This window comes from Moschus berezovskii, chromosome 9 (genome assembly GCF_049115385.1).
Source record: "Moschus berezovskii isolate FMDL1 chromosome 9, NW_MosBer_1.0, whole genome shotgun sequence".
NCBI lineage: Eukaryota > Metazoa > Chordata > Mammalia > Artiodactyla > Moschidae > Moschus > Moschus berezovskii.
This window is the reverse complement of record NC_142468.1, coordinates 97,443,884-97,515,972: the sequence shown is the minus strand read 5'-3', so window position 1 is coordinate 97,515,972 and position 72,089 is coordinate 97,443,884. Positions and strand designations below refer to the sequence as shown.

General features: G+C 41.3%; 3 protein-coding genes and 1 pseudogene across 3 annotated transcripts; all 4 read left to right on the top strand.

The window, feature by feature from the left end:
- The first annotated feature begins 34,339 nt into the window (after positions 1–34,339).
- On the top strand, positions 34,340–35,383 carry LOC129563448 (olfactory receptor 6E1-like). Its single transcript, XM_055437245.2, has one exon. The coding sequence runs from the start codon at positions 34,340–34,342 to the stop codon at positions 35,381–35,383; it is 1,044 nt and encodes a 347-aa protein (XP_055293220.2).
- A 10,728-nt stretch (positions 35,384–46,111) lies between these two features.
- Positions 46,112–46,973, top strand: LOC129562527 (histone H2A.Z pseudogene; annotated as a pseudogene).
- A 955-nt stretch (positions 46,974–47,928) lies between these two features.
- Positions 47,929–50,920, top strand: LOC129563447 (olfactory receptor 6E1-like). The gene is made up of 2 exons (XM_055437244.2): positions 47,929–48,083; positions 49,906–50,920. The coding sequence occupies exons 1-2, from the start codon at positions 47,929–47,931 to the stop codon at positions 50,918–50,920; spliced, it is 1,170 nt and encodes a 389-aa protein (XP_055293219.2).
- A 13,392-nt stretch (positions 50,921–64,312) lies between these two features.
- On the top strand, positions 64,313–65,736 carry LOC129563446 (olfactory receptor 6E1-like). Its single transcript, XM_055437243.2, has 2 exons — positions 64,313–64,323; positions 64,722–65,736. The coding sequence occupies exons 1-2, from the start codon at positions 64,313–64,315 to the stop codon at positions 65,734–65,736; spliced, it is 1,026 nt and encodes a 341-aa protein (XP_055293218.2).
- Positions 65,737–72,089: the final 6,353 nt, after the last annotated feature.

Below are 72,089 nucleotides of genomic sequence, written 5' to 3'. Positions count from 1 at the left end.
GAATGGACCTGCTTTTTAAACTCAAAATATCAATGACTAAGAAAACAATATTATTTTTCTAATCAGGAAGTTATTTTTCAAGATCCAAAGCAGAACTGCTACTCTACAGAAATTTACTTAACATGAATAACACACAAATGGATGGATTAAGGCACAAACTTACTATAAAAGCCAATGAACTCAGAACAGTCCCTATATGAGGACAGTCCCTACAAAACCTTCCAGAAAGTTCAAGGCTACCATCTTATCCTGCTTTAATGTCAACTCCTCCCATGCCTGCCTTCCCTTTATCTGAACATGTTACTAGCTCTTGCAACTGGCTAATTATAATAAGTGATAAAGATACATAGTTTCCAGACCAGCAAACAATTTTATGATGTGCTAGCAACCCCCTGCTGCTGCTGCTGCTGCTGCTTAGTCGCTTCAGTCTTGTTCTACTCTGTGCAATCCCATAGACGGCAGCCCACCAGGCTCCCCTGTCCATGGGATTCTCCAGGCAAGAACACTGGAGTGGGTTGCCATTTCCCTCTCCAATGCATGAAAGTGAAAAGTGAAAGTGAAGATGCTCAGTCGTGTCCGACTCTTAGCAACCCCCATGATGATGCTAAATTTTTCCCAAAAATGCATTAGCTTCACTATACAATTGCTGTTTTGTATTAGCCACCACCTTCCTCCAATTGTAAACAATCACAGCATTTTGGAAATGGAAGAATCCAGGTGCTAAGACTTTCTCATCCCACAGATGAAGATATTAAGTACAATACAGGTCAGATGAGTTCCCCAACCTAACTAAATTGAGGAAGGTATAAAACCCAGTTCTCCTGACTAGAACAGTTTGATGGAGAAGAAAATCAGTGAAGGATAGAGGTGTAGGCAAAGGAGTCATGGAAGATGTGAGATTACACTTGAGCGTGCACGTGTAACTTAGAGTCTTTACCAGAGGGCAAAGAGCATTGGAATGTGTACAAGAGCCACATACTGAGTCAGGCTACCACTTATTGGTTGCATGACTCCCTGAAAGCAGAAACTGGATGTTATTCATCTTGGTGTTCTCTAAGCCGAGTACCACATAAGGGACAGGAGAGAGGCTGAGTAATGAGCAAATAGGAGTGAGTGAGTGAGTTATTAGTAAGTGAGCAACAGGTAGATACAAAACTGTACACTGTGGAGAAGTTTATGTAGAGAAGGAAAAGCAGAATGGGGCTCAGTGAAAGCGCCTGGAGAAGAAAAAGCACACCAACAGAAGCAGAGTCGTGCAGGTTTAGCAAGCAGGGGAGGGGAAATTCAAGATGACAAGAGCGTCAACAGTGCCAAATGTATGGAAAGGTAACGAAGAACAAGAATGAAGAAAAAGCCATTAGGCAGTTTTTACCAATAAGGCATGGGACTTCCCTGGTGGTCCAGTGGTTAAAAGATTTTGCCTTCCAATTTAGGGGGTTCAGGTTTGAACCCTGGTGGTCCCATTACTTCATGGGAAATAGATGGAAAAACAGTGGAAACAGTGTAAGACTTTATTTTTGGGGGCTCCAAAATCACTGCAGATACTGATTGCAGCCATGAAATTAAAAGACGCTTACTCCTTGGAAGGAAAGTTATGACCAACCTTGATAGTATATTAAAAAGCAGAGACATTACTTTGCCAACAAAGGTCCGTCTAGTCAAGGCTATGGTTTTTCCCGTGGTCATGTATGGATGTGAGAGTTGGACTGTGAAGAAAGCTGATCGCCGAAGAATTGATGCTTTTGAACTGTGGTGCTGGAGAAGACTCTTGAGAGTCCCTTGGACTGCAAGGAGATCCAACCAGTCCATTCTAAAGGAGATCAATCCTGGGTGTTCATTGGAAGGACTGATGCTAAAGCTGAAACTTCAATACTGTGGCCACCTCATGTGACGAGTTGACTCACTGGAAAAGACTCTGATGCTGGGAAAGGTTGGGGGCGGGAGGAGAAGGGGACGACAGAGGATGAGATGGCTGGATGGCATCACCGACTCTGTGGACATGAGTTTGAGTGAACTCCGGGAGTTGGTGATGGACAGGGAGGCCTGGCGTGCTGTGATTCATGGGGTCGCGGAGAGTCGGACACGACTGAGCGACTGAAGTGAACTGAACTGAATTGAGGAGCTAAGATGCCACAAGGCTCACGGCCAAGAAAATAAGTAAAACAGAAACAATACTGTAACAAGTTAAATACTTTTTAAATGGTCCACATAAAAATTCTTAAAAAAATGAAATATGGCAAAATGTCTATTATTAAGCTAGACCAGCAGCATATTTCAGCTGGGCTCGAGGTGGGGTTTCAGTGCATCTGGGAAAAGCAAACAGCATCTATCTCCCTACTGGCACACTCCCTGAGCTTACACCCCAGAGCATCCATTATGTTAATTAGTGCCTTGAATTCTGTAGCAAACAGAGGTAAAAGTGCCTGCTCGTATCTCTTTGCATATACAAAGTTGCATATAAAATAAGGGCTTTCCCAGGGGTTGAAAGAGACTCGTTTTGATTCAAGGACATAAAAATAGATCTGATGCACACAGGTGGCCCCAGACTGAGGATAACTCTCAGGGAAGGACTCTGGACTCCCTCACAGGGAGCTCACTACCAGGGAAGATGGTGTGAATGGTGGGCTGTGCTCAGCACCAAACCTTCAGTTCACTGTGTATCTGTCTTTCTGGCAGGACTTTGGGAGGATCTGAATTTGTGGACTTCCAAATTGATAGACCCTTTTCAATTAAGCTTCTGATATTTGGGACTCAGCTCTCTTTACTATGGAGTCCCATCCCTTCCTGAACTTACAGAACTTACCCCTGAGCCAATTATGAGCAGCAGGACTGTGTTCAGCATGGCTCACAGGGTGTCAGTGATACAGAAGTTTCTAAAAATGGCAGTGACAATAGTGGTCCCTCTGGTTGCCTCTCTAGCAGTGGCAGAGGACTTTTAAGTGACCCAGACCAGCTGATATGGTCATTCAGTCCTCAGCATTTATCAAGCTCAGTAAATGCAGCTGAATGATGACTTTAGAGAAGCACTTCTAAGTTGATATCATGCCATTGCAAAAACCAGGTAGCAGTGTGAGAATCCTCAAAATGTCACTTCTCATCCCTTCCTCAGACCACCATTGACCTACATGTCTCAGGTCAGCACACTAGGTCAGGACCAGAGGGTCAGAAGGGTGAAGAGCTCACACACAATCAGGTCCAGAACAGTGACAGGGCTGTCACTATCAAAGCCCCTCATGGCACTGATGCCACTGGCATTTGCACACCCTGGCCTGGCTTCTGTCCAGCAAATACAGGTTTGCTTCTGCCTTTTAGATCTCAACAAATATTTATCAGCAATTCCTTTATCTCAGGCACTTTGGGTAGGCACAGGACACATATCAGCGCACAAGCCCAGTCCTTGCTCTCCAGGAGTTCATAGTCTAGAGAAGAAGGTCCATAGATGAACTTCAGGGTATTCTGGAAAAACCTTTATATTGTATGCAAAATAGTGTGCCTATGTAGATTAGGGTGGGGGTTGCTGTCCAGTCGCTCAGTTGTGTCTGACTCTTTGCAGCCCCATGAACTGCAGCACACCAGGCTTCCCTGTCCTTCACTGTCTCTTGGAGATTGCTCAAACTCATGTCCATTGAGTCGGTAATGACATCCAACCATCATGTCCTCTGTCGCCCCCTTCTCCTCCTGCCTTCAATCTTTCCCAGCATCAGGGTCTTTTCTAACGAGTCAGCTCTTTGCATCAGGTGGCCAAAATATTGGAGCTTCAGCTTCAGTCCTTGCAATGAATATACAGTGCTGATTTCCTTTAGGATTGACTGGTTGGATCTCCTTGAAGTCCAAGGGACTCTCAAGAGTCTTCTCTGCCACCACAATTCAAAAGCATCAATTCTTCGGTGCTCAGCCTTCTTTATGGTCCAACTCTCACAACCATACATGACTACTGGAAAAACCATAGCTTTGACTATACAGACCTTTGTCAGCAAAGTAACGTCTCTGCTTTTTAATACACTGTCTAGATTGTCATAGCTTTTCTTCTAAGGAGAAACCATCTTTTAATTTCAATGGCTGCAGGAGTGGGAAGAGTCAAACTCTCAAATGGGTTTGTGACTCGTAAAACGTTAAGAACAACTGATCAAGACCATCCGTTTCCCTTATTTCTAAGTTCTTGGTAAGTAATCAAGCACTGATGCTAAAGCTGAGACTGCAATATTTTGGCCACCTCATGCGACGAGTTGACTCACTGGAAAAGACTAATGCTGGGAAGGGTTGGGGGCGGGAGGAGAAGGGGACGACCGAGAATGAACCGACTCTGTGGACTTGAGTCTGAGTGAGCTCCGGGAGTTGGTGATGGACACGGAGGCCTGGCGTGCTGTGATTCATGGGGTCGCGGAGAGTCGGACACGACTGAGCGACTGAACCAAACTGAACTGAATCAAGCACTTATAGCACCTCCCCACCCCCTTCACTCCCCACGTCTCACCTTTAACTCTGTCCATGACTTGCCTTCCTCACCAGCTCACGGCAGACCTCTAGCGGTAGAGGAAGGGAGCACACCTCAAGACTGCCATTGTCTCAGAGTTCCCAGGGGCTCTGTCCCAGGAAGGATAATCTCATCCAGGGAGCGGCCACCCCTGCTCTTTTGGATGAATTTGGGCTCATCCAGTGAGCGGCCCAGTGCCTGCTCCCTGACAGGCAGAATGACCAGGGAGGAATTTTTATCTCTTTCTGAAGTATTGCTTGCTTCCCAAGATTTCTTCAGACTAGATATCCACTGTCTAAGAGGGATGAACACACTTTTCTTCTACAAAGGGTCAAAGAGATCTCAGGGAATGGTACTGACTAGGAGGAAGGGAGCAGAGGGAGAGAATGCACTGAGCAGAGAATTCTCAAGAATTTTCTAGAAATAGGTCTAGCAGTCCTCTCATGCAAATTAACAAAGTGTCATTCTGAAATGCTCATCACTCCTAGATATGTTTTTTGATGTGACTCTCTTAAAACATGACAAACCCACCCCCACACACTTTTGGAGCCTTCAAAAGGGAGGGACAGATTCCCCTGGCCTTCCTCAGATGACACCATTAATCTACTCCTAGATGCTTTACTATTCTGCCAATTTCTGTAAGGTACAAACACAGTTAAAGAAACAAAAGTGTACCGGAGGGTTCTAATGAGATCGAATCCTCAGAGTTTTGAAAAGGTAATGTCTAAAAGCCAGAATAATTTATTTAAAAATTATCAGCAATTTTCAGATTCAATTTTGGGAAGAGAGTATGTTTATCTGGGAAAACACTTCAATGGCTTTATGGCAGCAAAACCAAAACAATGACTTAAGACAGACAGAGCTACACTGCTCTCCTTCATGACATAGAAACAGCTTGCATTATGGAATGAGATCTGTCTCTGCAGAATAAGATGTGTCCTGGGAAGTGAGTATGGGGCTAAAATGGGGTTTTACTTCTTCCTGGGTCTCAAAGATCAGAATCCTGCACCCAGAGATGAAAGAAACAGAGAGAGATTATAGGTAAGGGTACTACATGGCAAAAGGTAGGTTTATGGCCAGGTGGGAGCAGAATGAAATGAGGAAAGTACAGAAGAAAAAATTAGCCTGTGTAGGTAGGTAATAACTTTCTGGATCTTGTTCTATGGGATTTTCCTCCTTCTTGCCTATACTAGAATTCCTTCATTTCCCAAAGTTTTGGCAGGTACTATAGGTGGTCTTTGATGTTCTTGAACAGATAATAGAGGGGCCTTCATCTGCACTTGGGGTAAGGAGGTTTGGGGAAAGTGGGAGCAGTTGAAGAAGCTGGTCACAAGATGGCCTAGCAGAACTCCAGAACCAGCAGGACTAGGCAGAAAGTGTAAGCATTCCTCTGGGAATTACATGGGCAGGCAACCAGTCCATAGCTGAACCTTCAGTTGTGGAGCAGGGTCTGAGCTTGGGCACTTGTGATCTTAAGCACCAAAGGGAAGGATGACTTTCAAAGACTCGAGAAGCCAAAGACTTCAGTTAGTTAGTTAGCTAGTTAGTAAGTTAGTTAGTACTTGAGTTGCCCCCAAATTGTTCCTGGCCAAATGTCACTGCTGAGTCGAGACGTTGGAGGAATAGGACAGGGAGGCCACTTTCTCCGCCACAAATTCATCAAAAGATCATCTGAATGCTGTGTAACTTCCACAAAACAACTTCTAAACACTGGCGGAGGACACCAGGCACCCAGAAAGGCAGTCCATTCTGTTCACAAGGAGGTAAGACAAAACAGAAAAGAAAAAAAAGAAAGACAAAAGAGTTAGGGATGGAGACCTGGGGAGGGAGTCATGAAGGAGGAGAAGTTTCCACCAGTAGGAAATCCTCTCACAGGCGGGTCTGTGGGGAGTTTCGGAATCTCAGAAGGCAACATCACATAATTGGGAGAGAAAAAAAAAAAACACCCTACAGAATACACACCTAACTGCAACTTTGGAAAAGAGAACTTTCCACAAAAGGCTCTAATCTAACAACCTAACTAACACAGCCTGGCCTGCTCACAGAACAAAGGACTGAACAAATGCCAAAGGAGAGCTATCTGGCTTAGTACCAGCCCCTCCCCGCCAGGAGGCAGAGAGGCAGGCTTGCAACAGCCAGAGCCGGAAGGCAAGCGGCTACTACATCTCAGCTCCAGAGACGGCATCTTCCACCAGACTGTAGGCAGGCTCCCACCTGCTAACCACATCTTCCTGAGATTCTGGATGGTTGACAGCTGCCAGGAGGGTAGCAGCCTGAGATCAGCTTTTCCAAGGAGACATACAGCACACCTGAGACAGTACTCTCGCAGCACACCAGGGAAACCGAGCGGCCAGGACTGGGGAGGTGATTAAGACACACAGCCGTCCTGGGACAGTGTGCTCACCAAGCACCTGGTTGCCTGAGATGCTCAGACCTGGGAAGGGCATGAAATGCATGCCCAACCCACAGAAACTGAGCCAGAACTGTGTCTGAGTGTCTCCTGTGGAGGTACAGGTCATCAGTGGCCTGCCACAGGGGCTCTGGGTGCAGCAGTCCCGGGTATGGCATAAACCCTCTTGGAGGAGGTCGCCATTAACCATAGACCCACCAGAACTTACACAGGACTGAGGAAACAGACTCTTGGAGGGCACAAACAAAACCCAGGAGAAAGAAGCAGTGACCCCATAAGAAACTGACCCAGACATGCCCATGAGTGTCCAGGAGGCTCCCGCTGAGGCGTGGATCGGCAGGGGCCTGCTGCAGGGCCGGGGGCACTGCAGAGCGTGCACGGGACCTTTAGAAGGAGGTCTCCATCATCTTCATCACCTCCACCATCGTTTGGCCTCAGGTCAAGCAACAGGGAGGGGACACAGCCCCGCCCATCAACAGAAAACTGGATTAAAGATTTACTGAGCATGGCCCCACCCCTCAGAACAAGACCCAGTTTCTCCCTCATTCATCTCTCCCATCAGGAAGCTTCCATAAGCCTCTTATCCTTATCCGTCAGAGGGAAGGCAGAACGAAGACCACAAGCACAGAAAACTAACCAAACTGATCACATGGACCACAGCCTCGTCTAGCTCACTGAAAGCATGAGCCATGCCGTGTGGGACCACCCAAGACAGACGGGTCAAGGCAGAGAGTTCTGACAAAACATGGTCCACTGGAGAAGGGAATGGCAAACCACTTCAGTATTCTTGCCTTGAGAACCCCATGAACAGTAGGAAAAGGCAAAAACATAGGACACTGAAAGACGAACTCCCCAGGTCGGTAGGTGCCCAATATGCTACTAGAGATCAGTGGAGAAACAACTCCAGAAAGAAAAAAAGAAACAGAGACAAAGCTAAAACAACACCCAGTTGTGGATGTGACGGGTGATGGAAGTAAAGTCCGATGCTGTAAAGAGCAATATTGCATAGAAACCTGGAATGTTAGGTCCATGAATCAAGGCAAATTGGAAGTGGTCAAACAGGAGATGGCAAGAGTGAACATCGACATTTTAGGGATCAGTGAACTAAAATGGACTGGAATGGGTGAATTTAACTCAGATGACCATTATTTCTACTACTGTGGGCAAGAATCCCTTTGAAGAAATGGAGTAGCCATCATAGCCAACAAAAGAGTCCAAAGTGCAGTTACTTGGATGCAATCTCAAAAACAACAGAATGATCTCTGTTTGTTTCCAAGGCAAACCATTCATGGTATCCATCACGGTAATCCAAGTCTATGCCCCGACCAGTAATGCTGAAGAAGCTGAAGTTGAACAGTTCTGCAAAGCCCTACAAGATCTTCTAGAACTAACAAACACCCAAAATATGTCCTCTTCTTTATAGGGGACTGGAATGCAAAAGTAGGAAGTAACAGGCAAATTTGGCTTTGGAGTACAAAATGAAGCAGGTCAAAGGCTAACAGAGTTTTGCCAAGAGAACTCACCGATCATAGTAAACACCCTCTTCCAACAACACAAGTTAAGACTCTACACATGGACATCACTAAATGGTCAATACCGAAATCATATTGATTATATTCTTTGCAGCCAAAGAGAAGAGAAGCTCTATATTGTCAGCAAAAACAAGACTGGGAGCTGACTGTGGCTCAGATCATGAACTCCTTATTGACAAATCAGACCTAAATTGAAGGAAGTAGGGAAAACCACTAGACCATTCAGGTGTGACCTAAATCACATCCCTTACAATTATACAGTGGAAGTGACAAATAGATTCAAGGGATTAGATCTGATAGAGTGCCTGAAGAACTATGGACAGAAGTTCATGATATTATACAGGAGACAGTGATCAAGACCATCCCCAAGAAAAAGAAATGCAAAAAGGCAAAATGGTTGTCTGAGGAGGACCTACAAATAGCTAAGAAAAGAAGAGAAGCTAAAGGCAAAGGAAAAAAGGAAAGCTATATCCATCTGAATGCAGAGTTCCAAAGAATAGCAAGGAGAGATTAGAAAGCCTTCCTCAGTGATCAATGCAAAGAAATAGAGGAAAACAACAGAATGGGAAAGACTAGAGATCTCTTCAAGAAAATTAGAGATACCAAGGGAACATTTCATGCAAAGATGAGCTCAATAAAGGACAGAAATGGTATGGACCTAACAGAAGCAGAAGATATTAAGAGGTGGCAAGAATACACAGCATGAAAGTGAAAGTCGCTCGATTGCATCTGACTCTTTGCGACCCCATGGACTGTCCATGGAATTCTCCAGGGCAGAATACTGGAGGGCATAGCCTTTCCCTTCTCCAGGGGATCTCCCAACCCAGGGATCAAACCCAGGTCTCCAGCACTGCAGGTGGATTCTTTACCAGCTGAGCCACAAGGGAAGCCCAAGAACACTGGAGTGGGTAGACTATCCATTCTCCAGGGAATCTTCCCAACCCAGGAACTGAACCGGGGTCTCCCGCATTGCAGGCAGATTCTTTACCAAGTGAACTATCAGGGAAGCCCAAGAATACACAGAAGATCACACCATCATGGTTATCTGGGTCATGAAGATCTTTTTTGTATTGTTTTCTGTGTATTTTTTATACAAAAAAGATCTTCATGACCCAGATAACCATGATGGTGTAATCACTCACCTAGAGCCAGACATCCTGGAATGCAAAGTCAAGTGGGCCTTAGGAATCATCACTAAGAACAAAGCTAGTGGAGGTGATGGAATTCCAGCTGACCTATTTCAAATCCTAAAAGACGATGCTATGAAAGTGATGCACTCAATATGCCAGCAAATTTGGAAAACTCAGCAGTGGCTGCAGGACTGGCAAAGGTCAGTTTTCATTCCAATGCCAATGAAAGGGAGTGCCAAAGAATGTTCTAACTACCAGACAATTGCGCTCATCTCACATGCTACCAAAGTAATGCTCAAAATTCTCCAAGCCAGGCTTCAACAGTACGTGAACCATGAACTTCCAGATGTCCACGCTGGATTTAGAAGAGGCAGAGGAAGCAGAGATCAAATTGGCAACATCTGCTGGATCATCGAAAAGAGAGTTGTAGAAAAAGATTTACTTCTGCTTTATTGACTACACCAAAGCCTTTGACTGGATCACAACAAACTGTGGACAATTCTTAAAGAGATTGGAATACCTGACCTGCTTCCTGAGAAATCTGTATGCAGGTCAAGAAACAACAGTTAGAACTGGACATGGAACAACAGACTGGTTCCAAATAGGAAAGGAGTATGTCAAGGCTGTATGTTGTCACCCTACTTATTTAAGTTATATGCTGAGTGCTGCTGCTGAGTACATCATGTGAAATCCCGGGCTGGATGAAGCACAAGCTGGAATCGAGATTGTCAGGAGAAATATCAGTAACCTCAGATATGCAGATGACACCACCCTGATGGCAGAAGGTGAAGAAGTAAAGAGCCTCTTGATGAAAGTGAAAGAGGAGAGTAAAAAAGTTGGCTTAAAACTCAACATTCAGAAAATTAAGATCATGGCATCTGGTCCCATCACTTCAGGCAAATAGATGGGGAAACAATGGAAACAGTGAGAGGCTTTATTTGGGGGGGCTCCAATATCACTGCAGATGGTGACTGCAGCCATGAAATTAAAAGACGCTTGCTCCTTGGAAGAAAAGCTATGACCAACCTAGACAGCATATTAAAAAGCAAAGACATTACTTTGCCAACAAAGGTCCATATAGTCAAAGCTATGGTTTTTCCAGTAGTCACGTATGGGTGTGGGAGTTGGACCATAAAGAAAGCTGAGTGACTACAAAAACTGATGCTTTTGAACTGTGGTGTTGGAGAAGACTCTTGAGAGTCCCTTGGATGCAAGGAGATCAACCAGTCCATCCTAAAGGAAATCAGTCCTAAATATTCATTGGAAGGATTGATGCTGAAGCTAAAACTCCAATACTTTGGCCACCTGATTTGAAGAACTGACTCATTGGAAAAGACCCTGATGCTGGGAAAGATTGAAGGCCGGAGGAGAAGGGGATGCCGGAGGATGAGATGGTTGGATGGCATCACTGATGCGATGGACATGAGTTTGAGTAGGTTCTGGGTGTTGATGATGGACAGGGAGGCCTGGCGTGCTGCAGTCCATGGTGTTGCAGAGTCGGACATGACTGGGCAACTGAACTGAAATGTCATGAAAGCATGAATAGTAAGACTTCAAGGAGTTTAGAGGAAGGAAAGTTTGCTTTTCCCCATGATGGCTGGGAAAGCTTCACAAAAGAATTTGAAGTTAGTCTAGAAGAGAGGGTAGCAGTTGGAAAGGGGGGAGGAGCAGGAAGAACACCCTTGTTAGGAGAAATGGCAGAAGCAAAAGCAGGAAGACCAAAGGTACTTGTGCTCTAAATAATTTTATTTAAATATGGTTGTGTTGGTTCTTCATTGTTGCATATGGGCTTTCTCTAGTTGTGGAGAGTGGGAACATCTCTCTAATTGCTTGCAAGGGCTTCCCATTGCAGTGTCTTCTCTTGTTGAAGAGCATGGCCTCTAGGGCACGCTGGCTTCAGTAGTTGTGGCACATGGCTCAGTAGTTGCAGCTTCCAGACTCTAGGGCACAGACTCTGTCCAGATCAGAGATTGAACTCGTGTTTCTGACATTGGTGGGCAGATTCTTTACCACTGAACCTCCAGGGAAGCCCACAGTTGGGCTTTAAACAAGAATTGGTCCTGTATGGCTAGAAGCAAGCCTATATTCTTGAGTATTCATTCTCCATACTTCAGATCACTTCAGGTCCCATTTCTGAGGCCCAAAGATGAGCACATATTAAGCTTATCTCATTGGAACAACCAAAGGTGCTGAAGACAACTCAAGTTACCTGGTATCATTCTCAAAGAGAGTCAATCATCCCAAGAGGATGGGATTGGTTTAAATGACTCACCCTTAGTTTCCTCATGCCTCATATCCCCTTCTCAAAAGGCACTCCTGAATCCAATACCCAAACCTCCTGCAAAATGCTGCAAGAAATGTACATCTCCCCTTCCACCCCAACCCAACAGCTACTCTCCTCCGTGCAACAGCTCCTCTGGGAAAGAGGTGTTTTGCTTTCTTATTTTCATTTTAAAATGCTTACTTAGTACCTCCTCGATGCCAAGCCTGTTCTAAGTACACAATGATGAACACACCCGTCTGTGCCCCCACAGCGTTTTCCGTCTAGTAGGGAAAAGCAGAGACACTACTTTGCCAACAAAGGTCCGTCTAGTCAAAGCTATGGTTTTTCCAGTAGTCATGTATGGATGTGAGAGTTGGACTATAAAGAAAGCTGAGTGTCGAAGAATTGATGCTGTTGAACTGTGGTGTTGGAGAAGACTCTTGAGAGTCCCTTGCACTGCCAGGAGATCCAACCAGTCAATCCTAAAGGAAATCAGTCCCAAATATTCATTGGACGGACTGACGCTGAACAATACTTTGGCTACTTGATTTGAAGAACTGACTCATTGGAAAAGACCCTGATGCTGGGAAAGATTGAAGGCAGGAGAAGGGGACGACAGAGGATAAGATGGTTGGATGGCATCACGGACTCAATGGACATGAGCTTGAGCAAGCTCCAGGAGTTAGTGATGAACAGGGAAGCATGGCGTACTGCAGTCCATGGGGTTGCAAAGAGTCAGACATGACTGAGCGACTGAACTGAACTGAGGGAAGACAGACAAATATAAATACATAAATAAAATATCAGGTAGGGTTATGAATAAAGCTAAATAAGTAGTGGGAGATAAGAGGGAGGTTCAAGAGGGAGGAGACATACGTATACCTGTGGCTGATTCATGCTGATGTGTGGCAGAAACCAGCACAGTGTTGTAAAGCCAATACCTTGCAATAAAAAATTTAAAGGAAAAAAATAAGCAGAGTAAGGGGACAGAAAAGGATAAGAAGAGGGTCTATCTTAAATAAAATGAGCAAGAAAAGCCCATCTAAAGAGGTAACATTGAACAGAGAAAGGCCATAGGTATGGGGGCCCACACCTAGAATTGGGCCCAGGTTTTGAGAAGCCCACTCAGGGTGGGGCAAGCTCATTGAACAGGAACAGGGACGGGCAGAGATTTCTAGGAAAGGGACAGAGGGGAATTATCCTGCAGCTCTTCGAGTGTTGTCCATTCCTGCCCATCACAGTCACACAATGTCCATGCTCATAACCCCACTGCTCCAGCTCTTGGAAGGGCCTTGCCTACCATTTTTTCCCTCACTCTCTCAACCAGACTCATTCAACTTTTCCAAAGTTACTATGCTCTGCAACAGGGGGATGAAAGGGCAAACTTCCAGCTTGAAAGTTAGAGCAATCAACAGCCAAGGGATTTGAGGTAGCTGGGGCCTTGTTATCACAGTGCTGTAATGAGTCTCCAGAGAAACCTCACACCATCGCTTCAGAGAGGGAAAAGTTTCCCTCAGTGAATCAGCACTAATCAGTGAATTAGGGTTCCAAGTTTCAAAATTCCACAGAAATTGGGAAACCATCCAAACACATCCATGTACCACAGACACATGGAGTCACAAAGTCTCCCCCTAAAGAGCTTATACCAAGGCCTTTTGAGGGATATTATTCCTGAATGTAGATGAAGGATAATCTAGCAGGACCCCTGGGGCCCTCTGTGTTTGCATTAAGGGAATCTCATGACCCACAGTTACACCTATAGCTCAAAGGGAAAGGACAGGACAGACTCCAAGGCCATTGCCATGGGATGGTGCACTTGCTCCCTCACCCACAGAACCCAACAGCAAGGGTCAGAGTTCTCTCAGCTGAGAATGTAATGTTTTGGTTTGTTTTTCCAAGCTTTCAATTTTTTCTTTTGTATTGAGGTAAAGCCAATTAACAATGTTATGGCAGTTTCAGGTGAACAGTCAAGGGATGCAGCCATAAATATACATTTATCCACTCTCCCCCAAACTCCCTCCCATCCAGGCTGGCACATAACATTGAGCAGAGTTCCATGTGCTATACAGTAACTCCTTGTTGGTTATCCACTGTAAATACAGCTGTGTATATAGGACCTTCCCAAATTCCCTAACTAGTCCTTTTCCCCAGCAACCATAACTTCATTTTCTAAGTCTATGAGTCTCTGTTTTATAGCTAAGTTCATTTGTATCATTTCTTTTTAGATTCCACCTATGTGCTATGCTGTGCTTAGTCTCTCATATCTGACTCTTTGCAACCCCATGGACCCTTTCAGGCTTCTCTGTCCATGGGGATTCTCCAGGCAAGAATATTGGAGTGTGATGCCATGCCCTCCTCTAGGGGATCTTCCCAACGAAGGGATCAAACCCAGGTCTCCCACACTGCAGGCAGATTCTTTACCATCTGAGCCACCAGGACAGCCTATAAGGGATGTCATACAATATTTCTCCTTTTCTGTCTGAAGAATGTAATGGTTTTGATGAACCTAAAAAGGCAGGAAGCTCCTGAGAGTCTGGAAACCCTCTGCAGCTGGGTGATCAGGAAGATCCAAGAGTAGCTGTTTCTCAGCCCTGAAGTAACTTGTTCTGTTTAAGGTAGCCAAGTGACCACAAAATGAAGAGCATGTGGCTTGTCAAAGAGGATGCAACATAACTAAGCTAAATAATAAAAGTGAACATTAACTGAACATTTACTATGTGCTATTCCAAGTGCTTTACACGTTTCCTTGAATCCTCCAAGCAGACCCTGTGAGTTAGGTGCTGTCATCATGATACCCAATCCACCAAGAAGATGGAGGCACAGAAGCTAATAAGGCAGTTGCTTCCAAAGTTACCTATTGATGGAAGAGTCAGGAGTAAAGTTCAGGTCAGAATCCAGAACCCACTCCCCTAGATGTTATCATGCGTGGCACTCTGGAAACGACCCTAAAGTCTGAATAGTCTCAATATGGCTCTGGATATAATGGGCACCAACTCTTTTTTGTGTGCATGACTTCTTACTGTCAGGGAAATTTGCCTGACCAGTGTCTTAAAGTCTGTTTCTCTGATGGAAAATCCCCTACTGTTGTTAAGTGCTAGGTTGGTATGAACTGACTGTTTCCAGAAGAGTAGTAACCAGGGCTCGATGAACTCCAGGGCCCCTCCCTGCCTTGTGCTCAAAGTTCTAATGGAATTGCTCTGGACAAGATGCAAGGCAGAGCCTTTACCACAGAGGGAACCTATGGAGCTCACCAGGTCCACTGTATAGGCAGAACCTAATTTATACCTGGACATGTGTGCTAAGTCACTTGGGTCGTGTCCGACTCTTTGTAACCCTATGGACTGTAGCCCACCAGGCTCCTCTGTCCATGGTATTTTCCAGGCAAAAATACTGGAGTGGGGTGCCATGCTCTCCTCCAGGGGGTCTTCCCAACCCAGGGCTTCGAACCCACATCTCTTACATCTCCTGCATTGGCAGTTGAGTTATTTACCACTAGCGCCACCTGGGAAGCCTACTGGACACCATCCTACTAACCCTGAATAGTTCTGTGAGTTGCAGCTGCTCCTGGATCTGTTTGAGAAGACATTCACTGTCTCCTCCCTCGAGCCAAAGAGATAGCCATCTCACTTGCACCATGCTACACCTGTAGCTCTTAAAGACAAGCAAGGGGAAGTAGCTGCATAGTCTCCTACAAAAAGCCATACCCTCCTGTACTCTCCGACCTAAATACTTCCTGTCACACATGAGCAATTTCTGCTGTCCGTGAGGAAAAGCAACAGAGGGTAACAACTGTCTGCTCTTAATTCAAACAGCTTCTGTGTCCTTTCCCATGACTGACTGACTTTCTTCTTTCATCATTTCTGAAGCATTCCTAGATGTCTCCTAATTATATAAACAGATCTGATTTTTTCCAGCTTTTTACTATGAAAATGTTTAAATACACAGGAAAGCATTAGAGAAAAATAGTGCAATGAACACCCCAAACCCACCACCTGATGCAATTTTTTAACTCTTAGTGAGCATCTATGTTTCAATGGATAAATGAAATTCCTAAGGATTGGAAAAAGTTTCAGATATTCACAAGAAACCTAATTAATGACTATACTCAATGGTGAAATATTAAAATAATTCTAACACTGAAATCAGCAAAATATAACTGTTAGTGAGCCAAACTTTTTTTAAAAGGAGAAAGCATAAACACACCAATTAGGAAAGGAAGAAATAACCAAACACAGCAGAAATATATATATGTGAGTGTGTGTGTGTGTGTATAAAGATATACATATATATTTTGTTTTGCTCATATATATCCAAATATATTTGAAAACTTGTATGAAATGAATCAAAACTGACCCTAGAAAAGATGGAAAATCTAAATACACCAATTAGCACAGAGCAACATAGAATAAAGAAAGCTGTCATTTACCCTCTACACACTCTCTCCCCACCCCAAAATCATCAGCAGATAATTTAGCAGAACTGTTAAAGGTATGCATGGGGAATCCGCTGCTCAAAAGCAAATAAGCAAGCCAGGTTGTTGGAAAGGAAAGTTTGCTATATTTCAGATGCCGGCAACTGGTAGGAGAGGGTGGCTGACACTTGTCCAAAGGTCGACTCACCCCCCCCTGCCCTGCCCCCCTAACCTGGGGGTGAGAGTATTTAAGGTGTGTGGGGGGGCAGCATGCAGAAACAGCACAGTCATCTCTAACAGTCATCTTCAAATTGGTCATCAGTGGTCTGACTAGCATCATTTTGGTTGTTTTAGGTACAGTTAGTCTTCAGTTCCGGGGTCCATTTGTTACCATTTCTTTGTGATCAATTCTCAGAATTGTGGCAACTCGAGTCTGGTCATCATGGAGTTAACTTTTCCACCTGGTGTTTTAGTATCTATAAGACAGTTCATAGGATATGGCTCAGAATATTTATCTACAGCCCTTGAGAAAGAACTAAAGGTGCTTGATTATGCCTGATGACTACATTATTATTGTTTAGTCTCAGACTGTTTTCCTTTGTCTCCACATTTCTTACTTCTCTGATTAAACTTATTCTTTGATTAAAGTTCTCCACAAGCAAAAGGCAGGTAGAGAACACGGTAGAGGGGCAAGGACCGTATGGTTCTGCTCCATTTCAGAACTAAACACAGAAAATAAGGAAATCTTTCCAGCTATTTTCATAAAGCATTGCATCAGTAGGAAAACAGAAAAAAATAATAATACAGAAAAGGAAAACTACCCACTTATGAATATCAATGCAAAAATCACAAAATATTTGCAATAAGAATCCAGTGAAGCAGTGAAAAAAATAAGATACCATAATCAAGTGTAATTTTTCAAGGAATGCAGGATGATTCAATATTACAAACTCTATTTAAATAATTCACTATATGAATAGGAAAAAAAGAAACAATCATTTCCAGAGATGTTGGGAAAAAGTTTTTTCTAAAAATCAATTTATGTTCTTAATTTTTTTAGGTTCAGTTCAGTTCAGTTCAGTTCAGTCGCTCAGTCGTATCCGACTCTTTGCGACCCCATGAATCACAGCATGCCAAGCCTCCCTGTCCATCACCAACTCCCAGGTTCCCTCAAACTCATGTCCATCGAGTCGGTGATGCCATCCAGCCATCTCACTCTCTGTCATCCCCTTCTCCTTCTGCCCCCAATCTTTCCCAGCATCAGAGTCTTTTCCAATGAGTCAACTCTTCGCATGAGGTGGCCAAAGTATTGGAGTTTCAGCTTTAGCATCAGTCCCTCCAGTGAACACCCAGGATTGATCTCCTTTAGAATGAACTGGTTGAATCTCCTTGCAGTCCAAGGGACTCTCAAGAGTCTTCTCCAGCACCACAGTTCAAAAGCATCAATTCTTCGGCGATCAGCTTTCTTCACAGTCCAACTCTCACATCCATACATGACCACGGGAAAAACCATAGCCTTGACTAGATGGACCTTTGTTGGCAAAGTAATGTCTCTGCTTTTTAATATACTATCAAGGTTGTTCATAACTTTCCTTCCAAGGAGTAAGGGTCTTTTAATTTCATGGCTGCAATCAGCATCCTCAGTGATTTTGGAGCCCCCCAAAAAATAAAGTCTGACACTGTTTCCACTGTTTCTCCATCTATTTCCCATGAAGTGATGGGACCAGATGCCATGATCTTTGTTTTCTGAATGTTGAGCTTCAAGCCAACCTTTTCACTCTCCTCTTTCACTTTCATCAAGAGGTTTTTTAGTTCCTCTTCACTCTCTGCCATAAGGGTCATGTCACCTGCATATCTGAGGTTATTGATATTTCTCTCAGCAATCTTGATTCCGGCTTGTGCTTCTTCCAGCCAAGCGTTCCTCATGATGTACTCTACATATAAGTTAAATAAGCAGGGTGACAATATACAACCTTGACGTACTCCTTTTCCTATTTGGAACCAGTCTGTGGTTCCATGTCCAGTTCTAACTGTTGCTTCCTGACCTGCATACAGGTTTCTCAAGAGGCAGGTCAGGTGGTCTGGTATTCCCATCTCTTTCAGAATGTTCCAAAGTTTATTGTGATCCACACAGTCAAAGGCTTTGGCATAGTCAATGAAGCAGAAATAGATGTTTTTCTGAAACTCTCTTGCTTTCTCCATGATATAAAATGGGAAAAGATGAATATCTTCATAATGTTATATATCTGTAATCTCCAAAGTCAGAATTATTTTCAGTTGGGAAAGATAAAAAACTTTCCCAGTGAAGTTAGAAAAACAACAAAATGTTCATTATTGCCTACCAATATAAGATGCAAATATTCAAGAGAAATGAACAAGGAATTAGCAAAGAGAAGTTGAAAACTGAACAATTTTTAACTAGGAACTTCCAGAGAATTACCTGAAAAACTATTACTGCCAATAGAGTAAGATGGCTCAGTACAAAAACAATACACAAAAATCAATAGCTTATTATTAGTGAGAAATAGGTTACCGATAACAGAAATCATTCAAATTGATATAAGCAGAAGGTGATTTTTTGTGTGCAGTTCACAAAGTACTGGAAGGGCTGGAGGAACAGGACCTAAGCAGATTTCTGAGGAACCCTTCGTCAGACTACCTCTGCTGTGATTGTGTGTGTGCTAAGTCACTTTAGTCGTGTCCAACCCTTTGCAACCCCATGAACTGTAGCCCACCAGGTTCCTCTGTTCACGGGATTCTACAGGCAAGAATACTGGAGTGGGTTGCCATTTCCTCCTCCTTCCCCACCCAGGAATCAAATCCATGTCTCATGTCTTATATCTTCTGCATTGGCCAGCGGATTCTTTACCACTAACACCACCTGGGAAACCCTGTGCTGTGATGGGGTGCACCGCAATTCTGGGCAGGAAGTTGCTGGATCAGGAAAAATGACACACTCTGCTGGGAACCCCATTGTCTCATGCCCTGCCACTCTACCCCACATAACGGAGCTCCAGTTGTATTTTCTGCGCGTACAAAATCTAGATTCCATCCAGAATACTAGTTATTCTGCACTTGGCAATGTAGTTTTCAACTATAGAAAGTCAGCTCTAATGAAAAACTATAAAAATAATCTCTTTGGATCTAAAAGACTTTTAACTTCAGATGCTGTATTATAAAATGCCTTGTTTTGTGCTGATAAGAAACTCAATTTTATAAGCTTTCAAAATTAAACACAGCTGGTTAATCAACCATAGGGAAAGAGTCAGATAAGAATAAATTTAACTGTGTTCTCAAACAAAAGTGACAAATTTCTCTGTTGCTTTCCTGCTCTTCAATATAAAAGTAAGTAGGTAAATGTGATTCACTGTTACATTATTTCATTCCTCATTTTAAATGAATACCTTAAAGTTTATCATCAAAAATCATGAACAGGGTTTAGTTAAACAGAAATTGTGAGGCACAGCTAAGTGGAGATAATAATAGCCTAATAACGATATTTGTGAATCACTTCCAGTAAATCTGACATCCCAGTGAACTCCTGCTTGATATTCAGATGTGGTTCTTCATAAGTTATAACAAGCCCAAACAACTGTTAATCACGGAGGCTGGTACCAGAATTCACTGACTCCTTTCTGCAAAAGTAACAATCTAGACAGGATGACGAAATAGTTGGTAATAATCTCCTTGTGGAAGTATTCCAGCTACTAAGTAAAGAAAGTATGAAAGAATTAGAATCCAACCATATGAAATAGCAGAGAAGGCAATGGCACGCCACTCCAGTACTCTTGCCTGGAAAATCCCATGGATGGAGCAGCCTGGTGGGCTGCAGTCCGTGGGGTCGCTGAGGGTCGGACGCGACTGAGCGACTTCACTTTCACTTTTCACTTTCCACTTTCACACATTGGAGAAGGAAATGGCAACCCACTCCAGTGTTCTTGCCTGGAGAATCCCAGGGAGGGGGGAGCCTGGTGGGTTTCCGTCTATGGGGTCACACAGAGTCGGACACGACTGAAGTGACTTAGCAGCAGCAGCAGCATATGAAATAGTCCTGCCAAGAAAATCAAACCTGAATCTGATCAAGCTTCTACACTGAATAAACCAGGCTTCAGGGAACACAGAGGGGCAGAGGAATGGGTTTCACAGCACCACAAGGATGCAAACAGTAAGCAGAGGCTGTGGGCGTGCTATAGGACAAATGACCAGTTCAGTCAAGTAAATCGTAAGAGAGAAAAAGAGGGAGAATGAGGATGAGGATCCAGATTTTAGAAGTTTTAGGGGAACATCAGAAAGTTGCAAAGTATGTTAGGTTATGTTATTAAATTTATCAAGATGATCAGAAAAATATGGACAGAAAATATGAGAGGCTATCTAATGTACTAAGCTTACTATGCTATATTAGATTATATATTAGTATCATATATTAATATATAATATTAGTAGCATAACTATTAAGAAGTTATTACAAACTTATGCTGAGAGAAATATATCGAGAAAAAGATAAAGTTAATGTGGTACATTGTTAACATATAGGGAATCTGGGTGAAGGACATACGGGAATTCCTCACAACTGCAAATCAAAAGTTATGACAAAATGAAAAGCTAAAAGAAAATAAAATTGTGTCTCAATTCCACAAGTCTCAATTAAAAACAAAGCAACCAAGACAGAGGAAGTTGTCTTTCTAGAGCCACAAAGTCCTTGTTTACAAAAAAAGAAGCTTATATCTTCCACATGAATAGCCATCTGGGTACCATATTGCTTTGGTGTGTGTGCCTGTTTTTGTGCCAAATCCATACTTTTTTGATTCCTGTAGTTTCATAGTTTAGTTTGAAGTCAGTTGATTCCAGCTGTGCTTTCCTTTTATAAGATCACTTTGCCTTTTGGGGGTCCTTTTTGGTTCCTCACACATGACAGAACTGTTAGTTCTGTTTTGTGAAAAATGCCATTTTAATTGCATTAGAGATTGAATCAGATGTATAAGGTGCTTTGACTGGAGGAACATCTTAATATTTTTCCAATGCCTGATTATAGAAATTTTTTATATTTATTTTTATTTACATATTTATTTACTTGACTGTGCTGGGTATTAGTTGCAATACATGGGATCTTTTTTTTCAGTTGCAGCATGTGGGATCTAGTTCCCTGACCAGAGATTGACCCTAGGCGCCATGCATTGGGAGCGGGGAGTCTTAGCCTCTGGACCACCAGGGAAGTTCTCAGGATATTTTTCTGTTTGTTTCTTCTTCAGTTTCTTTATTGAAGTGTCTTACAGTTTTCATTGTGAAGGTCTTTCACATCATTGGTTAAATTCATATCTAGGTATTTTGTTCTTTTCAATGCAATTGTAAATGTGTTGTTTTCTTAATTTTTCTGATACTTCTTTATCAGTGTGTAGAAACTCAGCTGATTTTTGTTTATTGCTTCTGTATCATGAAACTTTACTAAACTCATGTATTACTTGCAACTTTTGGTGGTTGGATGTGGAAAACTGTAATTCAAAAATCCCATTGTTTCTACCATATCCCAGTCATCCACAGCACTCAGCACAGTAACTACTAATGCAGTCTTCCCACAGTAGAGATAAATAAGCAATAAAGTCTCATTTTCCCATTTTATTCGCAATGCTTTTCATATGTATTTTTAGTGGTTTTACCCCTTTTTCTTGGCTGCGCTGGGTCCTCGTTGCCGTGCACGGTTTTCTCTCGTTGCGGTGAGTGGGGGCTACTCCGTGTTGCGGCGCACGGGCTTCTCACTGCGGTGGCTTCTCTTGTTGTGGACCACAGGCTCCAGGTACACAGGCTTCAGTAGCTACAGCACCTGGGCTCAGTAGTTGCGGCTCAAGAGCCCTGGAGCTCATGGGCTTCGGTAGTTGTGGCACACGGGCTCAGGAGTTGTGGTGCACAGGCTTAGTTGCTCCCGAGACATGTGGAATCTTCCCGGACCAGGGATTGAACCCCTGTCCCCTGCACTGGCACGTGGATTCTTACCCACTGTACCACCGGGGAAGTCCACTTTTTGTATATTGTCAGTTCTCACACACAATGGAATCTAATTTGGCTATTTCATTCAATTTCCACCAGTCTACTTCCTACTCTATGTCTCTGTCATGCTGATTTGCTATGGAGCTTTGAAGTCCATTCTGATACCTAGTAGTAAGGCAAGCAGATAATGATTGCTGGTTTTTAACATTTCCTCACACAAAGAATTTCTTCTCTATTGTAAGGCACTTATTCTTTTAGTTAAACATTGTTTGTTTTATTCATATACACACACATACACACAGTTTAGTATTCTTTTATTTTCTGCTGCACTGTGTGTTCACTGTTTTGTGAGGGCTTTCTCTTATTGCAGTGAGCAGGACTTACTCTTTGTTTTGTTCTGGTGCTTGGGCTTCTCATTGTGATGGCTTCTCTTGTTGCAGAGCACAGGCTCTAATCACACAGGCATTGGTAGTTGTGACACAAGGGCTCAGTAGTTTCGGTTCACGGGCTCTAGAGCTCAGGCTCAGTGGTTGCAGCACTAAGGCTCAGTCAAGAGCCCGAGAGCTCACGGGCTTCAGTAGTTGTGGTGCATGGGCTTAGCTGCTCTGAGTCATGTGGAAATCTTTCCAAACCAAGGATCCAACCCACGTCCCCTGCATTGGCAGGCAGATTCCTATCCACTGCACTACCAGGGAAGTCCCAAGTTGGTATTCCAATTAAAATGACATTGGATTAACTTTTAAAAAAATATTTATTTGTCTGTATTGGGCCTTAGCTGTGGCATGTGGAATCTTTAGTTGAGGCATGTGGGATCCAGCTCCCTGACCAGGGATCGAACCCAGGCCCCTGCACTGAGCATTCAGAGTCTTAGCCACTGGACCACCAGGAAAGTCTCTAGGTTTACTTTTGAAAGAATCAACTTTTTTAATATCAAGGCTTCCCAAGAGCATGGTATGTCTTTCCATTTGTTCAGGTTTTGTATAAAATAATTTTCTTCATAAAGATGTTCCTTTTCTTATTTAAAATATGTATTTGATAGTTTTTATTGCTATAGTTCTTGCTATGAATACATTATTTTTCCTATTGGCTTATTCTTTATTAACTACAGTGATACAGTACTAAATCTCTGGGGTTTTATGCAGTCATATCACCAGCTTATGTTTATCTCTTCTTTTCCAATGTCTTGACCAGCTATTTTATTTTGTGTGATTGTACTTGCTAGAAATAATAATGTCAATAGCAAGCATTCTTATCTGGTTCCTAATTTTAATTGAAATCATATTTCAATTAGCTCTACTGGCATGTTTGGTAATTGGCTTTTGTTATATTTTAAAAATCTGCTTTTGTCCCTATTTTTATAGAGTTTTTAAATTAAGAATGCTGCTAAATTTTATCAGAAGAGTTTTCAGCATCTATTGATATGATCATATCATTTTTTATTTAATTTTTTATTGTTCTAGCTTATGTTGCTAGATTTTCTGATATTGAACAGACTTGTATTTCTAAAATAAACTTTTCTAGATATTATTTATTATCCTTTTGATAAATACCAGATTTAGAGATTTTCTTCTTATATTCAAAAGCAAGCTTGTTCTATATTCCTTTCTCTAATTTTTAAGTTTTAGGTTAAAGTTATGTTGGCTTCTCAAAATGAATCATAGAGATTTCCATCTTTTTCTATGACCTTAAATAGTTTAAATAACATTGAGATTATCTTGTCTTGAAATGTTAGACAAAATAGAGCTGTGAATCTATCTGGTTCTGCCCCTTTTTATTACTGAATCTTTAATTACCTTTCCAGTCTTCAAAATGTAATTGGACTACTCAGGCAACCACATGTGTGCATGCATGCTTAGTCATTTTGTGACCCCATGAACTGTAGCCCACCAGCTCCTCTATCCATGGGATTTCCCAGGCAAGAATACTGGAGTGGGCTGCCATTTCCTCCTCCAAGGGATCTTCCTGACCCAGGGATTGAACCCAGGTCTCCTGCATCTCCAGCACTGGCAGGTGGATTCTTTATCACTCTGCCACTTGGGAAGCCCCACCCAGCAAGCCCCACCCGGCTGCCACTGGTCTGCCTAGTTTATACCTTCCCACCCTAGAGAGTAGTCTACCTCTTGACAAACCTAGCCAGCTTACAGAGAGCCAACAGTTGGCTTTCTCATTCAAGTGACCTACTCCTCTCAGGAGAAAAACCCACACCAGCTACCCTTATTTAACAGTGTTTGTTCATAAATATAATTGGATTCTCAAGTACCACCAAATATTTGAATAAAAATCAATAGCATGAAGAAAGAGGCACAAAGATGAACAAATGGGCAACAAACATCAGAGAAACCTGAGGTGATTAGGAAACTAAAAAATTTTTTTAATTTATGCAATATTTGGGAAGTCCAGTGGTTAGGGCTCTGTGTGCTCAGTGCTGAAGACCCAGGTTCAATCCCAGGTTGGGTAAATAAGATCCCACAAGCCATGCAGAAGAGCACCGCCCCCAAATTCATGAAGTACTCAAAATGATTGAGTGGGTATGACTCTCATTAAAGCATATAGTCTGTAAGGAAAAAGGAGCAATCAGAGGGGAAAAAAGTGTTTTGGAACATTAAAAATACAAATATCAAAAAAATTACACTGAACTGTGTGAATAATAAAATGAAAATAAGATAATAAGAAATCATATTTAAATTTAATGTCATATAGTGGAAACTAGAAGGTAAATAATTCAAAAAAAAGGAATAAAAAACATGGAAGATGGATCCAAAAGTCAAAGATCTAAGAGAAGTTTCAGAGACAATGGCAGAAAAAAAATAATCTAAGAAATAGCAGAAGAGAATCTCCCCAAACTTCATGAAGTCTTCATTTTTAAATGATCTATGTAGAGGCAAATAAAATTAATTTTTAAAAGACCCACTCCTAGGCTCAATCGAGTAAAATTTCAGAACTCCAAGAGTAGAGAAAATCCTGAAAATTCTGAGAGAGGCAATGAGAAAATAGGTTACCAGAAGAAACAAGGATAAGGATGGCACCAAGCACTTCCTTGGCAGTTCAGTGGTTAAGACTCCCCCACTCACATTGCACAGAACACAAGTTCAATCCCTGGTCCAGGAACTAAGATCCTGCATGCTGCTCAAAGTGGCCTAAATGAATAAATAAACTAATTTCAAAAAAAAAGAATGGCACCAAACTTCTCATCAACACTTAATGCTCAAAGACAATTGGATAATATTTCAAATTTTCAAGGATAGGGAAAGGTTGGAATATTTATATTACTCAAATTTTTATAAATAATATTTTTACTTGGTAAAAGAATGAAACTATATTAAAAAAATTTTTAGAGTCTCACTCTCATCCCTATTTTCTCCATTCTCCACTCATCTGTCCCCAAAGGTAATAATCATTTCTGTTAGCTTCTCATTTATTCTCCAAGTTTGGAAAACAAGTTTGAACTTAAATTTCTAAACAATCAACCCAAATCAAGCCCCCCAAATCAAACAGGTTTGGGCAAAATAATTGCATATGCAACACACAAGCATTCAGAGTGTAGTGTACCATGGGGTTTTTGTGAAATAAAATGCTAGAGAAAGATTCTAGCAAAATGAACAGGGAGCCAAGAAAGGGGACACACGGGATAGACACTAGATATATGGCACCAGCTGAATATGACTTATGAAAAGTGATTCTGAAAAGAAGTTGAAAAGGATCTGCTAGACCTAGAGACAGGTTTTCTAGGAAACTAGTGATAATAAGCTTCAGGGCTTCTCACTCACTAAAGACCATTCCAAAGCCAAGGAAAGTAACTGGGAGTATTTGTAATTTTGTATTTCTTCTCTTGAAATACAGCTCCCCAGTTGTATAAGATTCAAGACCTACAAAACTTGGACCCATCCTTGACTAGACTTTAATACTTGAAGGATTTTCCTTCAAGCAACAAAGTTTTAATGACATGAATTACGTTTCTTTCTTTGGGTTGAATCAAACTCTTATAACAGTATTTATCTAATCACATGAAAAATATTTTTGCTTATTGATTTTCCATTTCTAAAATTAACCTAGAGATGAGATATGAAGATCTAATTGGAGTTATAGAACAGAACAGGAATGTTATAAATCTTATCAATATAAACTTACAATATAGCTAAAAATATTAGAAAAGAGAGACGGAAGAATAATCAATTTATTAATCTTTGATTACAGAATTTCTAGGAATACTAAAGTTAACAATAAGAATAGAGACTCAATTATACTGTATATTGTTAACTACATAAAAAAAGTAACTACTGCATTCTGGAGTTGGAGGAGTTAGGGAAGTAGGAGGTACTGCAGCAGTGATAAATTTCTCATCTTTGAGAATATAGCCCAGGACACTGTTAAAAGATGATGAACCAAGGAAAAAGAGATATTACTAAAGACAGAAATATTAATTAAAGATATAATTAACCAAAGGCATCAATTAAAGCTAAAATAATAATCATGTGAGCAATCCCAGTCAGAAAGAATTATCAGATGCTGTTTTTAATTGAAGTAGAGGAAAAGGAAGGAAAACTTTTTACCATTCATTTTATAATTCTCTATAATATTTGAATTTTTAAATGTGTACTATAAACTCAGCAGTGACCACAGGACTGGAAAAGGTCAGTCTTCATTCCAATCCCAAAGAAAGGGAATGACAAAGAATGCTCAAACTACCGCACAATTGCACTCATCTCACACGCTAGTAAAGTCATGCTCAAAATTCTCCAAGCCAGGCTTCAGCAAAATGTGAACCATGAACTTACGGATGTTCAAGCTGGTTTTAGAAAAGGCAGAGGAAACAGAAATCAAATTGCCAACATCCGCTGGATCATGGAGAAAGCAAGAGAGTTCCAGAAAAACATCTATTTCTGCTTCATTGACTATGCCAAAGTCTTTGACTGTGTGGATCACAATAAACTGTGGAAAATTCTGAAAGAGATGGGAATACCAGACCACCTGACCTGCCTCTTGAGAAACCTGTATGCAGGTCAGGAAGCAACAGTTAGACATGGAACAACAGACTGGTTCCAAATAGGAAAAGGAGTACATCAAGGTTGTATATCGTCACCCTGCTTATTTAACTTATATGCAGAGTACATCATGAGGAACGCTGGGCTGGAAGAAGCACAAGCTGGAATCAAGATTGCCGGGAGAAATATCAATAACCTCAGATATGCAGATGACACCACCCTTATGGCAGAAAGTGAAGAGGAACTCAAAGGCCTCTTGATGAAAGTGAAAGAGGAGAGTGAAAAGGTTGGCTTGAAGCTCAACATTCAGAAAACGAAGATCATGGCATCCGGTCCCATCACTTCATGGGAAATAGATGGGAAACAGTGGAAACAGTGTCAGACTTTATTTTTTTGGGCTCCAAAATCACTGCTGATGCTGATTGCAGCCATGAAATTAAAAGACGCTTACTCCTTGGAAGGAAAGTTATGACCAGCCTAGACAGCATATTGAAAAGCAGAGACATTACTTTGCCAACCAAGGTCCGTCTAGTCAAGGCTATGATTTTTCCCGTGGTCATGTATGGATGTGAGAGTTGGACTGTGAAGAAAGCTGATTGCCGAAGAATTGATGCTTTTGAAGTGTGGTGCTGGAGAAGACTCTTGAGAGTCCCTTGGACTGCAAGGAGATCCAACCAGTCCATTCTAAAGGAGATCAGTCCTGGGTGTTCATTGGAAGGACTTATGCTAAAGCTGAAACACCAATACTTTGGCCACCTCTTGCGAAGAGTTGACTCACTGGAAAAGAGTCTGATGCTGGGAGGGATTGAGGGTAGGAGGAGACGGGGACGACAGAGAATGAGATGGCTGGATGGCATCACCGACTCGATGGACATGAGTTTGAGTGAACTCCGGGAGTTGGTGATGGACAGGGAGGCCTGGCGTGCTGTGGTTCATGGGGTCGCAAAGAGTCGGACACGACTAAGCGACTGAACTGAACTGAACTGAACCTCTATAATTTTTTAAACAAATTTTTAAATATCTGTACAAGTACACACGTTATAATTGTGGTAATGGGAAACAATGTCAATGCAGAGAGACAAACAGGAAACTGATTAAAATCATTTAAATTGATTTTATGTATTTACTGACATGGAAAGACCTCCACACTCTATCATTTGTTTTGTTTTTGTTTGTTTGTTGTTTTAGTTGCAGCATTCAAACTCTTTTTTCAGTTGCAACATGCAAACTCTTAGTTGGAGCATGTAGAATCTAGTTCCCTAACTGCGGATCGAACCCTGGCCTTCTGCATTGCGAGCAGAGTCTTAGCCACTGGACTACTAGGGAAGTCCCTCTGTCAAGTTTTCTTATTTAAACAAATCCAAATGCTAAATAACATGTGCATCATGACCAATTTTTTAAAAAATCTGTGGTGTATATAAATGTATGTATGCAAAAATGCTTATTCTAAAATGTGAATGATTATTTTATCCAGATGATAAGAATGCAGGTGGATTTTTATTTTCCTCTCTTTGCTTGGCTTTTCTAAAATTTCCTAGGAGGAACATAAACTATATTGTAGCAAAAGGAAACCAATAATGTTATTTTAATATATTTTTCCCTAATTCATTCCACATTTTTCTGAACTGAAACAAGGTCACAAGATTCTATTTGTAATTCTTGGCACAACTGAATATTTTATTTGCATGAAAATCTGTTTGACATCACCTTCAAATCAAAGTGCTGAGGTACAAAGATGTCCTTCTTTGTCCACAGTGATAAAAAGAACAAAATTTCATAGCTAAAAACAGATAAAAAGAACATCATTTGCCTGGTACCTAGTACAGCTGTGACATCGATTTCAGAGACAAGGAGAGGGGAATTTAAGTTATCACAATTGACAACAAAGCACAAGCTGAGTTTGTCGGCAGTTGTTCGTTGTCTCCATGTTCATCTCAAAACACTTTGGGAAGCCAAAGTTACTGCTGCTAAATTTCAAAAGCCTGAAAATCTATGACTTTTCCAGTCAAAAAAAAACAGTTCTGCAAGCCTTGATAAGGAAGTTTATACTGATTTCATTGCAACAGATTTAACACTGAGAAAACAAAGCCAAAAGCAATAGGTGCTAATGTTCTAGTGCAAGTTTGGATACAAAGCATTCTCACCACTTCAAAGCAAGTAAGAGGGTCACAAAGCATTTTCCCTAGTTTGGGACATCTTAGTTCCACATCAGGCGGCCATGTATTTCAGAATTTTTCTTTTTTGGCCTTCCGGCGTGTGGGATCTTAATTCCTCCACCAGGGGTTGAACCCGTGCCCCTTGCATTGGAAGGACAGAGTCCTAACCACTGAACCACCAGGAAATTCCCAACTTCAGGATTTTTAAAGTGGCAAGAAGACATTTAAAAGGTAACCACAATACACTTTTACTCAATTTCACTTGTATTTTTTTTTTTGCATTTTGTCTACTCTTAATCAGATTTCTCTGAGAACCAGAATTCAGAAAATCAAAAACCGTCCAAAGGGCAAGTTTCAAGTAATAATTATGGTAACACTTACTGAGCCTTTCCAATGCACCAGGAACTAGGTTAAGTACTGATGAACTACTTAAGTGTTGATTAAGTGCTTAATCAATATTTAAGCATTTAATTTAAGCAATTAAATCAGTACTTAAGTGCTGATTAAGTCCTATACTAAGAACATTTCTCATTTGATACTCACAGAGCCTCATGAAATAGGCAATAATATTACCCGCACGTGGCAGATTGTATTTTCTAAATATGGCCAGAACTATATCTCTCATCCCAAATGCTTTTCTACAACATGACTTTGCCGAAATTCCCATCAACAGGTTGGGCCCTCTATACCCTCACTTTAGCTTTTTTTTAAAATATTTAATATTTTTTATTTCTTTATTCAGCTGCATGAAATCTTAGATGTGGCATGTGGGATTCTCATTCCTCAACCAGGGATCAAACCCAGGCCTCCTGCGTTGGACGCACAGTCTTAGCCACTGGACCACCAAGGAAATCTCAAGGTTCTACATTACTTGTGATGGCTCCTTACATCCCTGTAATAATGGGACTATCTATTGTTAGACAGGAGCCTCAATTTCAGAAGAATAATTAGATGTATCACTTTAAAAGTAACTATTATTCTTGACTTGAACAAACAGCTGAAACTTTTATTTGAAAAGTTGTAATAAGGAACAGCCAAGAGAGTTGGGCAGAAGCTGAGTGAGGCTCATTATGTTAATTCTCCAGGGAACACAGAGACCATAAATCTTAGGATAAGAGTAGATCCCTTAAGAAAACAAAGCTGCCATCCAAATCTTCCAACCCTTATGTCACTTCCACAAGGAGATGTGTTTATTCCAGGAGCAGTTCATTCACTGTCATAGAGCCCCATTGTCCACATGAGAAGTATCTCAGAGACTGGCCCAACCTGGAGAATGTAATAGAAGTCTTTATCAGTCAAAATCACCCTCAATTAGTCCAAAAGGAGGATGAAGGAAGATTCCACTAAATGGTAACTGAATGCTTCCCAGGCTTTTCCCAGGATGAGCTCACTGAACTTGGAAATTTTCAAGATATTCTGGCCTCATCAGATCCTGTGAATTGAATGATGACATAGTTAAGGAAATCATTCTCCCACCCAGGAAAAGCCAAATGACCATTCAGGATACTTTGGAAAAGAATTGTTTTTCTTAAAGGATGACATCAAATTCATGAGAGATAGGGGTCTCATACCAACTGTATAAGATCTGCATTTAGTGCAAGCTCAAGACATACTCATGTGAACCAGGTTATCTTCTGAAATCCTGTGAGTAGTGTATTTTAGATAGCCTGACTGGAACTTCCCTAGAGGGCTGCCTGGTGGCTCAGACAGCAAAGAATCTGCCTGCAATGCAGAAGCTGCTGCTAAGTCACGTCAGTCGTGTCCAACTCTTGCGACCCCATGGACTATATAGCCTACCAGGCTCCTCTGTCCATGGGATTTCCCAGACAAGAGTACTGGAGTGGGTTGCCATTGCCTTCTCCACAATGCAGGAGACCTGGGTTTAATCCCTGGGTCGGAAAGATCCCCTGAAGAAGGAAATGGCAACCCACTCCAGTATTCTTGCCAGGAGAATTCCATGGACAGAAGAGCCTGGTGGGCTACAGTCCATGGGGTCCCAAAGAGTTAGACACAACTGAGCAACTAACACTTTCACTTTTCAGAAAGCAGCTAGAAACCTAACCCTGGGCCAGAGGGTAATCTCCACTTTGACCTTGCACAGATGGCAGAGCAGCCATGACTTCCCCAAACCATGCTTTTCTTGGCACTTAGCTTCTCTATTCGAGCACACTGAGCACACCACACTGGGTCTCATCTGTAGCTTCATCCCACCATCCAGGTCAATGCTAGGCTGCTGCTGCTGCTGCTAAGTCACTTCAGTCGTGTCCGACTCTGTGTGACCCCATAGACGGAAGCCCACCAGGCTCCCCCATCCTTGGGATTCTCCAGGCAAGAACACTGGAGTGGGTTGCCATTTCCTTCTCCAATATGTGAAAGTAAAAAGTGAAAGTGAAGTCGCTCAGTCGTGTCCGACCCTTAGCGACCCCACGGACTACAGCCAACCAGGCTCCTCCATCCATGGGATTTTCTAGGCGAGAGTCCTGGAGTGGCTTGCCATTGCCTTCTCCACAATGCTAGGCAAGCCAGTGTTTATTCAGGCAGAACCATTAAGTTACTCACATTGAGGAAATCTGTCTGTCCTGCCTTGTGCCCTGCGTAGCTGTCCCCTTGAAAAACCCAAAGCTCTGGAGAGCATCAGGTCTGCATGAAACTCTTAATGATTTTCCTTAGAAGGAGAAGATCTCACCCTCCTGCTAAGTACTAGAACTATCGAGAGGCAGGACAAACCTCCAGGGCATCCATAGAGACTTTCCTACTGGGTACTGCATGACTGACCCTTAAAACAATGAATAGTCTGGGTGAATAGTGCAGTCATGCCTAGGCTCTCAGGGTGCCAGGCAAGTCTCCCAGTTCACTCACCAAGTCTGAAGGATAAAGGGAGAAATACCCGAACTCATGAAGTGGACCCCTTCCCTTTGTATCTGGAAGACTGTCCCACCCAGATGTTGACCTCCCATTTGAAGTAGGGAAAAAATACAAAGTTTATTAGCCACCCTGTCTATGAGACATATCCTTGGGCTAATCACAGTGTCTTTTCTTTTCATGATTCATCTGTGCTAACTTCATGATTCAGCATGAGCCCAGAGCTTTCTCCTTCTACCCCCAGCCAATTCTTCTTCATCTTAGTCTCAATTCCCATTTCTTTCCCAATATGTTCCATCAGGACTTCGCCTAAATGATACTCATTCTATTAGCACCTGATGATGTGTCTGGATATAACACTCATATTGGATCCTGCTTCTCTTCTAAAATGAGTTGGGTAAGTTTCTCAACCACCTGGACTCACCTGTGAACTGCATGATTGGGCCACAGAGAGCTCTTTCTCAAATTGCTGAGAGCGTAGAAATAACCCCTGGTGAAGAGCCCTTAGTTATATTCTCTGAGGTTGATCAACTATTTTGTGCTGTTTAATACCTGTAAACAAATGTTACATACAACAGTAGTTCTGGGATAACTTTGAATAGTGTAGACTGTGCTGAAGAGAAGGCAAAATCATAAGAAAGGTAAAGTTTATATAGTTTACCATTTCATCCTCTCTACTAATATCCCCTAGCATTTCCTTCATCCCAGGTACCTAAATTGGGTCCCAATCTTTTCCAAGTGACTGAAAAATAATTGTTGCTACAATTCTGTCTAATAATTAAGGGAGTAGTTGATAATGCTTAAGGAAGGAAACTTGTAGGGAGGCGGACTTTTAAAAATAGCTGTTTTTTAGGTTTGGGGTTTTGCTTTTGTTTTGTTTTCTGCTGGAATCATTCTAGCAGACCCAAACAGACCTCGGTTTACTAGCTCAAATTCCAGACTATCTCAAAGATGGAGAATTACTCCTTAGAGAATGTTTGTGGAGAGACACCTCCACCTTCTCATGAGGAAAAGCAAACCCTCTTCAGATGGGCCAATTTAACAGACTACTTGGCATATGACAGCAAGATTTCTGTCTTCCATGAAGTACCACGTAAGTGACACATCCTCAATCTATTGTGTGTCAAAAACTGCCAAATCCATCCCACAGATATTTGAGGTGTTGTTCACTCATTCAATACATGCTTATTAAAGCTGATTGTTTCAAGAAGCTTGTTCTAAGGGCTATACAAAATACAAAGATTGAAAACAACTATAAAACACAATAAAAGTTATGATATACAATAAAATTATGAGGGATAAAGAGACTCATGCATTCAAAAGAGAAGACTTTATGGAAATGATAGCACTAATTGAGGAGAGACTTAAAGGATAAATAGGATTTGAAAAGCTGATGGTTTCAAGCTGAAACGCCATGTGCTGAAACCTATGTATATAAAACAGCTAAAAGTTTTTTTAAAAAACAAAGGGTCTATTGTATCTTGAGCCCATGGGAATATGTAATCAGGAGACTATGGATCTATCACATTAGGACAAATCCAATGTCCACATTAGGATAAATACCAAATTCCCATTAACAAATTTTGCTTCCACTAACAAATTTATATTTGTGCATACATTACTTGGATTATTCTCTTTTTGATTGATAAGCATTGTGATTTTCTCTCATAGATTTCCTCTTATCTCTTTATTAATCCAAATACTAGTGAAAGGCATCACATTTTCAGGTAATATTGAAATAGCAATAGAGTGTCTATCCAAGGGTATGGATCTGTATAGTGAATGGCTAAGTTAAGCAAATGGCTAAGTTAAGCCATTTTGCTATTTTTCCAGCCTCGAATGTTTGTCAGCCTCAAAGAGGGACTATTTATGAATGAAGACCCCATATTAGAATAAAGATAAAAATGAAAGGTAATGAAAGTCAGAGGCAAAGGAATTGTTGAGGAACAGAAATAAAATTTCAGTTAACAAAAGCAAGCAAGAATAACTTTTGGTTTAGGACGTTTACTTAGCACTCCTGGCAATACTGCCCTCTACCACGTAGAAACACCAGGGGCAGTAAAAGAGACAGCTAGCCTCAAACAGGCTCTGCAAAAAAAAAAAAAAAAGAACAAAAAAAGGACTCCTACAACTCTAAATGGTACATTCAGCACTTTTTCCTATAAATTCCAACTGTCCTCAGATCCCCAGAACATCACGACTCCTGAAGCCGCACACCTCTGATTGGCCATTCCCAGCAGAGGCCAGAGGAGCCACGGGGAACCACACCACTGTCACCCAGTTCATCCTGCGGGGGCTCTCAGACGCCTGTGAGCTGCAGATGCTCCTCTTCCTGGGGCTCCTCCTCACCTACCTGCTCACTCTGTTGGGGAACCTCCTCATCGTGGTCCTCACCCTCATGGACAGGTGCCTCCACAACCCCATGTACTACTTCCTCCGCAACTTTGCTGTCCTGGAGATCTGGTTCACCTCGGTCATCTTCCCCAAGATGCTGGCCAACATCCTGACTGGAGACAGGACCATTTCCCTAACAGGTTGCTTTCTCCAGCTTTTCCTCTATTTCTTCCTGGGCACCACAGAGTTCTTCCTACTGGCAGTGATGTCCTTTGACAGGTATGTGGCCATATGTAACCCTTTGCGTTACGTCACCATCATGAGCAAAAGGGTCTGTGCCCAGTTAGCTCTTTTTTCATGGATCATTGGATTCCTTCTTATAGCCATTCCATGTTCCATCATATTTCAGCAACCATTCTGTGGTCCCAATATCATTGATCATTTCTTCTGTGACAGCTTTCCACTTCTGGAACTTGTATGTGCAGACACAAGTCTGATCGAGCTTCTGAATTTTATCCTGGCCAACGTCAGCCTACTGGGCACTCTGTCTGTGACGGCCACCTGCTATGGCCACATCCTCCACACCATCCTGCACATCCCCTCAGCCAAGGAGAGGCGGAAAGCCTTCTCAACCTGCTCCTCCCACATCATTGTTGTCTCTCTCTTCTATGGCAGCTGCATCTCCATGTATGTCCGGTCGGGCAAGGGCGGCCAGGGGGAGGACAGGAACAAGGTGGTGGCCTTGCTCAACACCGTGGTGACCCCGGTGCTCAATCCCTTCATCTACACCCTGAGAAACAAACAGGTGAAACAGGTGTTTAGGGAGCAGGTGAACAAGCTCTTCTAATAAACCTGTGGATCCAAGAGGCTGCACATAAGAGCCCCAGTCAAGCTAAGGGGACATCAGGCCTCTGCAACACATGGAGGCGTTCTCATCCAGAAAGAGCCTGATGACATGTTTCTGGGGTGCCAATCACTGTGCACCTCAGCATCAACTCATAAGCTCTGGGGCCCCTCAAGGCAATTTTAGTAATGATCAGATTTAAATATTTCTCTTCATTCCATCTATGTCTGCTTGGCTTCCCAGCAGAATATAAGCTCTTTGATAGCAGGTACTAGCTCTTCTTGGCCACCTCATGCGACGAGTTGACTCACTGGAAAAGACTCTGATGCTGGGAAAGGTTGGGGGCGGGAGGAGAAGGGGACGACAGAGAATGAGATGGCTGGATGGCATCACCGACTCTGTGGACATGAGTTTGAGTGAACTCCGGGAGTTGGTGATAGACAGGGAGGCCTGGCATGCTGTGATTCATGGGGTCGCAGAGAGTCAGACACGACTGAGTGACTGAACTGAACTGACTGAACTGAACTGATCTAGCTCTTCAGAGGACACAGCAACCCACTCCTGTATTCTTGCCTGAAGAATCCCATTACAGAGGAGCCTGGCAGGCTACAATCCATAGGGTCACAAAGAGTCGGACATGACTGAAGCAACTTAGCATGCACGCATGCATGCACTAGCTCTGTAATTCACCACAATCCTCTGACACCAATCTGTAGTCACAGGTAATATCCATACTCAGAAAGCACTTTCAGGCCTATTGCTTTGTGTCCGTTTATCTAACAGCTTTGAGGAGAGGAGACCAGTCCTCATTTAGCACTGTTCTCATTTCACATTTATATTCTTGCCACAGAAATACATCGTAAAAATTCAAAAAATAAGGCTAGCTGCTTATTATCTTGCATATAACCTACTATGCTTTGTTTAGTATAAAGATTCATAGAAATTCTTCATTCCTATTTAGAAAGACTCTTCCTCTTCCTGGTTGGTTACATCCCTGAGTCCCAGTTTTCTCATCTGTAAAATGGGGATGACAATGGCCATTCCAAAGGATTATGATAAAAGTCAAATAAGATACTCTATCTCTATGCAAGATACTCTATGCAAGAAACTTAAATAGTGACAGGAACCTAATAAGTCTCACTAAATGTTAGTTTTTTTATCTATCTCTCATCTTAACCTTTCCTCTCTTCCTTTTGAATTTCACACCAGTTGCTAACAAAAGCTTTTCTGTTTGAAATGCTATAAATTTTATATTCTGAATATCATATTAATCTTATACAAAGCAAAATACAGTATTTAACCTATGAAACTTGTTACTAACATGTTCAATATTTTAATGAAAATTAAGTCATTGGTAAATAATCAAAAATTAATTAAATAATGGAATTCACATGTTAATTTACTCTGAAATAATTATTATATGAATACTATATTCAAGGAAATGCACATTTCATTGATAATACTTAATTTATGCTTTGAATAGAATTTAAATCAAATAAGGAAGATATACATAAATAACTATAATTTAGGGTGTAAAATAATCTATGTAAGAAAATACCGTGGGGAGCTCTTCAGCAACAAATAGGAAAGCCAGGAGGAAATGGATGAATCCCTAAAAGAAAGAGAATTTTCAACAAATCTAAAAAGAAATAGAAAACTTAACTGGCCCAATTACAATGGAAAGATTTCAAAAAAGGGTTATATAGCCACTATAAGCTAAAAAACTATGTTCTCAACAACAAAAACAAACAATCCTTCTACAAATGGCTAACAAGTACATGAAAAGATGTGTAGCATCACTAATCTAATGCAATTTAAAATCACAGTGAAATATTACTTTATACCCATTAAGATGAATATTATTTAAAACATTTTTATGAACAGATTATACCAAATATTGGCAAGAATGTGGATAAAATAGAACTCTCATGCATTGCTGATGAGAGTGTAAAATGATGCAGCCACTGTGGAAAACAGTATGGCAGTTTCTAAATGAAGTAAACATAGATTTAGCATATCATCCAGCAATCTCACTTCTAGATATAAACCCAAAAGAACTGAAAGTAAGGGCTTGAACAGATATTTTTATATCCATGTTCATGGCAACATTATTCACAATATCCAAAAAGGTAGAAACAGCTCAAATGTCCAGAGATTGAATGAATGGATAAACAAAATATGGTATGTACATACAATGGAATATTATTCAGCCTTAAAAGAAATGGAACTCTGATAAATAAAACTCTACAACATGAAGGAAACTTGAAGATATTATACTAAGTGAAATAAACAAGACATAAAAGGAAAAATATAGTAGGATTCCATTAATATGAGGTATCAGTTCAGTTCAGTCACTCAGTCATGTCCGACTATTTGCAACCCCATGAACCACAGCACGCCAGGCCTCCCTGTCCATCACCAACTCCCGGAGTCCACCCAAACTCATGTCCATTGAGTCAGTGATGCCATCCAACCATCTCATTCTCTGTCATCCCCTTCTCCTGCCCTCAATCTTTCCCAGCATCAGGGACTTTTCAAATGAGTCAGCTCTTCACATCAGGTGGCCAAAGTATTGGAGTTTCAGCTTCAACATCAGTCCTTCCAATGAACACCCAGGACTGATCTCCTTTAGAATGGACTGGTTGGATCTCCTTGCAGTCCAAGGGACTCTCAAGAGTCTTCTTCAACACCACAGTTCAAAAACACCAATTCTTCGGTGCTCAGCTTTCTTTATAGTCCAACTCTCACATCCATACACGACTACTGGAAAAACCATAGCCTTGATGAGACGGACCTTTGTTGACAAAGTAATGTCTCTGCTTTTTAATATGCTGTCTAGGTTGGTCATAACTTTCCTTCCAAGGAGTAAGCGTCTTTTAATTTCATGGCTGCAATCACCATCTGCAGTGATTTTGGAGCCCAGAAAAATAAAGTCAGCCACTGTTTCCACTGCTTCCCCATCTATTTGCCATGAAGTGATGGGACTGGATGCCATGATCTTAGTTTTCTGAATGTTGAGCTTTAAGCCAACTTTTGCACTCTCCTCTTTCACTTTCATCAAGAGGCTCTTTAGTTCTTCTTCACTTTCTGCCATCAGGGTAGTGTCATCTGCATATCTGAGGTTATTGATATTTCTCCTGGCAATCTTGATTCCAGCTTGTGCTTCCTCCAGCCCAGCGTTTCTCCTGATGTCCTCTGCATAGAAGTTAAATAAGCAGGCTGACAATATACAGCCTTGACGTACTCCTTTTCCTATTTTAACCAGTCTGTTGTTCCATGTCCAGTTCTAACTGTTGCTTTCTGACCTGCATACAGGTTTCTCAAGAGGCAGGTCAGGTGATCTGGTATTCCCATCTCTTTCAGAATGTTCCAGTTTATTACAGAGTGATCAAAATCATAGAGACAGAATGTAGAATGGTGGTTACCAGGAAGTGTGGGTAGGAATAGAGAGTCACTATTTAATAGATATGGAATTTCAGTTTGGGATGATGAAAATGTTCTGGAGATGCATAATGGTGATGATTTCACAACAATGTGAATGTACTTATGCCAACAAACAGTACACTTTAAAGTGGTTAAAATGATAAATATGGGCATGCAAGAGCAAGCGCGCAGCGGGATGGCCCAGGATGGTCAGCGAGTTTTGCATGAGCGGACAGGTGAGAGAGTGGTATGAGGGTTTGGCTCCTGGTCACCATCAGGGTAGGCTCCTGCAGTCCCTGGGGAGGGGGCTCCTGCCAGAGGTAAAGCCCTGAGCCTTCGGAGTGGGAGCACTGACTCTAAGACCCTAGACTCCCAGAGAACTAACCCTATGGAGTATCAAATAATGAGAACTCACACAAAGGAAACCACTTGAATACAAGACCTGGCATCACCCAACTACCAGTAGCACCCTCTGCAGGATGTCTTATCTAAACAACAAACAAAAGTACAAACCCAATCATCAGCAAACAGGATTACCACCTCACTCAGCCTTACCCAGCAGAGGAAAAACAAAAAAACAAACAAAAACTCAGCACCAATCTTACCCTATACAAAGCTTACACAAACCACTGGACAAACCTTAGGAGGGTAGAAACCAAAAGGAAGAAAGAATTCAACCTTCTTCGAGGAAAGAACTCAACTTTCCTTGAAACCTGGGAAAAGGAGACCTCAAACACAATAAGTTTAAAAAAAATAATGAAAAGGAAGAGAAATACTACACAAATGAAGAAACAAATTAGAAACACAGAAGTCCAAATAAATGAAGAAGAAATAGGCAAACTACCTGAAAAAGAATTCAAAATAATGATAGTAAAGATGATCAAAAACCTTGAAAACAAAGTGGAGAAAATGCAAGAATCAATTGACAATGACCTAAAAGAATTAAAGAATAAACATACAGAGACAAACAACACAATTACTGAAATTAGAAATACTCTAGAAGGAATCAATAGCAGAATATCTGAAGCAGAAGAATGAATCAGTGAGCTTGAAGATAAAATGGTGGAAATAAGTTCTGAAGAGCATAATAAAGTAAAAAGAATGAAAAGAACTGGGGACAATCTCAGAGACCTCTGGGACAATATCAGATGCACCAACATTCGAATTATAGGGGTCCTAAAAGAAGAAGAGAAAAAGAAAGGGTATGAGAAAATTTTTGAAGAGATTATAGTTGAAAATTTCCCCAACATGGAAAAGGAAAAAGTCAGTCAAGTCCAAGAGGCACAAAGAGTCCCATACAGGATAAACCCAAGGAGAAACATGCCAAGACATATACTAATCAAACTAACAAAGACTAAACACAAAGTAAGAATAATAAAAGCAGCAAGGGAGAAGCAACAAGTAACACACAGGGGAAACCCCATACACTTAACAGCTGATCTTTCAGCAGGAACTCTGCAGGCCAGAAGGGAATGGCAGGATATATTTAAAGTACTGAAAGGGAAAAATCTACAACCAAGATTACTGTACCCAGTAAGGATCTCATTCAAAATTGATGGAAAAATAAAAAGCTTTTCAGACAAGCAAAAGTTAAGAGAATTCAGTACCACCAAACCAGCTTTACAACAAATGTTAAAGGGACTTATATAGTCAAGAAATACAAAAGAAGAAAAAGATCTATAAAATCAACCCCAAACAATTAAGAAAATGGCAATAGGAACATATATATCAATAATTACTTTAAATGTAAATGGATTAAATGCTCCAACCAAAAGACACAGACTGACTGGATACAAAAACAAGACTCATATATATGCTGTCTACAAGAAACCCACTTCAGACCTAAAGATACATACAGACTGAAAGTGAGAGGATATAAAATTACCTATCAAATTACCAATGGCATTTTTCACAGAACTAGAACAAAAAATTTCACAATTCATATGGAAACACAAAAGATCCCAAATAGCCAAAGCAATCTTGAAAAAGAAGAATGGAGCTGGAGGAATCAACCTTCCTGACTTCAGGTTATACTACAAAGCTACAGTCATCCAGACAGTATGGTACTGGCACAAAAACAGAAATATAGACCAATGGAACAAGATAGAAAACCCAGAAATAAACCCATGCACCTATGGGTACCTTACTTTTGACAAAGGAGGCAAGAATATACAATGGGGCAAAGACAGCCTCTTCAATAAATGGTGCTGGAAAAACTGGACATCTACATGTAAAAGGATGAAATTAGAACATTTCCTAACACCATACACAAAGATAAACTAAAAATGTATTAAAGACCTAAATGTAAGACCAGAAACTATAAAACTCTTAGAGGAAAATATAGGCAGAACACTCGATGACATAAATCAAAGCAAGATCCTCTATGACCTACCTCCTAGAATAATGGAAATAAAAACAAAAGTAAACAAGTGGGACCTGATTAAACTTAAAAGCTTTTACACAGCAAAGGAAACTATAAGTAAGGTGAAAAGACAACCCTCAGAATGGGAGAAAATAATAGCAAATGAAACAACTGACAAAGTACTAATTTCCAAAATATACAAGTAGCTCATACAACTCAATACCAGAAAAACAAACAAACCAATCAAAAAGTGGGAAAAAGACCTAAACAGACATTTATCCAAAGAAGACATACAGATGGCTAACAAACACATGAAAAGACACCCAACATCGCTCATTATTAGAGAAATGCAAATCAAAACTACAATGAGACATCACTTCACACCAGTCATAATGGCCATCATCACAAAGTCTACAAATAATAAATGCTGGAGAGGGTGCAGAGAAAAGGGAATGCTCTTGCACTATTGGTGGGAATGTAAACTGATACAGCCACTATGGAAGACAATATGGAGATTCCTTAAAAACTAGGGAAAAAAACACGACCCAGCAATCCCACTCCTAGGCATATACCCTGAGGAAACCAAAATTGAAAGAGACACGTGTATCCCATTGTTCACTGCAACCCTATTTACAATAGGTAGAACATGGAAGCAACCTAGATGTCCATCAACAGATGAATAAAGAAGTTGCAGTACATATACACAATGGAATATTACTCAGCCATAAAAAAGGAACACATTTGCATCAGTTCTAATGAGGTGAATCAGCCTAAAACCTATTATACAGAATGAAGCCAGAAAGAGAAATATCATATTCTAACGCATATATACGGAATCCAAAAATATGATACTGAAGAATTTATTTACAGGGCAACAACGGAGAAACTGGGATTCATTCCAATCCCACAGAAAGGCAATGCCAAAGAATGCTCAAACTACAGCACAATTGCACTCATCTCACACGCTAGTAAAGTCGTGCTCAAAATTCTCCAAACCAAGCTTCAGCAATACGTGAACCGTGAACTTCCAGATGTTCAAGCTGGTTTTAGAAAAGGCAGAGGAACCAGAGATCAAATGGCCAGCATTCACTGGATCATGGAAAAAGCAAGAGAGTTCCAGAAAAACATCTATTTCTGCTTTATTGACTATGCCAAAGTCTTTGACTGTGTGGATCACAATAAACTGTGGAACATTCTGAAAGAGATGGGAATACCAGGTCACCTGACCTGCCTCTTGAGAAACCTGTATGCAGGTCAGAAAGCAACAGTTAGAACTGGACATGGAACAACAGACTGGTTAAAATAGGAAAAGGAGTACGTCAAGGCTGTATATTGTCAGCCTGCTTATTTAACTTCTATGCAGAGGACATCAGGAGAAACGCTGGGCTGGAGGAAGCACAAGCTGGAATCAAGATTGCCAGGAGAAATATCAATAACCTCAGATATGCAGATGACACTACCCTGATGGCAGAAAGTGAAGAAGAACTAAAGAGCCTCTTGATGAAAGTGAAAGAGGAGAGTGCAAAAGTTGGCTTAAAGCTCAACATTCAGAAAACTAAGATCATGGCATCCAGTCCCATCACTTCATGGCAAATAGATGGGGAAGCAGTGGAAACAGTGGCTGACTTTATTTTTCTGGGCTCCAAAATCACTGCAGATGGTGATTGCAGCCATGAAATTAAAAGACGCTTACTCCTTGGAAGGAAAGTTATGACCAACCTAGACAGCATATTAAAAAGCAGAAACATTACTTTGTCAACAAAGGTCCGTCTCATCAAGGCTATGGTTTTTCCAGTAGTCGTGTATGGATGTGAGAGTTGGACTATAAAGAAAGCTGAGCACCGAAGAATTGGTGTTTTTGAACTGTGGTGTTGGAGAAAACTACATTACCATATGTAAAATAGATAGCCAATGGGACTTTGCTGTATGGCTCAGGAAACTCAATCAGGGGCTCTATATCTACCTAGAGAGGTGGGACAGGGAGGGAGATGGGAGAGAATTTCAAAAAGGAGGGAATATATGTATACCTATGGCTGTTTCACGTTAAGTTTTGACAGAAAACAGCAAAATTCTATAAAGCAATTATCCTTCAATAAAAAATAAATAAATTTTTTTAAAAATTATAAATTTTATATTATTATGTATTTTACCACAATAAGAAAAGTACTTATTGCTCCAGATCTAAAGCAAAACTACATTACCTTTGACTCTCTTTCTTTTATTTCCCAAAGTCAATACCTTAGCAAATTCTGTGGATTATACATTCAAAATAGGTATCAAATTTACCACTTCTTATCACCACACTAACATCTTTGTCCACACCACCTTCCCCTTCCTCTACGATATCTATCCACTACATGCCAACTCAATCCCATCCCATATCCCTGGAGGAGGACAAAGTTAGCAAACACAGATAAAGGGGAGGTCTACTTGCATAGTAAACACAGAGGATGCCAAAACCACACACCCTTTCTCTCTGAAGTTCACCTGCCTGAAATAGGCCTTATGTGAAGAAAGGAATACATTTTCACTTTAAGTGACATTCAAAATTTAACAATTATATGGGTTCAGACAATTTAATAATTCCATTCTTTGAACAAATGGTAAATGAAGTTCTTCTAAAATTATATGTATGCCCAGAAAATTTGCATAACTGTCCTGAATTCTATCCAAGGTCAAGGAAGAAATAACCACATGACCAGGTTTAAATGGGCATTCAATAAGGAGGTAGACAGAAGAAGGTAAATTACAAATAAAAGATTATTTTCTATAATAAACAAAGGCAAACAACCCAAGAGATAAATGAGATAAGTATATACATAGACACCTAAAAGAAAAGTAAACCCAAAGGGCCCGTATACAAGTGAAAAGATGTTCAACTTACTAACAGTCGTTGCGGTTTAGTCAGTAACTTGTGTCCAACCCTTTTGTGACCCCCATGGAATGAAGCCTGCCAAACTCCTCTTGCCCATGGGATTTCCCAGCCAAGAATACTAAAGTAGGTTGCCATTTCCTTCTCCAGGGGAATCTTCCTAACTCAGGGATCCAGTTCGTATCTCTGCATTGTGGGATGATGCTTTACCACTGAACCACCAAGGAAAAATGAATTCGCTCAGTCATGTCTGACTCTTTGAGACCCCATGGACTATAGCCCACCAGGCTCCGCTGTCCTTGGAATTTTCTAGGCGAGAGTACTGGAGTAGGTTGCCATTTCCTTGTCCAGGGGATCTTCCTGATTATACCAATGGTCAGGATAACTTGAATTAAAATGTTTTAATTTTTAAATAAAATAAGTTTTAATTTTTAAATAAAATGTTTTAAAGAAATTCAACACTTTGATGCTAAAGAATTTTAAACATCTAATCCAATCCCAAAGAAGTGCAATGTCAAAGAATGTTCAAACTACAGCAAACTATACTCATTTCACATGCTAGCAAGGTAAAATGCCCAAATCCTACAAGCTAGGCTTCAACAGTACGTGAACCAAGAACTTCCAGATGTACAAGCTGGATTTAGAAAAGGCAGGAGAACCAGAGACCAAATTGCCAACATATGTAGGATCATAGAAAAAGCAAGAGAATTACAGGAAAACATCTATTTCTGCTTCATTGACTACACTAAAGACTGTTGGATCACAACACACTGCAGAAAATTCTTAAAGAGATGGGAATACTGGCCCCCCTTACCTGCCTCCTGTGAAATCTGTATGGAGGTTAAAAAAAAAAAAAGAACTGAATACAGAGGAATGGACTGGCTCAAAATTGGGAAATGAGTATGTCAAGGCTGTATATTGTCACCTTGCTTGTTTAACTTCTATGAAGAGTACATCACGCGAAATGCTGGTCTGAATAAAGCACAAGCTGGCATCAAGATTGCCAGGAGAAATATCAATAACCTCAGACATGCAGATGACACCACCCTAATAGTAGAAAATGAACTAAAGAGCCGCTTGATGAAGGTGAAAGAGGAGAGTGAAAAAGCTGGCTTAAAACTCAACATTCAAAAAACGAAGATCATGTGATCTGGTCTCATCACTTCATGGCAAATACATCGGGGGAAAATGCAAACAATGATAGACTTTATTTTCTTGGGCTCCAAAATCACTGTGGATGGTGACTGCAGCCATGAGATTATAAGACAGTTTCTCCTTGGAAGAAAAGCTATGACAAATCTAAACAGCATATTAAAAAGCAGAGACACCACTTTGTGCACAGAAGTCCATATATTCACAGCTATGGTTTTTCCAGTAGTCAAGTATGGATGTGAGATCTGGACCATAAAGAAGACTGAGTGCAGAAGAATTGATGCTTTTGAACTGTGGTCCTGGAGAAGACTCTTGGAGAGTCCTTGGACAGGAAGGAGATCAAGCCAGCCAATCCTAAAGGAAATAAACCTTGACTATTCACTGGAAGGACTGATGCTGAAACTGAAGCTCCAATACTTTGGCCACCTGATGCAAAAAGCCAACTGACCTGATGCTAGGAAAGATTGAGGCCATGGGGAGAAGCGGACAACACAGGATGAGATGGTTGGATGGCATCATCGACTCAATGGATGTGAGCTTGAGCAAACTCCAGGACAGGGAACCCTGGCGTGCTGCAGTCCACAGGGTCACAAGAGCTGGACATCTCTGAGTGACTGAAAAACAGCTTTATGTAACTTCATCAGGAATATCTTTCCTCATACTTCAGTCTGGTTCAGGATCTCCGATGTGGTCTTCTTCAGACACTAGTCTCAGTAGCGTCTTATTATTTAATGACTGTCTTCCCCACAAGACATTGCCTACATCTGGCATCTAGAGTCATACTTTCCACACAAAAAGCACAACACAAAACTTATTGAATGTTTTAATAACTATGTTTCTTTGTTACAGTTAAAATTCATTAGAGGTTTCTCAGCTTCTCAGTCAAAATAAAGTAAACTTTAATTCCAAAGTTGAGGCAGTTTGAATCGCGGTGCGACGAAGGAGTAGGCGGCGGGTTCTCGCTGGGTGTCTGAGTAGTCCTTTCTCTGCCTTGCTTGTTTGAGCTTCAGCAGAATTCGAAATGGCTGGCGGTAAGGCTGGGAAGGACTCCGGAAAGGCCAAGACAAAGGCGGTTTCCCGCTCGCAGAGAGCCGGTTTGCAGTTCCCGGTGGGCCGTATTCATCGACACGTGAAATCTAGGACGACTAGCCATGGACGTGTGGGCGCGACTGCCGCTGTGTACAGCGCAGCCATCCTGGAGTACCTTACCGCAGAGGTACCTGAATTGGCAGGAAATGCATCGAAAGAATTGAAAGTAAAGCGTATTACCCCTCGCCACTTGCAACTTGCTATTCCTGGAGATGAAGAGTTGGACTCTCTCATCAAGGCTACAATTGCTGGTGGTGGTGTCATTCCACACATCCACAAATCTCTGATTGGGAAGAAAGGACAACAGAAGACTGTCTAAAGGATGCCTGGATTCCTTATTATCTCAGGACTCTAAATACTCTAACAGCTGTCCAGTGTTGGTGATTCCAGTGGACTGTATCTCTGTGAAAAACACAATTTTGCCTTTTTGTAATTCTATTTGAGTAAGTTGGAAGTTTAATTAGCTTTCCAACCAACCAAATTTCTGCATTTGAGTCTTAACCATATTTAAGTGTTACTATGGCTTCAAAGAAGCTATTGATTCTGAAGTAGTGGGTTTTGATTGAGTTGACTGTTTTTAGAAAACTGTTTGGATTTTAATTGTGATGCAGAAGTTATAGTAACAAACATTTGGTTTTGTACAGACATTATTTCCACTCTGGTGGATAAGCTCAATAAAGGTCATATCCCAAACTAAAAAAAAATAATAATAATAATTCCAAAGTTGAAGAAAGTAAGAGGTTAGGGACTTTCTTAGGTCTTATTACCACTGATGGTAATGAATCTCCAGGGAAGCATAGCTCCAACCAGTAAGAGAATAACATGAATCTCTAGATTGGTTAAGTTTGAGCTCTGTACCTTCTGTATCTCTGAGTTTCCATGGAGACCAAACAGAACCCCAAGCAGTCCAAGCCTGATGCCAGCTCCACAGAGGCAAAGAGTCTGCCATGACTATTTCACCCAGAACTCTCTATGGAAACCATACTCCTGGAAGGGCCAGAAATCTCTTAAGCCCAACTGAAAAGGAGGTATGCTACTGCTACTGCTAAGTCACTTCAGTCGTGTCCGACTCTGTGTGACCCCATAGACGGAAGCCCATCAGGCTCCCCCGTCCCTGGGATTCTCCAGGCAAGAACACTGGAGTGGGTTGCCATTTCCTTCTCCACTGTGTGAAAGTGGAAAGTGAAAAGTGAAAGTGAAGTCGCTCAGTCGTGTCCGACCCTTAGCGACCCCACGGACTGCAGCCTACCAGGCTCCTCCATCCATGGGATTTTCTAGGCAATAGTACTGGAGTGGCTTGCCATTGCCTTCTCCGGAAAAGGAGGTATACTAATCAGCATCTATTGATGTCTGTCTCTGCCTTACTATATGAGGGATGGAAGAATAATTAAATAGGTTTTCATGTCCATTTCCCAGGAAATTGGTCCAGTGGTAACACAGTGATAGATCAGGAGCAATAGAAGCTTCCTGAGAAACTGGTGAAGTTCTGGGGAATATCCAGAGATTGTTCATTTCTGAGGACAACTGAGAATATGTGGATGGTGAGAGTCAGAGAATATTTCTTAAGAGTTTGGTTGTTGGAAAATATGAATATTTGCAGACACTGTGTACAAGAGAACAGGACCTGTCTGTGTCCATGATCTGCAGAACATGTTACAGCTCTGGCGCATCCTTCACTTTGCATCTCTGGTGAGCCCCCAAGAAGTGTACTCCTCGGGCAACCCTGCAGAGTTGGGAGTTTGCTGTGAAAACCAGGAGTCTCCCCTCATCAGAACTGCCTTGAAGACAACTGAGCATCTCACCTAGTATCTAGTGAGGTAATCTACGTTGGTGCAATTTTTGGTGTGGGGAAGGGGAACCTGATTCCTCTGGATGCTCTGGCTCGAAGCCTGCCATCTGTTTCCAGGTGTCCACTGGTGGGCTGTGGCACAGCTCTCGCTTCTTTGATTTTTTGCATCATTCTCAGTATCCTGACTCAGGAACAGTCGATGGCTCACAGAATCATTGACTTTTATTTCACTCTATTCACGGGCAGCCATTTATTTCCCCTTTGTCTCATACTGTTTTACCCAACCATTAGTCCAAATGGGTTCATTGTGATGGTTTGTTTTATGACTGAATTTAAGTTATTTTACAATTAATAATAAAATAACAAAGAGACAGAATAAAAATCACCCACCATCCTCCCATCCTATTGTGGCAATTACGCTCATTTTTCTGTGTTCTCATCCAATTATTTTCCATATAAATACATATTTTACACAGTTATACTGCATTGTGTTACCATTTCTCTGAGGCAGGCTTATCACATTAGTTCCTGCTCCTGTCTCAGAGTCAGCTCTTCTCCACAGAAGCTTGCCTTTACCTGTCATTTCTATAAAGGACAACCAATGGCAAGAATGCCTACTTCTTTATCCAGAACCAGGAAGACACTGTTGAACAATGTAAAAACTAGAAAAAAAAAAAAATCTTTTCGAAAAGACCAAGAAAACAAAGACATATTCTCTAAACTTGAAATTGAACCAAAAAAATTCTAAATATGAGCATTTATCATTATTGTTAATATTACTGAGAAATTTATCCCAAAGAAATAACCATCATGCCTAATCTACAAATGCGTGTTCTCTCCTCTGATACAACAATTTTATAGCACATGAATCCCTCAAATAATATCAGCCAATTACATCCTAAGAAAGGATTTGTAATAGCATAACAATAATTTGTTGTACTGATATGTGGGAAGCAAGGATGTCAAAAATAATAATCTGTGTGCATGACCATTCAAATCCATACACTGTAAATAATAGAAAAGCACAATAGAAATAAATCAATATATTAATAGTTGTCTCTGAAGGACTACAGGTGATACTTTTCATTTTCTGTGTATCTTAAAGTGTCCGTGATAACCTGATAATATTTTTATATTTTAAAACTTTTTGTTTAAATACACATTGCCCTAAATCCAGTATGTTTTCTCCAATTTTATTTTTAATTATCCTGCAAGAATATCAGCCAGAAAGGGAGAAATAAAAATAGCTAGCATTATGTGACTGCAAGGTCAGTGATCAAACTTGTGTTAGGTGTTGAGTATACATTACTAATTTAAATTTTGGAGAACTTTTCTCTTGTGAACTGTATTATTCCCATTGAAGAAGCAGAGTTTCGTGAGGTTAGAGAACTGGCCCCAGACCAGTTAGTAAATGTTGAAACTCAGGTGCACACACGGAGTCTCTCTAACTGAAATGTCTGTGTAACAAGTTCTAGAGTAAATTTTCCATCAGTGTTTTTGATAAAGGTCTGTGATCAATGGGTACAGGATTTGCAGAGGAAATATTTTACTTTATTTGAGAGACCCCTTAAAACATTTGGACAAATATGGGGAAAGACATCATCTGATCAAGAAGAAATAAAGGGACACACACTTCCTAAGAAAAATAAGAAAAACAGAAAAAGAATTGGTAAAGGCAAAATTTTCCCCAGAGAATACCAGACAATTAAATCAAAGTATGTGACTTGATGCTAACTCAGTGAGGGATCTGGACAACCGGCCCGAGGAGGGAGGGAAACAGACTTGCAGGTGGAAGAAATAAAGGATTCTTTCAGCTCAAAATCCCTCTTTCCTTTCAGTTCCAAGTGTCCTCAGATCCCCAGAACATCACGACTCCTGAAGCCGCACACCTCTGATCGGCCATTCCCAGCAGAGGCCAGAGGAGCCACGGGGAACCACACCACTGTCACCCAGTTCATCCTGCGGGGGCTCTCAGACGCCTGTGAGCTGCAGATGCTCCTCTTCCTGGGGCTCCTCCTCACCTACCTGCTCACTCTGCTGGGGAACCTCCTCATCGTGGTCCTCACCCTCATGGACAGGCGCCTCCACACCCCCATGTACTACTTCCTCCGCAACTTTGCTGTCCTGGAGATCTGGTTCACCTCGGTCATCTTCCCCAAGATGCTGGCCAACATCCTGACTGGAGATAAAACAATTTCCCTGGCAGGCTGTTTCCTACAAAGTTTTCTCTATTTCTTCCTGGGCACCACAGAGTTCTTCCTACTGGCAGTGATGTCCTTTGACAGGTATGTGGCCATATGTAACCCCTTGCATTACGTCACCATCATGAGCAAAAGGGTCTGTGTCAAGCTAGTTCTTTCTTCATGGATCACAGGGTTCCTTCTCAACATCATTCCAGGTTTCCTCACATTCCAGCAGCCATTCTGTGGTCCCAATATCATTGATCATTTCTTCTGTGACAGCTTTCCACTCCTGGAACTCATATGTGCAGACACAAGTCTGATCGAGCTTCTGGGTTTTATCGTGGCCAACGTCAGCCTACTGGGCACTCTGTCCGTGACGGCCACCTGCTATGGCCACATCCTCCACACCATCCTGCACATCCCCTCAGCCAAGGAGAGGCGGAAAGCCTTCTCAACCTGCTCCTCCCACATCATTGTTGTCTCTCTCTTTTATGGCAGCTGCATCTTCATGTATGTCCGGTCGGGCAAGGGCGGCCAGGGGGAGGACAGGAACAAGGTGGTGGCCTTGCTCAACACCGTGGTGACCCCAGTGCTCAATCCCTTCATCTACACCCTGAGAAACAAACAGGTGAAGCAGGTGTTTAGGGAGCAGGTGAACAAGCTCTTCTAATAAACCTGTGGATCCAAGAGGCTGCACATAAGAGCCCCAGTCAAGCTAAGGGGACATCAGGCCTCTGCAACAGATGGAGGCGTTCTCATCCAGAAAGAGCCTGATGACATGTTTCTGGGGTGCCAGTCACTGTGCACCCCAGCATCAACTCATAAGCTCTGTGGCCCCTCAAGGCATTTTCAGTAATATCATATTTGTATATTTCTCTTCATTTCATCTATATCCCTGGCTTCCCAGCAGAATACAAACTCTTTGATGAGAGGTACTAGCTCTGTAATTCACCATTAGCCTCAAAAACCAATCTGTTGTGATAGACCATATAAATACTCAGAAAGTACTTTCAGACTGATTTTGTGTTTCTGTTTCTCCAACAGCCTCAAGGGAGAGGAGAACACTGTTAACACTGCCCTCATCTTGTCACAGTAATATATCCATAAGAATTCAAAAAATAAGGTTAGTTGCTTATTATCCTGCAAATAAGCTAGTACTAAACTCTTTGTTTAGTATTAAAATTCATAGATATTCATCATTCCTATTCCAAGTAGCCTGGTTGGTTACTTCCCTGAGCCCCAGTTTTCTCATTTGTAAAATGAGGATCTGTTTCAAAGGATTATGATAAAAGTCAAATGAGATACTCTATGAAAGAATCTTAAATAGTGACTGGCACATAATAAGTCTCACTAAATGTTAGTTTCTTTCATTTGTTTCTCATCTTACCTTCCTTCCTCTTCCTTTTAAATTTCACACTCATTGTTAACAAAACTGTTCTGTTTGGAATACTACAAATTTTATATTCAGAATATCCTATTTATCTTATACAAAGTTAAATACAGTATTAAACCTATTGAAATTTGTTACTCAGATGTTCATTATTTTCATGAAAATTAGAATTAAGTCATATTGGTAAATAATCAAATATTAACTAAATAATGAGATCAATTCACATGTTAACTTATTCCAAAATAATTATTACATGAATGCCATGTTCAAGGAAATGCACATTTCAGTGGATAAAACTTAATTATGCTTTCAAAGAATTTGAAATCTAATAAGGAAAATAGAAAGGACACAAATAACTACATTTTAGGGTATGAAATGATCTTTGTAAGAAAATACCACAGGTAACTCTTCAATAACAAATAGGAAAACCTGGAGAAAATGGATGAATCCCTAGAGAATGAGAACTTTCAAAAATGTAAAAAGAAATAGAAAACTTAACTGGCCCAATTACCATGGAAAGATTTCAAGAAAGGATTAAATAGATACTATAAACTAAAATCTATGTTTTCAACAACAAAAACAACTCTTCTACAAATGGCTAATAAGTACATGAAAAGATGTGCAGCATCACCAATCATTAGGGAAATGTAAGTTAAAATCACAATAAAATATTATTTTATAGCCACAAAGATGGATATTATTTTAAAAAATTTTCTTGAACAGATTATACCAAGCGTTGGCAAGAATATGGATAGATTAGAATCCGGTGCATTGCTGATGAGAATATAAAATGATTCAGCCCCTGTGGAAAACAGTATGGCAGTTCCTAAATAATGTAAACATAGATTTACTGTATCATCCAGAAATCTCACTTCTAGAGATAAACCCAAAAGAATTGAAAGTAAGCACTTAAACAGATATTTTTACATTTGTGTTCATAGCAGCATTATTCACAACAGCCAAAAAGGTAGAAACAACTCAAATGTCTATGGATGAATGAATGGATAAACAAAATGTGGTGTGTACATACATTGGAATATTATTCTGCCTTAAAAAGAAATGGAATTCTGATAAATTAAATGCTACAACATGGAGGAAACTTGAAGACATATGCTAAGTGAAATAAGCAAGACTTAAGGTGGGCTGTAGTCCATGGGGTCACTAGGAGTCAGACACGACTGAACGACTTCACTTGCACTTTTCACTTACATGCATTGGAGAAGGAAATGGCAACCCACTCCAGTGTTCTTGCCTGGAGAATCCCAGGGACGGGGGAGCCTGGTGGGCTGCTGTCTTTGGGGTCGCACAGAGTCGGACACGACTGAAGCGACTTAGCAGCAGCAGCAAGAGGACAGATATAGTCAGATTCCACAATGTGAGGTATAGAGTGATTAAAAAAATATCATAGAGACAGAATGTAGAATGCTGGTTACCAGGAAGTGTGGGTAGGAATGGAGAGTTATTATTTGATGAATATAAAATTTCAGCTTGGGATGGTGAAAAAGTTCTGGACATGGATAATGGTGGTGATCTCACAACAATGTGAATGTACTTGACACCACCAAACAGTACACTTTAAAATGGTTAAAATAATAAATTTTAAATTATTATGTGTTTTACCCAATAAGAAAAGTACAGATTCCCGGTCAAAAACAAAACTGCATTACTTTGACTTGCTCCCTTTCTCTTATTTCTCAGTCAAACAATCAGCAAATTCTGTGGATTATACATTCAAAATATGTACTAAATCCACCATGTCTTACCACCACACTACCATCTTTGTCCATATAACCTTCCCCTTCCTCCAGGAAATCCATCCCTACTTGCCACACCAATCCCATGCCCATATCTCTGGAGGAGGACAGGGTTAGCAAACTCAGGTGAGGGGGAGGTGGACTTGCATAGTTAACACAGAGGAAGCAGAAACCACACACCCTTTCTCTCTGAAGATTTCCTGCCTGAAACAGGCCTTATGCATCAATAGAAATACAATTTACTTTAAATGAACTGAACTGAACTGAGCCACCAGGGAAGCCCTTGTACTAGTGGTCAAGATAACTCAAGTTAAAATAATAACCCTTTTGTTGGTAAAGTATTTTAGACAACTAATCCAATCCCAAAGAAGGGCAATGGTAAAGAATATTCAAACTACCACAAAATTGCACTCATTTCACATGCTACCAAGGTAATGCTCAAAATCCTTCAAGCTCAGCTTCAACCATATGTGAACTAGAAATTCCAGATGTACTATCTGGATTTAGAAAAAGCAGAGGAACCAGAGATCAAATTGCCAATATCTGTATGATCATAGAAAAAGCAAGAGAATTCTAGAAAAACATCTACTTCTGCTTCATTGACTACGTTAAAGCCTTTGACTGTGTGTATCACAAACTGTGGAAAATTCTTAAAGAGATGGGAATACCAGACCACCTTACCTACCTTCTGAGAATCCTGTATGCAAGTCAAGAAGTAACACTTAGAACTGGACATGGAACAGTCAATTAGTTCAGTCATGTCCGACTCTTTGCAACCCCCATGGACTGTAGCATGCCAGGCTTCCCTGTCCATCATCAACTCCCAGAGAATGCTCAAACTTATGTCCATTGAGTCGGTGATGCCATCCAACCATCTCATCCTCTGTCATCCTCTTCTCCTCCAGCCTTCAATCTTGCCCAGCATCAGGGTCTTGTCTAATGAGTTAGTTCTTTGCATCAACTGGCCAAAATATTGGAGCTTTAACTTCAGCGTTAGTCTTTCCAATGAATATTCAGGACTGATTTCCTTTAGTATTGCCTGGTTTGATCACTCTGCACTGCAAGGGACTCTCAAGAGTCTTCTCCAATACCACAGTTCAAAAGCATCAATTCTTCAGTGCTCAGCTTTCTTTATGGTCTAACTCTCACATCCATACATGACTACTGGAAAAACCATAGCTTTGACTCTATGGACCTTTGTTGGCAAATAATGTCTCTGCTTTTTAATACGTTGTCTAGGTTTGTCAAAGGTTTTCTTTCAAGGAGCAAGTGTCTTTCAATTTCATGGCTGCAGTCACCATCTGCAGTGATTTTGGAGCCCAAGAAAATAAAGTCTGTCACTGTTTCCATTGTTTCCCCATCTATTTGCCATGAAGTGATGGGAGTAGATGCCATAATCTTTGTGTTTCAGATGTTGAATTTTAAGCCAGCTTTTTCACTCTCCTCTTTCACTTTCATCAAGAGGCTCTTAAGGTCCTCTTCACTTTCTGCCATAAGGGTGGTTTCATCTGCATATCTGAGGTTACTGATATTTCTCCCAGAAATCTTGATTCCAGCTTGCACTTCTTCCAGCCCGGCATTTCACATGATGTACTCTGCATATCGGAGAAGGCAATGGCAAGCCACTCCAGTACTATTGCCTAGAAAATCCCATAGATGGAGGAGCCTGGTAGGCTGCAGTCCGTGAGGTCGCTAAGGGTCGGACACGACTGAGCGACTTCACTTTCACTTTTCACTTTCCACTTTCACACATTGGAGAAGGAAATGGCAACCCACTCCAGTGTTCTTGCCTGGAGAGTCCCAGGGACGGGGGAGCCTGGTGGACTTCCGTCTATGGGGTCGCACAGAGTCGGACACGACTGAAATGACTTAGCAGCAGCAGCAACTCTGCATATAAACTGAATAAGCATGGTGACAATATATAGCCTTGACATATTTGACATGGAACAACCAGGAAAGCAAAGTAAGTTGTATTCTTTAGAGAGACTGGTACTGCTATACTTGACCTGCATTCTAATTTTATTTGATGATACTTTTTTGGGCTTTCCTGGTGGCTCAGATGGTAAAGAATCCTCCTGCAACACAGGAGACCTGGGTTCAGTCCCTGGGTTGGGAAGATCCCCTGGAGAAGGGAACGGCTGCCTACTCCAGTATTCTGGCCTGGAGAGTTCCATGGACTGTAAAGTCCATGAGATTGCAAATAGTCGGACACAAAGAGCAACTTTCACACCTCATACACAAAGTATCATCTGTGCACAGTACATCATGTGAAATACGAGGCTGGATGAAGCAAACTGGAATAAAGATTGCCAGGAGAAATATCAACAACTTCAGATATGCAGATGACACCACCCTTATGGCAGAAAGTGAACAGGATTTAAAGAACCTCTTGAAGAAGATGAAAAAGGAGAGTAAAAAAGCTGCTTAAAACTCAACACTCAGGCTTCCCTAGTGGCTCAGTGATAAAGAATCTGCCTGTCAATGCAGGAGACATGGGTTCGATCCCTGGTTCAGGAAGATCCCACATGCTGCAGAGCCATTAGGCCCATGTCCCACAGCTACTGAAGCCCAAGAGACCAAGAGTGCATATTCCCCAACAAGAGAAGCCAGTGCAGTGAGAAGCCTGTGCACCAGAGCCCCTGCTTGCTGCAACTAGAAAAAAGCCCAAACAGTAACAAAGACCCAGCACAGCCAAAAAAAACAAAACAAAACTCAACATTCAAAAAACAAGATCATGGCATTTGGTCCCATTACTTAATGGCAAATATATGGGGGGAAATGGAAACAGTGAGTGCAGATGGTGACTGCAGCCATGAAATTAAAAGAAATACTTCTTGGAAGAAAAGCTATGACAAATCTAAACAACATACTAAAAAGCAGAGGCATCACTTTGCCCACAAAGATCCATAGAGTCAAAGCTATGGTTTTTGCAGTAGTCATATACAGATGTGAGAGTTGGATCATAAAGAAGACTGAGCGCCAAAGAACTGATGCTTTCAAATTGTAGTGCTGGAGAAAACTCTTGAGAGTCTCTTGGACAGCAAGATCAAACCAGTCAAACCGAAGGAAATCAGTCCTGAATATTCACTGGAAGGACTGATTCTGAAGCTGAAACTTGAATACTTGGGTCACCTGATGCAAAGAGCTGAGTCACTGGGAAAGACCTGGATGCTAGGAAAGATTGAGGGCATGAGGAGAAGTGAACAACAGAGGATGAGATGGTTGGATGGCATCTTCAACTCAATGGACATGAGTTTGAGCAAACTCTGGGAGATAGTGAGGGACAGGGAAGCCTGGGTGCTGTAGTCCATTGATCACAAAGAGTCAGACACGACTGGTGAATGAACAACAAAAATGCATTGAGTGCTCCATCAGGACACCTACGGAATAAAGACCAGAATCTCAATGAGAACTGCATTAGCCTCTGGCTCCAGATATCTCATAAGGCTGTAACCAAGGTACAGGCTGCGACAGTAGTCATCTCAATGGTTATCTAAGAGAGGATCGGCTCCCATGTTCACTACAGTGGCTGTTCATTAAGTCCTTGCTGGCTATTGGCTGCAGACATGAGTCCCTTGCCATGTGGATTTCTCTACTGGACAGCTAGTAATATGGCTTCCTTCAGAGCAAGCAAGAGAGCAAGAAAGGACATGCAAGATGGAACCACAGTCTCTTTGTAACATTCTCAAAAATGACATCTCATCCCTTCCACTGTATTCCATTCATTAGAAGACTATCACGAGGTACAGCCACACACAAGGGGAGGGGATAGCACATGGACAGGAATATCAGGAGATGGGTCATCAGGGCCACCTTAGAAGCTATCACAGGCACTATGTCAAATCAATCTGGGACACCAAATATATAGGCTATATCATGTCTAACTGAAAATTATGAAAGTTCTGGTCGACCAGAGGAGGTATACAATTTTCTATAAGCACACCTCAGCAGATGCAACCAATGTGTACCATGCACATTTCTTAACCTCAGCTATCCAGTCATATGAGCCTACTTCTTATAAGTTATTGATTAGTCATGACTGTTTACCAGGAATAAGGTGACTACACATGCAGTTTATATGAGGTGACCACATGTTTAGAAAGTGAGTTGGTAGCCATCTGACTACATTAAGGATAGCCAGACTATCAGGAAAGATAACCCTAGTCAGATTAACCCACTAATGCTCTTAGAGAACTGAAAGCCTGTCATTCATTTGCCTTTTCAAACATATCATTGGCTCCTAATCATACCATTTCTGACAGTCATGTTACATCGGCCAGTTTTCTCCAGTGCACAGAATAGTTTGGTGACCAAAGAAAGTGGGATTACAAAGTAGTTATAGCTTGAATGGCCCAAGGACCAAGACAAACACAATTTCAACATCCTTTTGCAAAGATTCACATAATAGAGAGGAAGCTCAACGGGGACTGGACATCACCTCTGTTTTGTTCACCACTCATAGTCATCTTCAGTACACAGTTTAGAATCTAGCAAACAGTAAGTACAGTTCAGTTCAGTTCAGTCGCTCAGTTGTGTCCGACTCTCCGTGACCCCATGAATCACAGCACGCCAGGCCTCCCTGTCCATCACCAACTCCCGGAGTTCACTCAAACGCATGTCCACAGAGTCAGTGATGCCATCCAGCCATCTCATTCTCGGTCGTCCCCTTCTCCTCCCACCCCCAACCTTTCCCAGCATCAGAGTCTTCCAGTGAGTCAACTCGTCGCATGAGGTGGCCAAAGTATTGCAGTTTCAGCTTTAGCATCAGTCTTTCCAATGAACACCCAGGACTGATCTCCCTTAGAATGGACTGGTTGGATCTCCTTGCAATCCAAGGGACTCTCAAGAGTCTTCTCCAACACCACAGTTCAAAAGCATCAATTCTTCAGCGATCAGCTTTCTTCACAGTCCAACTCTCACATCCATACATGACCACAGGAAAAACTATAGCCTTGACTAGACAGACCTTGGTTGGCAAAGTAATGTCTCTGCTTTTTAATATATTATCAAGGTTGGTCATAACTTTCCTTCCAAGGAGTAAGCGTCTTTTAATTTCATGGCTGCAATCAGCATCTGCAGTGATTTTGGAGCCCCAAAAAATAAAGTCTGACACTGTTTCCACTGTTTTTCCATCTATTTCCCATGAAGTGATGGGACCAGATGCCATGATCTTTGTTTTCTGAATGTTGAGCTTCAAGCCAACCTTTTCACTCTCCTCTTTCACTTTCATCAAGAGGCTTTTGAGTTCCTCTTCACTTTCTGCCATAAGGGTAGTGTCATCTGCATATCTGAGGTTATTGATATTTCTCCCAGCAATCTTGATTCCAGCTTGTGCTTCTTCCAGCCCAGCGTTCCTCATGATGTACTCTGCATATAAGTTAAATAAGCAAGGTGACAATATACAGCCTTGACGCACTCCTTTTCCTATTTGGAACCAGTCTGTTGTTCCACGTACAATTCTGAATGTTGCTTCCTGACCTGCATACAGGTTTCTCAAGAGGCAGGTCAGGTGGTCTGGTATTCCCATCTCTTTCAGAATGTTCCACAGTTTCTTGTGATCCACACAGTCAAAGGCTTTGGCATAGTCAATGAAGCAGAAATAGATGCTCTTCTGGAACTCTCTTGCTTTCTCCATGATCCAGCGGATGTTGGCAATTTGATCTCTGGTGCCTCTGCCTTTTCTAAAACCTGCTTGAACATCTGGGAGTTCACGGTTCACATATTGCTGAAGCCTGGCTTGGAGAATTTTGAGCATGACTTTACTAGCGTGTGAGATGAGTGCAATTGTGCGGTAGTTTGAGCATTCTTTGGCATTGCCTTTCTTTGGGATTGGAATGAAGACTGACTTTTTCCAGTCCTGTGGCCACTGCTGAGTTTTCCAAATTTGTTGGCATATTGAGTGCAGCACTTTCACAGCGTCATCTTTCAAGATTTGAAATAGCTCAACTGGAATTCCATCACCTCCACTAGCTTTGTTCGTAGTGACGCTTTCTAAGGCCCACTTGACTTCACATTCCAAGATGTCTGGCTCTAGGTCAGTGATCATGTTATCGTGACTATCTTGGTCGTGAAGATCTTTTTTGTACAGTTCTTCTGTGTTTTCTTGCCACCTCTTCTTAATATCTTCTGCTTCTGTTAGGTCCCTACCATTTCTGTCCTTTATCGAGCCCATCTTTGCATGAAATGTTCCCTTGGAATCTCTAATTTTCTTGAAGAGATCTCTTGTTTTTCCTATTCTGTTGTTTTCCTCTATTTCTTTGCATTGATCACTGAGGAAGGCTTTCTTATCTCTCCTTGCTATTCTTTGGAACTCTGCATTCAGATGCTTATATCTTTCCTTTTCTCCTTTGCTTTTGGCTTCTCTTCTTTTCACAGCTATTTGTAAGGCCTCCTCAGACAGCCATTTTGCTTTTTTGCATTTCTTTTCCATGGGGATGGTCTTGTTCCCTGTCTCCTGTACAATGTCATGAACCTCCGTCCAGAGTTCATCAGGCACTCTATCTATCAGATCTAGTCCCTTAAATCTATTCCTCACTTCCACTGTATAATCATAAGGGATTTGATTTAGGTCATATCTGAATGGTCTAGTGGTTTTCCCTACTTTCTTCAATTTCAGTCTGAATTTGGCAATAAGGAGTCATGATCTGAGCCACAGTCAGCTCCTGGTCTTGTTTTTGCTAACTGTATACAGCTTCTCCATCTTTGGCTGCAAAGAATATAATCAATCTGATTTCGGTGTTGACCATCTGGTGATGTCCATGTGTAGAGTCTTCTCTTGTGTTGTTGGAAGAGGGTGTTTGCTATGACCAGTGCGTTCTCTTGACAAAACTCTATTAGCCTTTGCCCTGTTTCATTCCGTGCTCCAAGGCCAAATTTACCTGTTACTCCAGGTGTTTCCTGACTTCCTACTTTTGCATTCCAGTCCCCTATAATGAAAAGGACATCTTTTTGGGGTGTTAGTTCTAAAAGGTCTTGTAGGTCTTCATAGAACCGTTCAACGTCGGCTTCTTCAGCGTTACTGGTTGAGGCATAGGCCTGGATTACTGTAATATTGAATGGTTTGCCTTGGAAACGAACAGAAATCATTCTGTCGTTTTTAAGATTGCATCCAAATACTGCATTTCGGACTCTTTTGTTGACCATGATGGCTACTCCATTTCTTCTAAGGGATTCCTGCCCACAGTAGTAGATATAATGGTCATCTGAGTTAAATTCACCCATTCCAGTCCAGACATTCCTAGAATGTCGATGTTCACTCTTGCCATCTCCTGTTTGACCACTTCCAATTTGCCTTGATTCATGGACCTAACATTCCAGGTTCCTATGCAATATTGCTCTTTACAGCACCGGACCTTGCTTCTATCATCGGTCACATCCACAGCTGAGTATTGGTTTTGCTTTTGCTCCATCCCTTTATTCCTTCTAGAGTTACTTCTCCACTGAGCTCCAGTAGCATACTGGGCACCTACCGACCTGGGGAATTCCTCATTCAGTATCCTATCGTTTTACCCTTTGATACTGTTCATGGGGTTCTCAAGGCAAGTATACTGAAGTGGTTTGCCATTCCCTTCTCCAGTAAGTACAGTAGGTACTCAATAAACATTTATTGAATGAATGATTAATTAACTAATTAAAGGTCCTTCACCTCCACACACACTCCAATTTATTCTTCAGGTCTCAAGTTTATAGAGTTGGAAATACCAGAACACCTTACATGCCTCCTGAGAAACCTGTATGTAAGTCAAGAAGCAACAGTTAGAACTGGACATGGAACAATGGATTGGTTAAAAATTGGGAAAGAAGTACATGAAGGCCGTATATTGTCACCCTGCTTATTTAACTTTTATGCACAGTATATCATGAGAAATGACAGGTTGATGAAGCAAAAGCTGGAATCAAGATTTCCAGGAGAAATATCAACAACCACAGAAATGCAGGTGACACCACCCTTATGGCAGAAAGTGAAAAGAAACTAAAAAGCCTCTTGATGAAGGTAAAAGAGGATAGTGATAAGGCTGGCTTAAAATGCAACATTCAAAAAAACAAAGATCATAGCATCCAGTCTCATCACTTCATAGCAAATAGATGGGGGAACAAAGGAAACAGTGACAGACTATTTTCTTGGACTAAAAAATCACTGTGGATGGTGACTGCAGCCATGAAATTAAGACACTTGCGGCTTAGAAGAAAAGCTCTGACAAATCTAGACAACGTATTAAAAAGCAGAGACATATCGCTTCTCAGCCTTTTGGCTAAGATCAAGCGTAAAAAGCAGAGCCATCACTTTGCCCACAAAGATCCATAGAGTCAAAGCTATGGGTTCTGCAGTAGTCACGTACATATGTGAGTTGGATCATAAAGAAGGCTGAGCACCAAAGAATCGATGCTTTCAAACTGTAGTGCTGGAGAAAACTCTTGAGAGTCCCTTGGACAGCAAGGAGATCAAACCAGTCAATCCTAAAGGAAATCAACCCTGAATATTCATTGGAAGGACAGATGCTGAAGCTGAAGCTCCAATACTTTGGCCACCTGATGAAAAGAGTTGACTCATTGGAAAAGAACTTGTTGCTAGGAAAGATTGAAGGCAGGAGTAGAAGGGGACGACAAAGGATGAAATGGTTGGACGGTATCATTGACTCAATGGACTTGAGTTTGAGCAAACTGGGGCGGAGGGGTTGGTGTAGGACAGGGAAGCCTGGGTGCTGCAGTCCATGGATCACAAAGAGTCAGACACGACTGGCAACTGAACAACAACTTTATGTAACTTTATGTAACTCAGGAATACCTTTCATCATCCTTCAGTCTGGTTCAGGATATCCTCTGAGCTCTTCTTCAGACACTAGTCACAGTAGTAATTAATATTTATCTGATTATTTAATGTCTGTCTTCTCCACAAGATACTGCCTGTCTGTGGCATCTAGAGCCATACTTATCACACGAAAGCACATCACAAAACTTTTTGAATGTTTTATTAACTGTGTTTCTTTGTTACAGTTAAAATTCATTAGAGGTTTCTCAGCTTCTCAGTCAAAACAAAGTAAACTTTAAATCCCAAAATTGAAGAAAGTAAGAGGTAAGGGACCTTCTTAGGTCCTATTACCACTGATGATAATGAATCTCCAGGGAAGCATAGCTCCATCCAGTAAGAGAATAACATGAATCTCTAGGTTGGTTAAGTTTGAGCTCTGCAACTTCTGTATCTCTGAGCTTCCAAGGAGACCAAACAGAATCCCAAGCAGTCCAAGACAAAGAGTCTGCCACAATTATTTTACCCCAGAACTCTCTATGGACACCATACTCCTGGAAGGGCCAGAAACTTCTTAAGCCCAACTGAAGATGAGTTAAACTAATCAGCATCTATTGATGTCTGTCTCTGCCTTACTATATGAGGGATGGAGGAATAATAGGTTTTCATATCCATTTCCCCAGGAATGTGGTCCATGATATGGTGATGGATCAGAAAAATAGAAGCTTCCTGAGAAACTGGTGAAGTTCTGGGGAATATCCAGAGATTGTTCATTTCTAAGGATATCTAAGGATGTGTGGATAGCAAGAGAGTCAGAGAATATTTCTTAAGAGAGATTGGTTGTTGGAAAATATGGATATTTGCAAACACCTGTGTGTACTGTGTACAAGAGAATAGGACCTACTTGTGTCCATGATCTGCAGAACATGTTACAGCTCTGGCGCGTCCTTCATTTCGCATCTCTGGTGAGCCCCCAAGAGGCGTACTCCTCAGGCAACACTGCAGAGTTGGGAGTTTCCTGTGAAAACCAGGAGTCTCCCCTCATCAGAACTGCCTTGAAGACAACTGAGCATCTCAGCTAGTATCTGGTGAGGTAATCTACATTGGTGCAATTTTTGGAGTCGGGAAGGGAACTTGATTCCTCTGGATGCTCTGGCTGGAAGCCTGCCATCTATTTTCAGGTGTCCACTGGCAGGCTGTGGCACAGCTCACTTCTTTGATTTTTTGCATCATTCTCAGTATCCTGACTCAGGAACAGCTGATGGCTCACAGAATCATTATGGCTTTCCTTCACTCTGTTCACGGACAGTCATTTATTTCCCCTTTGTCTCTCTCAAACTTTTTTACCCAACTCTTAGTCCAAATGGGCTCATTGTGCTGGCTTCTTTTCTGATTTTGAATTTAAGTTACTTTATAAGCAATAATAAAAATAATAAAGAGACAGAAGAAAAATTGCCTGCCATCGTCCCATCCTATTATGGCAATTATGCTCATTTTTCTGTGTCCTCATCCAATTCTTCTCCATATAAATACATATTTTACACAGCTATACTGCACCGTGTTACCATTTCTCTGAGGCAGGCTTATCACATTAGTTTCTGCTCCTGTCTCAGAGAGTCAGCTCTTCTTCACAGAAGCTTGCCTTTACCTGTTATTTCTATAAAGGACAACCGATGGCAAGAATGCCTACTCCCTTATCCAGATTTCTAAGTGAGTGAAGTCGCTCAGTCGTGTCTGACTCTTTGCAACCCCATGGACTGTAGCCTACTAGGCTCCTCCGTCTGCAGGATTTTCGAGGCAAGAATGCTGGAGTGAGTTGCCATTTCCTTCTCCAGGGGATTTTCCCAACCCAGGGATCGAACCCAGGTCTCCTGCATTGTAGGCAGATGTTTTACCATCTGAGCCACCAGGGAAGTCAGTAAGACACTGTTAAATAATGTAAGAACTAGAAAAAATTATTCAAAACAAAGACATATTCTCTAAAATTGAAATTGAACCAATGAACAATTTTAAATATGAGCATTTATCATTATTATTCTTCATTACTATTACTTAGGAATTTATCCCAAAGAAGTAACCATGATGCCTAATCTACAAATACATGTTTTATTCCCACTGAAGAAGCAGAGTTTGGTGAAGTTAGAGAACTGGCCCCAGACAAGTTAGTAAATGATGGAGTTCAGGTACAAACACGAAGTCTCTAACTCAAATGCCTCTGTAACAAGTTTGGAGTAAATTTTCCATTAGTGTTTTTGATAAAGGCCTGTGACCAATGGATGCAGGATTTGAAGAGGAAATACTTTATTTGAGAGATCCCTTAAAACATTTGGACAAATATGGGGAAAAAAACATCATCTGATCAAGATTAAAGGGACACACACTTCCTAAGTAAGAAAAACAGAAAAAGAATTGGTAAAGGCAAAATTTTCCCCAGAGAATACCAGACAATTAAATCAAAGTATGTGACTTGATGCTAACTCAGTGAGGGATCTGGACAACCGGCCTGAGGAGGGAGGGAAACGGACTTGCAGGGGGAAGAAATAAAGGATTCTTTCAGCTCAAAATCCCTCTTTCCTTTCAGTTCCAAGTGTCCTCAGATCCCCAGAACATCACGACTCCTGAAGCCGCACACCTCTGATCGGCCATTCCCAGCAGAGGCCAGAGGAGCCACGGGGAACCACACCACTGTCACCCAGTTCATCCTGCGGGGGCTCTCAGACGCCTGTGAGCTGCAGATGCTCCTCTTCCTGGGGCTCCTCCTCACCTACCTGCTCACTCTGCTGGGGAACCTCCTCATCGTGGTCCTCACCCTCGTGGACAGGCGCCTCCACACCCCCATGTACTACTTCCTCCGCAACTTTGCTGTCCTGGAGATCTGGTTCACCTCGGTCATCTTCCCCAAGATGCTGGCCAACATCCTGACTGGAGACAGGACCATCTCCCTAGCAGGTTGCTTTCTCCAGCTTTTCCTCTATTTCTTCCTGGGCACCACAGAGTTCTTCCTACTGGCAGTGATGTCCTTTGACAGGTATGTGGCCATATGTAACCCTTTGCGTTACATCACCATCATGAGCAAAAGGGTCTGTGTCAAGCTAGTTTTTTCTTCTTGGGTCACAGGATTCTTCATCATCACCATTCCAGGTTTCCTCACATTCCAGCAGCCATTCTGTGGTCCCAATATCATTGATCATTTCTTCTGTGACAGCTTTCCACTCCTGGAACTTGTATGTGCAGACACAAGTCTGATCGAGCTTCTGAATTTTATCCTGGCCAACGTCAGCCTACTGGGCACTCTGTCCGTGACGGCCACCTGCTATGGCCACATCCTCCACACCATCCTGCACATCCCCTCAGCCAAGGAGAGGCGGAAAGCCTTCTCAACCTGCTCCTCCCACATCATTGTTGTCTCTCTCTTCTATGGCAGCTGCATCTCCATGTATGTCCAGTCGGGCAAGGGCGGCCAGGGGGAGGACAGGAACAAGGTGGTGGCCTTGCTCAACACCGTGGTGACCCCAGTGCTCAATCCCTTCATCTACACCCTGAGAAACAAACAGGTGAAACAGGTGTTTAGGGAGCAGGTGAACAAGCTCTTCTAATAAACCTGTGGATCCAAGAGGCTGCACATAAGAGCCCCAGTCAAGCTAAGGGGACATCAGGCCTCTGCAACACATGGAGGTGTTCTCATCCAGAAAGAGCCTGATGACATGTTTCTGGGGTGCCAGTCACTGTGCACCTCAGCATCAACTCATAAGCTCTGGGGCCCCTCAAGGCAATTTTAGTAATGATCAGATTTAAATATTTCTCTTCATTCCATCTATGTCTGCTTGGCTTCCCAGAAGAATATAAGTTCTTTGGTGGCAGGTACTAGCTGTATTGGAGAAGGGCATGGCAACCCACTCCAGTATTACTCCCTGGAGAATCCCATGGACAGAGGAGGCTGGTGGTCTACAGCCCACGGAGCCACAAAGAGTCAGACATGGATGAAGTGACTTAGCACACACATACACACACGCACTAGCTCTGTCATTCACCATAAGCCTCAACAACAATCCATTGTCATAGACCAAATAGATAGTCTGTAAGTACTTTCAGTCTGACTGATTGCTTCGTGTCTGTTTCTCCAGCACCCTCAGAGGAGTACAGTCCTCTGGTAGCCCTGTCCTCATTTCACTCTTTCACTCCTGTCACAAAAATACATCAGCAAGAACTCAAAAATAAGAATAGCTACTTATTATTTTACACAGAAGTTACTTATACTTCTTTAGTATCAAAACTCATAGACATTCCTCATTCCTACTGAGAAAGATGCTTCTATCTACTAGCTGGTTACTTCCCTGAGTCCCAGTTTTCTGATCTGTAAAAGAGGATGACAATATCCATTCCAGAGGATTGTGATGACATATCAGAGATATTCTATGCAAAGTGTCTCTAGTGACGAGAGGATAATAAATCCTCACGAAATGTTAGTTCCTTTCATCTGTTTCTCACTCACCTTCCCTATGTTCTTTTGGTTTTCCACCAGTCACTAACAAATGCTTTTTTGTTCAAAATGCCTTAAATGTTTAAAAATGCTACAAATTGTATATTCAAAATGTTATAATAAATCATATATAAAGTTACATACAGTATTTCACTTTGAAATTTGTTACTAAGTTGTTTAATATTTGATGAAGTTGAAATTAAGCCATAGTGGTAAACAAAGATTAAAGAAATTAACATATTCTTAACCAAGAATTATTACATGAATAATATGTTCAAGGAAATATTCTATGTCATCTAAGAGATAATAATTTATGCCCTTGAAGAATCTGAAGTCTGATAAGGAAGATAAAAGGACACAAATAGCTATAGTCTAGAGTATAAAATGATTTTTTTAAAGAAAATACCATATGTATACTAACGCATATATATGGAATTTAGAAAGATGGTAACCTTAACCCTGTATACGAGACTGCAAAAGAGACATAGGTGTATAGAACAGTCTTTGGGACTCTGTGGGAGAGGGTGAAGGTGGGATGATTTGGGAGAATGGCATTGTAGCATGTATATTATCATATGTGAAATGAAGCACCAGTCCAGGTTCGATGCATGATACAGGATGCTTGGGGCTGGGGCACGGAGATGACCTAGAGGGAGGATATGGGGAAGAGGGAGGTGGGAGGGGGGTTCAAGAAAGGGAACACATGTACACCCGGGGCAGATTCGTGTCAATGTATGGCAAAACCAACCAATATATTAATGTAAGGTAATTTGCCTCCAATAAAAATTAAAAAAAAAAAATAATAATAAAAGTGGAAAGAAAAAAAAAAGAAAATACCATATGTAGCTCTTCAACAATAAATTTGAAAAAGAGAAAATTAATGATTCCCTAGAGAAAGAGAATTTTCAAAAATCAAAAAAGAAATAGAAAATTTAACTAGGCAAATCACCACAGAAAGATTTCAAAAGGGATTATGTATCTGCTATAGACTAAAATACAATGTTCTCAAGAACAAAAACAAATAGTTCTACAAATGGCCAATAAGGACATGAAAAGATGTGCAACACCACTAATAGGGAAATGCAAATCAAAATCACAATGAGATACTACTTAACACCCATTAAGATGGCTATTATTTTTTTCAATATTTGTATACAGAAAATAGCAAGTGTTGGCAAGAATGTGGAGAAATTAGAACTCCTGTGCATTGCTGATGGGAATGTCTAACGGTGCAGCCAGTATGGCAGTTCCTAATAAAAAAGGTAAACAGACTTACCATATCATCCAGCAATCTCACTTCTGGGTATATAACCAAAAGAACAGAAAGAGGGACTCAAAGAGAGATCTTTATATCCTTGTTCATAGCAGTATTATTAATAATAACCAAAAAGGCAGAAACAACACAAATGTCCACAGATAAATGAATGGATAGCCAAAATGTGGTATGTACCTTCCGTGGAATATTATTCAGCCTCAAAAAGGAATAGAATTCTGGGGTTTCTCTGGTGGCTCAATGGTAAAGAATCAACCTGCCAATACAGAAGATGCAGGTTCAATCCCTGGTCCAAGAAGATCCCACATGCAGCAAAGAAACTAGGTTCATGCACCACAACTACTAAGCCTGTGCTCTAAAGCCTGGGAACCGCAACTACTGAGCTAGCACACCTCAGCTACTGAAGCCCATGCCCCCTGGAGCCCGTGCTCTGCAACAAGAAAAGTTACCAAAATGAGAAGCCTACATACCACAAGAGAGTAGCCCCTGCTTCCTGCAGCTAGAGAAAAGCTCATGCAGCAATGAAGACCTAACACAGTCTAAATAAATAAATGAATGCTATCGGGGACCAGCCTCGATATGGCCCAGGGTATCCTCGGGATGAACGGCGTCAGTGTCAGAGAGAGAGAGAGAGAGAGAGAGAGACAGGGGCTGATGATTCCTTGGTTTAAGCAGGAAACCAATAAAACCCCAGCACGGGGTTTGCTCTGTTTACGTAGGCCACAGGCGCCCTCTCAAATCACTGGAGGCACCCCACCAGGGCACCCCCTCGAGTGGGTCTTAGAAGCCCAGGCAGATAAGTAAACTCAGAGGGCCCAGCGCTCCAAGGATCTCAACCAGAAAAAGGAGAATAGAGAAAAGGACGGAAAAAGAGAAAGAACGACACGGGGAGACCAAGCTTCAGCGAGCAAGGCCCAAAAGTTTATTTTCCAGTGCTGCTTTTATTGTGCACATAAAAAATAGAGAAAGAGAGGTATAGAGTCACACCAAAATCACGCAGGGTCAGCAGTCTTGACCCTTGTCAGGATCAGGGCTCATTTTTGTATGTCTCGTGATATACAAAAGTTTGGGGTGGTTTACATCATCTTCTGGCCAGGAGGCCTGCTAACAGTTTATGGCCCTCTCTCCTAACAAAGGTTAGTTAGCTAGAAAAAGTCTTATATTCTTTTAAAGTGATTTTCCTAAAGTCAGGTGCTAGACACATGACAAAGTTACATTCCTATAAGGCAGAGGTGTAGTAAGCTACAAGAAAGGAATTTATTAACTTAAGATCTGATGTGGTTAAATCAAAGCCTACTACTTATTTTCTCTATATATGATTAATATATTTCCAAGGATACAATAGATAAACTTTGCAGCAAGCATTGATTCAACAATGAAATCTTTTTTAGTACTATTCAAATGATTTAAACTTCTTCAACAAATTCCTGTATTTTAGAATATTAGGCTTTCTGTCCTTGCATGGCTGGGAGGCTATAAACAGTCACATTCATAGTTGTAAGAGCCCGGACAAACTTGTCATGAAAGTTAGAAAGCTATCAGAGGGGCTTGGATTGGAACACTCCTATTAAGCCAAGGAGAACTTTTTAACTACAGCTCTGAATTAATGTTTTCAGAGAAAGGTGGCTGGGGGAAGCCCCCGTAAGTATTAGAGGACTTGGTAAGAGGCGTAAGATAGTAAGGCAGTCAGACTCCGGTTTTCTTTGGGGTAGATGCTCAGGTAAGTCCAGGGGGTTCCTCGACTTTGCCCGTCAGGCCTCTTCCCCAATTGACCTTTGCCACGGGTAGGATTTCCCTCGCTGGCTCCCGGCAGAATGCTTTTTTTTAAAAAAAGGAATAGAATCCTGATAAATCCTACAACTTGGAGAAACCTTGAAGACATTACGCTAACTGAACAAAGTACAACACAAATGGGAATGCGTTGTATGAGTCCACTTCCTTGAAGTATGGTGGTAGTCACTAAATCATGTCCTACTCTTCCAACCCCATGGACTGTAGCCCACCAGGCTCCTCTGTCCATGGAATTTACCAGGCAAGAATACTGGAGTGGGTTGCCATTTCCTTCTCCAGAGGATCTTCCTGACCCAGGGATTAAACCCATTCTCCTGCACTGTAGGCAGATTCTTTACCCCTGAGCCACCAGGAAAGCCATTATATGAGGTATAGAGTAATCAAAATCATGGAGACAGAAAGTAGAATGGTGGGGCTGGAGGTAGGGGTTGAAATGGAGAGTTATTATTTAATGGATACAGAATTTCAGTTTGGGATGATGAACAAGTTCAGGAGATGGATAATGGTGATGACTGCACAACAGTGTGAATATACTTGATGCCAACAAACTGTACATTTTAAAGTGGTTAAAATGGAAAAAAAATTAAGTGGTTAAAATGATAAAGTTTATATTATTATGTATTTTACCACAATAAGAAAAATACAGATTCCAGATCAAAAACAAAACTACATTTCCTTTAACTCCTCTTTCTCTTATATTCCACAACTAATCCATCTGTAAATTCTGCGGGTCATACATTCAAAATATGTATCAAATCCACCACTACTTAGCACCACCACTACCATCTTTCTCCATACCACCTTCCCCTTCCTATAGGATATCCATCCACTTCTCACCACCCCAATCCTATCCCCATATTCCTAGAAGAGGGTAGGGTTAGCAAACTCAGGTAAGGGAGAGGTGGACTTACAGACTTAACAGATGAAGCCAACAACACACACCCTTTCTCTTTGAAGATTTTCTGCTTGAAACAGGCCTTATATGGAGGAAGGAATACATTTTAACTTTAAATGAAGTTCAAATTTTAACAATTATATGGGATCAGACAGTTTGATAATCCCATTCTTTGAACAAATGATGAATGAAGGACTTCTAAAATTATATGTATGGCCAGAAAATTTGCATAACTGTCCTGAATTTCATCAAAGGTCAAGGAAGAAAGAAATAACTACACGAACAGATTTAAATGGACATTCAGGAAGTGGGTAGAGAATGCAAATTACAAATAAGGGATTATTTTCCGTTATACACAAAGATAAACAACTCAATAGATAAATGAGCTAAGGATATACATAGATATTTCACAGAGAAACAGACCCAAAGAGCCAATAAATAAATGAAAATATATGTCCAACCATACTAATAATCAATACAACTCAAATTAAAATAACAACCCTTTTTATGATAAAGTACTTTTAATTTTCTAAAGTAATAATGATATTATGTTTTTATTTTAAAGAGTAATAGTGTTTTAAAACTGAAATATTTACAGATGAAATGATATAATGTCTTGGATTTATTTCATCATAATATGGAAAGCAGATGTGGTTTATGAAAATAAGAATAAGAAGCCATGACTTCGTTTTTGGTGAGTCTAAGTGATGACTATATGGAAATTCGTTATACAATTTCTCTATTTTGGTATATGCTTGAAATTTCCATATTAAAATATTAATATAAAAAGATAATGGAAAACTTAAAATAAGAGGTCATGTGTATATGACCTTGGGTAGTACCTAAGACAAAGCAGCACGAAAAAGTGCCTAAGATGTTGCACGTGCAGAATCTGGTAGGGATTGGGTGCTGAAGAGATAAAATGTTTGGAGAGAAAAAATAAAACATATACAAAGGAGATCCCCAGGTACTGAGTCCAAGTAATTAAAACGACGTTATCACAGAAATAGAACCGTAAGGCAGAAAAGCTGGCTGAAGAGGAAATAATAGTTGGCTTAGACACTTCTACTGTGGGCACTGCAAACCTGAGGCATTGCCTGTTGACTGGGAAAAGGAACTCTTCACAACAGTTTCCAATGGCATTGGAATTGTCCAAATATTTGTCTCTCATTCTCACTGTTTAGTTTATAGCAAAGAAAGCTGTCCTGAAATTGGATTGTCATAAAACTGAGAAGAAAATCGTTAATATTTATAAGCTTGTCACTAACCACTTGTACAGTTATGTCTCCATATTCAAACCCAGGCTTTCCTGGTGGCTTAAGAATCCACCTGCAGTGAAAGAGACATGGGTTCGATCCCTGAGTTGGGAATATCCCCCGGAGAAGGAAATGGCAACACACTCCAGTATTCTTGCCTGGAGAATTCCATGGCCAGCTATAGTCCATGGAGTCACAAAAGTTGGACATGACTTCGTGACTAAACCACCACCATTCAAACCCAGGAAGTAGCA

Bases quoted from the DNA above. Each gene is read 5' to 3' on its own strand.
- LOC129563448 (XM_055437245.2), top strand. From the start codon at position 34,340: ATGGTACATTCAGCACTTTTTCCTATAAATTCCAACTGTCCTCAGATC.
- LOC129563447 (XM_055437244.2), top strand. From the start codon at position 47,929: ATGTTACAGCTCTGGCGCATCCTTCACTTTGCATCTCTGGTGAGCCCC. The intron at 48,084-49,905 runs GTATCTAGTGAG...CTTTCCTTTCAG, and splicing joins ACAACTGAGCATCTCACCTA to TTCCAAGTGTCCTCAGATCC.